At 55.7% G+C, this 70,705-nt stretch overlaps 2 long non-coding RNA genes across 5 annotated transcripts; one reads left to right on the forward strand and one right to left on the reverse strand.

The window, feature by feature from the left end:
* Positions 1–31,953: 31,953 nt before the first annotated feature.
* On the forward strand, positions 31,954–53,250 carry LOC140405551 (uncharacterized). Of its 4 annotated transcripts, none has more exons than XR_011938645.1 (5): positions 31,954–32,080; positions 32,611–32,744; positions 33,084–33,190; positions 34,422–34,527; positions 53,118–53,250. It is a non-coding gene; the product is annotated as an uncharacterized lncRNA (long non-coding RNA). The 4 variants fall into 4 exon arrangements; XR_011938646.1 differs by lacking the exon at positions 31,954–32,080 and adding an exon at positions 32,323–32,438; XR_011938644.1 differs by lacking the exon at positions 31,954–32,080 and adding an exon at positions 32,324–32,446.
* On the reverse strand, positions 53,061–60,498 carry LOC140405550 (uncharacterized). The gene is made up of 2 exons (XR_011938642.1): positions 60,339–60,498; positions 53,061–53,208 (listed from the first exon to the last, which is right to left on the reverse strand). It is a non-coding gene; the product is annotated as an uncharacterized lncRNA (long non-coding RNA).
* Between the last annotated feature and the right edge of the window lie 10,207 nt (positions 60,499–70,705).

Here is a 70,705-nt window from a genome sequence, read left to right on the forward strand (position 1 = left end):
CACAGAGCGAGGGACACAGACAGAGCGAGGGACACAGACAGAGCGAGGGACACAGAGAGAGCGAGGGACACACAGAAAGGGATGGACACAGAGAGAGTGAGGGACACAGAGAGAGCGAGTGACACAGAGAGAGCGAGGAAACAGAGAGCGAGGGACACAGCGAGCGAGGGACACACAGAGATAGCGAGGGACACAGAGTGAGGGACACACAGAGAGAGTGTGGGACACAGAGAGAGTGAATGACACAGAGAGAGTGTGGGACACAGAGAGTGAGGGACACACAGAGAGAGTGTGGGACACAGAGAGAGTGAGTGACACAGAGAGAGAGTGTGGGACACAGAGAGTGAGGGACACACAGACAGAGCCATGGACACAGAGAGCGAGGGACACACAGAGAGAGCGAGGGACACAGAGATCGAGGGACACACAGAGAGAGTGTGGGACACAGAGAGAGTGAGAGACACAGAGAGACTGAGGGACACAAGGAGAGCGAGCAACACAGAGAGAGCAAATGACACAGAGAGCGAGGGACACAGAGAGCAAGGGACACAGAGAGTGAGGGACACAGAGAGAGTGAGGGACCCAGAGGGAGCGAGGGACCCAGAGAGAGCGAGGGACGCAGAGAGCGCGAGGGACACAGAGAGTGAGGGACACAGAGAGAGTGAGGGGCACAGAGAGTGAGGGACACAGAGAGCGAGGGACACACAGAGAGAGCGAGAGACACAGAGAGTGAGGGACACAGAGAGAGTGAGGGACACAGAGAGCGAGGGTCACAGAGAGCAAAGGACACAGAGAGCGAGGGACACTTAGAGAGTGAAGGATACAGAGAGTGAGGGACACACTGAGAGAGTGTGGGACACACAGAGCGAGTGACACAGAGAGCGCGAGGGGCACAGAGAGGGAGGGACACAGAGAGAGAGCGAGGGACACAGAGAGCGAGGGTCACAGAGAGCGAGGGACACACAGAGAGAGCGAGGGACACAGACAGAGCAAGGGACACAGAGAGAGTGAGGGACACAGAGAGTGAGGAACACAGAGAGCGAGGGAAACAGAGAGAGCGAGGGACACAGAGAGCGAGGGACACACAGAGAGAGTGAGCGACACAGAGAGTGTGGAACACAGAGAGCGAGGGACACAGAGAGAGCGAGGGACACAGAGAGAGCGAGGGACACAGAGAGAGTGAGGGACACAGAGAGAGTGAGGGACACAGAGCGAGGGACACAGACAGAGCGAGGGACACAGACAGAGCGAGGGACACAGAGAGAGCAAGGGACACACAGAAAAGGAGGGACACAGAGAGAGTGAGGGACACAGAGAGCGCGAGTGACACAGAGAGAGCGAGGACACAGAGAGCGAGGGACACAGAGAGCGAGGGACACACAGAGATAGCGAGGGACACAGAGAGTGAGGGACACACAGAGAGTGTGGGACACAGAGAGAGTGAATGACACAGAGAGAGAGTGTGGGACACAGAGAATGAGGGACACACAGACAGAGCCATGGACACAGAGAGAGCGAGGGAGACAGAGAGCGAGGGAGACACAGAGAGAGCGAGGGACACAGAGAGCGAGGGACACACAGAGAGAGTGTGGTGCACAGAGAGAGTGAGAGACACAGAGAGAGTGAGGGACACAGAGAGCGAGGAACACAGAGAGAGCGAATGACACAGAGAGTGAGGGACACACAGAGAGAGCGAATGACACAGAGAGTGAGGGACACACAGAGAGAGCGAGGGACACAGAGAGTGAGGGACACACAGAGAGAGCGAGGGACACAGAGAGAGTGAGAGACACAGAGAGAGTGAGGGACACAGAGAGATTGATGGACACAGAGAGCGAGGGACACAGAGAGTGAGGGACGCAGAGAGAGTGAGGGACCCAGAGGGAGCGAGGGACCCAGAGAGAGCGAGAGATGCAGAGAGTGCGAGGGACACAGAGAGTGAGGGACACAGAGAGAGTGAGGGGCACAGAGAGTGAGGGACACAGAGAGCGAGGGACACAGAGAGCGAGGGACACACAGAGAGAGCGAGAGACACAGAGTGAGGGACACAGAGAGAGTGAGGGACACAGAGAGCGAGGGACACAGAAAGAGTAAGGGACATAGAGAGTGAGGGCCACAGAGAGAGTGAGGGACAGAGAGTGAGTGAGGGACACAGAGAGAGTGAGGGTCACAGAGAGTGAGGGGCACAGAGAGAGTGAGGATAACAGAGAGCGAGGAACACAGAGAGTGAGGGACACAGAGAGAGTGAGGGACACCGAGAGTGAGCGACACAGGGAGAGCGAGGGACACAGAGAGAGGGAGGGACACCGAGAGAGCGAGGGACACAGAGAGCGAGGGACACAGAGAGAGCAAAGGACACAGTGAGAGTGAGGGACACGGAGAGTGAGCGACACAGGGAGAGCGAGGGACACAGAGAGAGAGAGGGACACACAGAGAGTGTGGGACACAGAGAGCGAGGGACACAGAGAGTGTGGGACACAGAGAGTGTGGGACACAGAGAGCGAGGGACACAGAGAGCGAGTAGCACAGAGCATGAGGGACACAAAGAGTGAGGGACACAGAGAGCGAGGGACACAAATGGCAAGGGACACAGAGAGTGTCGGACACAGAGAGTGTGGGACACAGAGAGCGAGGGACACAGAGAGAGCGAAGGACACAGAGAGTGCGAGGGACACAGAGATTGAGGGGCACAGAGAGCGAGGGACACAGAGAGAGCGAGGGACACAGAGAGAGCGAGGGACACACAGAGAGCGAGGGACACAGAGAGCGCGAGGGACACAGAGAGAGCGAGGGGCAGAGAGAGAGCAAGGGACACAGAGAGCCAGGGACACAGAGAGAGCGAGGGACACACAGCGAGCGAGGGACACAGAGAGAGCGAGGGGCAGAGAGAGAGCGAGGGACACAGGGAGCGAGGGACACAGAGAGCGAGGGACACAGAGAGCGACGGACACAGAGAGCACGAGTGACACAGAGAGCGCGAGGGACACAGAGAGTGCGAGCGACACAGACACCGGTAGGGACACAGAAACCGTGAGGGACAGAGAGAGAGTGGGGGACACAGAGAGAGCGAGGGACACTTAGAGAGTGAAGGATACAGAGAGTGAAGGACACACTGAGAGAGTGTGGGACACAGAGAGCGAGTGACACAGAGAGCGCTAGGGACACAGAGAGCGCGAGGGACACAGAGAGCGAGGGACACAGAGAGTGTGGAACACAGAGAGAGTGAGGGACACAGAGAGAGCGAGGGACACAGAGAGAGCGAGGGACACAGAGAGCGAGGGACACTGAGAGCGAGGGACACACAGAGAGAGCGAGGGACACAGACAGAGCAAGGGACACAGAGAGAGCGAGGGACACAGAGAGAGAGCGAGTGACACAGACAGAGCAAGGGACACAGAGAGAGCGAGGGACACAGAGAGAGCGAGCGACACAGAGAGCGCGAGGGACACAGAGAGAGCGAGGGACATAGAGAGCGAGGGACACACAGAGATAGCGAGGGACACAGACAGAGCAAGGGACACAGAGAGAGCGAGGGACATAGAGAGCGAGGGACGCACAGAGAGAACGAGGGACACAGAGAGCGAGGGACACAGAGAGCGAGGGAAACACAGAGAGAGTGAGAGACACAGAGAGTGAGGAACACAGAGAGCGAGGGAAACAGAGAGAGCGAGGGACACAGTAAGCGAGGGACACACAGAGAGAGTGAGGGACACAGAGAGTGTGGAAGACAGAGAGCGGGGGAAACAGAGAGAGCGAGGGACACAGAGAGAGTGAGGGACACAGAGAGCGAGGGACACAGAGAGCGAGGGACACAGAGAGAGTCAGGAACACAGAGAGCGAGGGACACAGAGAGAGCGAGGGACACAGAGAGAGCGAGGGACACAGAGAGAGTGAGGGACACAGAGAGAGTGAGGGACACAGAGCGAGGGACACACACAGAGCGAGGGACACAGAGAGAGCGAGGGACACAGAGAGAGCGAGGGACACAGAGAGAGTGAGGGACACAGAGAGAGGGACACAGACAGAGCGAGGGACACAGACAGAGCGAGGGACACAAAGAGCGAGCGACACAGAGCACGAGGGACACAGAGAGCGAGGGACACAGAGAGTGAGGGAAACAGAGAGTGAGGTACACAGAGAGAGTGAGGGACACAGAGAGAGGGACACAGACAGAGCGAGTGACACAGACAGAGCGAGGGACACAGAGAGAGCGAGGGACACACAGAAAGGGAGGGACACAGAGAGAGTGAGGGACACAGAGAGCGCGAGTGACACAGAAAGAGCGAGGACACAGAGAGCGAGGGGCACAGAGAGCGAGGGACACACAGAGATAGCGAGGGACACAGAGAGTGAGGGACACACAGAGAGAGTGTGGGACACAGAGAGAGCGAGCGACACAGAGAGACTGAGGGACACAAGGAGAGCGAGCAACACAGAGAGAGCAAATGACACAGAGAGCGAGGGACACAGAGAGCAAGGGACACAGAGAGTGAGGGACACAGAGAGAGTGAGGGACCCAGAGGGAGCGAGGGACCCAGAGAGAGCGAGGGACGCAGAGAGCGCGAGGGACACAGAGAGTGAGGGACACAGAGAGAGTGAGGGGCACAGAGAGTGAGGGACACAGAGAGCGAGGGACACAGAGAGCGAGGGACACAGAGAGAGCGAGAGACACAGAGAGTGAGGGACACAGAGAGAGTGAGGGACACAGAGAGTGAGGGACACAGAGAGAGTGAGGGGCACAGAGAGTGAGGGACACAGAGAGCGAGGGACACACAGAGAGAGCGAGAGACACAGAGAGTGAGGGACACAGAGAGAGTGAGGGACACAGAGAGCGAGGGACACTTAGAGAGTGAAGGATACAGAGAGTGAGGGACACACTGAGAGAGTGTGGGACACAGAGAGCGAGTGACACAGAGAGCGCGAGGGGCACAGAGAGCGCAAGGGACACAGAGAGCGAGGGACAGAGAGAGAGAGCGAGGGACACAGAGAGCGAGGGTCACAGAGAGCGAGGGACACACAGAGAGCGAGGGACACAGACAGAGCAAGGGACACAGAGAGAGTGAGGGACACAGAGAGTGAGGAACACAGAGAGCGAGGGAAACAGAGAGAGCGAGGGACACAGAGAGCGAGGGACACACAGAGAGAGTGAGCGACACAGAGAGTGTGGAACACAGGGAGCGAGGGACACAGAGAGAGCGAGGGACACAGAGAGAGCGAGGGACACAGAGAGAGTGAGGGACACAGAGAGAGTGAGGGACACAGAGAGTGAGGAACACAGAGAGCGAGGGAAACACAGAGAGCGAGGGACACAGAGAGCGAGGGACACACAGAGAGAGTGAGGGACACAGAGAGTGTGGAACACAGAGAGCGAGGGACACAGAGAGAGCGAGGGACACAGAGAGAGCGAGGGACACAGAGAGAGTGAGGGTCACAGAGAGAGTGAGGGACACAGAGCGAGGGACACAGACAGAGCGAGGGACACAGACAGAGCGAGGGACACAGAGAGAGCGAGGGACACACAGAAAGGGATGGACACAGAGAGAGTGAGGGACACAGAGAGAGCGAGTGACACAGAGAGAGCGAGGAAACAGAGAGCGAGGGACACAGCGAGCGAGGGACACACAGAGATAGCGAGGGACACAGAGTGAGGGACACACAGAGAGAGTGTGGGACACAGAGAGAGTGAATGACACAGAGAGAGAGTGTGGGACACAGAGAGTGAGGGACACACAGAGAGAGTGTGGGACACAGAGAGAGTGAGTGACAGAGAGAGAGAGTGTGGGACACAGAGAGTGAGGGACACACAGACAGAGCCATGGACACAGAGAGCGAGGGACACACAGAGAGAGCGAGGGACACAGAGATCGAGGGACACACAGAGAGAGTGTGGGACACAGAGAGAGTGAGAGACACAGAGAGACTGAGGGACACAAGGAGAGCGAGCAACACAGAGAGAGCAAATGACACAGAGAGCGAGGGACACAGAGAGCAAGGGACACAGAGAGTGAGGGACACAGAGAGAGTGAGGGACCCAGAGGGAGCGAGGGACCCAGAGAGAGCGAGGGACGCAGAGAGCGCGAGGGACACAGAGAGTGAGGGACACAGAGAGAGTGAGGGGCACAGAGAGTGAGGGACACAGAGAGCGAGGGACACACAGAGAGAGCGAGAGACACAGAGAGTGAGGGACACAGAGAGAGTGAGGGACACAGAGAGCGAGGGTCACAGAGAGCAAGGGACACAGAGAGCGAGGGACACTTAGAGAGTGAAGGATACAGAGAGTGAGGGACACACTGAGAGAGTGTGGGACACAGAGAGCGAGTGACACAGAGAGCGCGAGGGGCACAGAGAGGGAGGGACACAGAGAGAGAGCGAGGGACACAGAGAGCGAGGGTCACAGAGAGCGAGGGACACACAGAGAGAGCGAGGGACACAGACAGAGCAAGGGACACAGAGAGAGTGAGGGACACAGAGAGTGAGGAACACAGAGAGCGAGGGAAACAGAGAGAGCGAGGGACACAGAGAGCGAGGGACACACAGAGAGAGTGAGCGACACAGAGAGTGTGGAACACAGAGAGCGAGGGACACAGAGAGAGCGAGGGACACAGAGAGAGCGAGGGACACAGAGAGAGTGAGGGACACAGAGAGAGTGAGGGACACAGAGCGAGGGACACAGACAGAGCGAGGGACACAGACAGAGCGAGGGACACAGAGAGAGCAAGGGACACACAGAAAAGGAGGGACACAGAGAGAGTGAGGGACACAGAGAGCGCGAGTGACACAGAGAGAGCGAGGACACAGAGAGCGAGGGACACAGAGAGCGAGGGACACACAGAGATAGCGAGGGACACAGAGAGTGAGGGACACACAGAGAGTGTGGGACACAGAGAGAGTGAATGACACAGAGAGAGAGTGTGGGACACAGAGAATGAGGGACACACAGACAGAGCCATGGACACAGAGAGAGCGAGGGAGACAGAGAGCGAGGGAGACACAGAGAGAGCGAGGGACACAGAGAGCGAGGGACACACAGAGAGAGTGTGGTGCACAGAGAGAGTGAGAGACACAGAGAGATTGATGGACACAGAGAGCGAGGGACACAGAGAGTGAGGGACACAGAGAGAGTGAGGGACCCAGAGGGAGCGAGGGACCCAGAGAGAGCGAGAGATGCAGAGAGTGCGAGGGACACAGAGAGTGAGGGACACAGAGAGAGTGAGGGGCACAGAGAGTGAGGGACACAGAGAGCGAGGGACACAGAGAGCGAGGGACACACAGAGAGAGCGAGAGACACAGAGTGAGGGACACAGAGAGAGTGAGGGACACAGAGAGCGAGGGACACAGAAAGAGTAAGGGACATAGAGAGTGAGGGCCACAGAGAGAGTGAGGGACAGAGAGTGAGTGAGGGACACAGAGAGAGTGAGGGTCACAGAGAGTGAGGGGCACAGAGAGAGTGAGGATAACAGAGAGCGAGGAACACAGAGAGTGAGGGACACAGAGAGAGTGAGGGACACCGAGAGTGAGCGACACAGGGAGAGCGAGGGACACAGAGAGAGGGAGGGACACAGAGAGAGCGAGGGACACAGAGAGCGAGGGACACAGAGAGAGCAAAGGACACAGTGAGAGTGAGGGACACGGAGAGTGAGCGACACAGGGAGAGCGAGGGACACAGAGAGAGGGAGGGACACACAGAGAGTGTGGGACACAGAGAGCGAGGGACACAGAGAGTGTGGGACACAGAGAGTGTGGGACACAGAGAGCGAGGGACACAGAGAGCGAGTAGCACAGAGCATGAGGGACACAAAGAGTGAGGGACACAGAGAGCGAGGGACACAAATGGCAAGGGACACAGAGAGTGTCGGACACAGAGAGTGTGGGACACAGAGAGCGAGGGACACAGAGAGAGCGAAGGACACAGAGAGTGCGAGGGACACAGAGAGTGAGGGGCACAGAGAGCGAGGGACACAGAGAGAGCGAGGGACACAGAGAGAGCGAGGGACACACAGAGAGCGAGGGACACAGAGAGCGCGAGGGACACAGAGAGAGCGAGGGGCAGAGAGAGAGCAAGGGACACAGAGAGCCAGGGACACAGAGAGAGCGAGGGACACACAGCGAGCGAGGGACACAGAGAGAGCGAGGGGCAGAGAGAGAGCGAGGGACACAGGGAGCGAGGGACACAGAGAGCGAGGGACACAGAGAGCGAAGGACACAGAGAGCACGAGTGACACAGAGAGCGCGAGGGACACAGAGAGTGCGAGCGACACAGACACCGGTAGGGACACAGAAACCGTGAGGGACAGAGAGAGAGTGGGGGACACAGAGAGAGCGAGGGACACTTAGAGAGTGAAGGATACAGAGAGTGAAGGACACACTGAGAGAGTGTGGGACACAGAGAGCGAGTGACACAGAGAGCGCTAGGGACACAGAGAGCGCGAGGGACACAGAGAGCGAGGGACACAGAGAGTGTGGAACACAGAGAGAGTGAGGGACACAGAGAGAGCGAGGGACACAGAGAGAGCGAGGGACACAGAGAGCGAGGGACACTGAGAGCGAGGGACACACAGAGAGAGCGAGGGACACAGACAGAGCAAGGGACACAGAGAGAGCGAGGGACACAGAGAGAGAGCGAGTGACACAGACAGAGCAAGGGACACAGAGAGAGCGAGGGACACAGAGAGAGCGAGCGACACAGAGAGCGCGAGGGACACAGAGAGAGCGAGGGACATAGAGAGCGAGGGACACACAGAGATAGCGAGGGACACAGACAGAGCAAGGGACACAGAGAGAGAGAGGGACATAGAGAGCGAGGGACGCACAGAGAGAACGAGGGACACAGAGAGCGAGGGAAACACAGAGAGAGTGAGAGACACAGAGAGTGAGGAACACAGAGAGCGAGGGAAACAGAGAGAGCGAGGGACACAGTAAGCGAGGGACACACAGAGAGAGTGAGGGACACAGAGAGTGTGGAAGACAGAGAGCGAGGGAAACAGAGAGAGCGAGGGACACAGAGAGAGTGAGGGACACAGAGAGCGAGGGACACAGAGAGCGAGGGACACAGAGAGAGTCAGGAACACAGAGAGCGAGGGACACAGAGAGAGCGAGGGACACAGAGAGAGCGAGGGACACAGAGAGAGTGAGGGACACAGAGAGAGTGAGGGACACAGAGCGAGGGACACACACAGAGCGAGGGACACAGAGAGAGCGAGGGACACAGAGAGAGCGAGGGACACAGAGAGAGTGAGGGACACAGAGAGAGGGACACAGACAGAGCGAGGGACACAGACAGAGCGAGGGACACAAAGAGCGAGCGACACAGAGCACGAGGGACACAGAGAGCGAGGGACACAGAGAGTGAGGGAAACAGAGAGTGAGGTACACAGAGAGAGTGAGGGACACAGAGAGAGGGACACAGACAGAGCGAGTGACACAGACAGAGCGAGGGACACAGAGAGAGCGAGGGACACACAGAAAGGGAGGGACACAGAGAGAGTGAGGGACACAGAGAGCGCGAGTGACACAGAAAGAGCGAGGACACAGAGAGCGAGGGGCACAGAGAGCGAGGGACACACAGAGATAGCGAGGGACACAGAGAGTGAGGGACACACAGAGAGAGTGTGGGACACAGAGAGAGTGAGTGACACAAGAGAGAGTGTGGGACACAGAGAGTGAGGGACACACAGACAGAGCCAGGGACACAGAGAAAGCGAGGGACACAGAGAGCAAGGGACACACAGAGAGAGCGAGGGACACAGAGAGCGAGGGACACACAGAGAGAGTGTGGGACACAGAGAGAGTGAGAGACACAGAGAGAGTGAGGGACACACAGAGAGCGAGGAACACAGAGAGAGCGGATGACACAGAGAGCGAGGGACACAGAGAGCGAGGGACACAGAGAGTGAGGGACACAGAGAGAGTGAGGGACCCAGAGGGAGCGAGGGACCCAGAGAGAGCGAGGGACGCACAGAACGCGAGGGACACAGAGAGTGAGGGACACACAGAGAGTGAGGGGCACAGAGAGTGAGGGACACAGAGAGCGAGGGACACAGAGAGCGAGGGACACACAGAGAGAGCGAGAGACACAGAGAGTGAGGGACACAGAGAGAGTGAGGGACACAGAGAGCGAGGGACACAGAGAGCGAGGGACACAGAGAGAGTCAGGGACACAGAGAGTGAGGGCCACAGAGAGAGTGAGGGACAGAGAGTGAGTGAGGGACACAGAGAGAGAGAGGGACACAGAGAGTGAGGAACACAGAGAGTGAGGGACACAGAGAGAGTGAGGTACACCGAGAGTGAGCGACACAGCGAGAGCGAGGGACACAGAGAGAGGGAGGGACACAGAGAGAGCGAGGGACACAGAGAGCGAGGGACACAGAGAGAGCAAGGGACACAGAGAGAGTGTGCGACTCAGGGAGAGCGAGGGACACAGAGAGAGTGAGGGACACAGAGAGAGCGAGGGACACAGAGAGCGCGAGGGACACAGCGAGAACGAGGGACACAGAGAGAGTGAGCGACTCAGGGAGAGCGAGGGACACAGAGAGAGTGAGGGACACAGAGAGAGCGAGGGACACAGAGAGCGCGAGGGACACAGCGAGAACGAGGGACACACAGAAAGGGAGGGGCACAGACAGAGAGAGGGTCACAGACCGAGCTACACAGAGAGCGCGAGGGACACAGAGAGAGCGAGGGACACAGAGAGTGTGGGACACAGAGAGCGAGAGACACAGAGAGTGAGGGACACAGAGAGTGAGGGACACACAGAGCGAGGGACACAGAGAGTGTGGGACACAGAGAGCGAGGGACACAGAGAACGAGTAGCACAGAGCATGAGGGATACAAAGAATGAGGGACACAGAGAGCGAGGGACACAAAGGGCAAGGGACACAGAGAGTGTGGGACACAGAGAGTGTGGGACACAGAGAGCAAGGGACACAGAGAGCAGAGAGAGAGCGAGGGACACAGAGAGCCAGGGACACAGAGGGAGCGAGGGACACACAGAAAGGGAGGGACACAGACAGAGCGAGGGTCACAGACCGAGCTACACAGAGAGCGCGAGGGACACAGAGACAGCGAGGGACACAAAGAGCGAGGGACACAGAGCACGAGGGACACAGAGAGCGAGGGACACAGAGAGTGTGGGACACAGAGAGTGTGGGACACAGAGAGTGAGGGACACAGAGAGTGAGGGACTCACAGAGCGAGGGACACAGAGAGTGTGGGACACAGAGAGCGAGGGACACAGAGAGCGAGTAGCACAGAGCTTGAAGGACACAAAGAGTGAGGGACACAGAGAGCGAGGGACACAAAGGGCAAGGGACACAGAGAGTGTGGGACACAGAGAGTGTGGGACACAGAGAGCGAGGGACACAGAGAGTGAGAGGCACAGAGAGCGAGGGACACAGAGAGAGCGAGGGGCAGAGAGAGAGCGAAGGACACAGAGAGCCAGGGACACAGAGAGAGCGAGGGACACACAGCGAGCGAGGGACACTGAGAGAGCGAGGGGCAGAGAGAGAGCGAGGGACACAGAGAGCGAGGGACACAGAGAGAGCGAGGGACACAGAGAGCGAGGGACAAAGAGAGCGAAGGACACAGAGAGCACGAGTGACACAGAGAGCGCGAGGGACACAGAGAGCGCGAGCGACACAGACACCAGGAGGGACACAGAGACCGCGAGGGAGAGAGAGAGAGAGTGGGGGACACAGAGAGAGCGAGGGACACAGAGAGCGAGGGACACAGAGAGAGCAAGGGACACAGAGAGAGTGAGCGACTCAGGGAGAGCGAGGGTAACAGAGAGAGTGAGGGACACAGAGAGAGCGAGGGACACAGAGAGCGCGAGGGACACAGCGAGAGCGAGGGACACACAGAAAGGGAGGGACACAGACAGAGCGAGGGTCACAGACCGAGCTACACAGAGAGCGCGAGGGACACAGAGAGAGCGAGGGGCACAGAGAGTGTGGGACACAGAGAGCGAGAGACACAGAGAGTGAGGGACACAGAGAGTGAGGGACACACAAAGCGAGGGACACAGAGAGTGTGGGACACAGAGAGCGAGGGATACAGAGAGCGAGTAGCACAGAGCATGAGGGACACAAAGAGTGAGGGACACAGAGAGCGAGGGACACAAAGGGCAAGGGACACAGAGAGTGTGGGACACAGAGAGTGTGGGACACAGAGAGCAAGGGACACAGAGAGCAGAGAGAGAGCGAGGGACACAGAGAGCCAGGGACACAGAGGGAGCGAGGGACACACAGAAAGGGAGGGACACCGACAGAGCGAGGGTCACAGACCGAGCTACACAGAGAGCGCGAGGGACACAGAGAGAGCGAGGGACACAAAGAGCGAGGGACACAGAGCACGAGGGACACAGAGAGCGAGGGACACAGAGAGTGTGGGACACAGAGAGCGAGGGACACAGAGAGTGAGGGACACAGAGAGTGAGGGACTCACAGAGCGAGGGACACAGAGAGTATGGGACACAGAGAGCGAGGGACACAGAGAGCGAGTAGCACAGAGCATGAGGGACACCAAGAGTGAGGGACACAGAGAGCGAGGGACACAGAGAGCGAGGGACACAGAGAGTGAGGGGCACAGAGAGCGTGAGGGACACAGTGAGGGTGAGGGACACAGAGAGCGAGGGACACAGAGAGTGTGGGACACAGAGAGCGAGGGACACAGAGTGAGAGAGGGACACAGAGATTGAGGGACACAGAGAGCGAGAGACACAGAGAACGAGGGACACAGAGAGCGCGACGGACACAGAGAGCGCGAGGGACACAGAGAGCGCGAGGGACACAGAGAGCGCGAGTGACTCAGAGAGCGAGGGTCACAGAGAGAGCGAGGGACACAGAGAGAGCGAGGGACAAACAGAGAGCGAGGGACACAGTGAGCGAGGGACACAGAGAGAACGAGCGACACAGAGAGCGCGAGGGACACAGAGAGCGGGGGACACAGAAAGAGCGAGGGACACACAGAGAGCGAGGGACACAGAGAGAGCGAGGGACACACAGAGAACGAGGGACACAGAGAGAGCGAGGGACACAGAGAGAGCGAGGGACACAGAGAGCGAGGGACACAGAGAACGAGGGACACAGAGAGCGAGGGACACAGAGAGCGAAGGACACAGAGAGCACGAGTGACACAGAGAGCGCGAGGGAAACAGAGAGCGCGAGCGACACAGACACCGGGAGGGACACAGAGACCGCGAGGGACAGAGAGAGAGTGGGGGACACAGAGAGAGCGAGGGTCACAGAGAGCAAGGGACACAGAGAGCGAGGGACACTTAGAGAGTGAAGGACACAGAGAGTGAGGGACACACTGAGAGAGTGTGGGACACAGAGAGCGAGTGACACAGAGAGCGCTAGGGACACAGAGAGCGCGAGGGACACAGAGAGCAAGGGACACAGAGAGCGAGTGACACAGAGAGCGAGGGACACAGAGAGCGAGGGACACAGAGAGCAAGGGACACAGAGAGCGAGGGACACTTAGAGAGTGAAGGATACAGAGAGTGAGGGACACACTGAGAGAGTGTGGGACACAGAGAGCGAGTGACACAGAGAGCGCGAGGGGCACAGAGAGCGCGAGGGGCACAGAGAGTGTGGAACACAGTGAGTGAGGGACACAGAGAGTGAGGGACACAGAGAGCGCGAGGAACACAGAGAGCGAGGAACACAGAGAGCGAGGGACACAGAGAGCGAGGGACACAGAGAGCGAGGGACACACAGAGAGAGCGAGGGACACAGACAGAGCAAGGGACACAGAGAGAGCGAGGGACACAGAGAGAGCGAGGGACATAGAGAGCGAGGGACGCACAGAGAGAACGAGGGACACAGAGAGCGAGGGACACAGAGAGCGAGGGAAACACAGAGAGAGTGAGGGACACAGAGAGTGAGGGACACACAGAGAGAGTGAGGGACACAGAGAGTGTGGAACACAGAGAGCGAGGGACACAGAGAGAGCGAGGGACACAGAGAGAGCGAGGGACACAGAGAGAGTGAGGGACACAGAGAGAGTGAGGGACACAGAGCGAGGGACACAGACAGAGCGAGGGACACAGACAGAGCGAGGGACACAGAGAGAGCGAGGGACACACAGAAAGGGATGGACACAGAGAGAGTGAGGGACACAGAGAGCGCGAGTGACACAGAGAGAGCGAGGAAACAGAGAGCGAGGGACACAGCGAGCGAGGGACACACAGAGATAGCGAGGGACACAGAGTGAGGGACACACAGAGAGAGTGTGGGACACAGAGAGAGTGAATGACACAGAGAGAGAGTGTGGGACACAGAGAGTGAGGGACACACAGAGAGAGTTTGGGACTCAGAGAGAGTGAGTGACACAGAGAGAGAGTGTGGGACACAGATAGTGAGGGACACACAGACAGAGCAATGGACACAGAGAGCGAGGGACACAGAGAGCGAGGGACACACAGAGAGAGCGAGGGACACAGAGATCGAGGGACACACAGAGAGAGTGTGGGACACAGAGAGAGTGAGAGACACAGAGAGACTGAGGGACACAAGGAGAGCGAGCAACACAGAGAGAGCAAATGACACAGAGAGCGAGGGACACAGAGAGCAAGGGACACAGAGAGTGAGGGACACAGAGAGAGTGAGGGACCCAGAGGGAGCGAGGGACCCAGAGAGAGCGAGGGACGCAGAGAGCGCAAGGGACACAGAGAGTGAGGGACACAGAGAGAGTGAGGGGCACAGAGAGTGAGGGACACAGAGAGCGAGGGACACACAGAGAGAGCGAGAGACACAGAGAGTGAGGGACACAGAGAGAGTGAGGGACACAGAGAGCGAGGGTCACAGAGAGCAAGGGACACAGAGAGCGAGGGACACTTAGAGAGTGAAGGATACAGAGAGTGAGGGACACACTGAGAGAGTGTGGGACACAGAGAGCGAGTAACACAGAGAGCGCGAGGGGCACAGAGAGCGCGAGGGACACAGAGAGCGAGGGACACAGAGAGAGAGCGAGGGACACAGAGAGCGAGGGTCACAGAGAGCGAGGGACACACAGAGAGCGAGGGACACAGACAGAGCAAGGGACACAGAGAGAGTGAGGGACACAGAGAGTGAGGAACACAGAGAGCGAGGGAAACAGAGAGAGCGAGGGACACAGAGAGCGAGGGACACACAGAGAGAGTGAGCGACACAGAGTGTGGAACACAGAGAGCGAGGGACACAGAGAGAGCGAGGGACAAAGAGAGAGCGAGGGACACAGAGAGAGTGAGGGACACAGAGAGAGTGAGGGACACAGAGAGTGAGGAACACAGAGAGCGAGGGAAACACAGAGAGCGAGGGACACAGAGAGCGAGGGACACAGAGAGAGAGTGAGGGACACAGAGAGTGTGGAACACAGAGAGCGAGGGACACAGAGAGAGCGAGGGACACAGAGAGAGCGAGGGACACAGAGAGAGTGAGGGACACAGAGAGAGTGAGGGACACAGAGCGAGGGACACAGACAGAGCGAGGGACACAGACAGAGCGAGGGACACAGAGAGAGCGAGGGACACACAGAAAGGGATGGACACAGAGAGAGTGAGGGACACAGAGAGAGCGAGTGACACAGAGAGAGCGAGGAAACAGAGAGCGAGGGACACAGCGAGCGAGGGACACACAGAGATAGCGAGGGACACAGAGTGAGGGACACACAGAGAGAGTGTGGGACACAGAGAGAGTGAATGACACAGAGAGAGAGTGTGGGACACAGAGAGTGAGGGACACACAGAGAGAGTGTGGGACACAGAGAGAGTGAGTGACACAGAGAGAGAGTGTGGGACACAGAGAGTGAGGGACACACAGACAGAGCCATGGACACAGAGAGCGAGGGACACACAGAGAGAGCGAGGGACACAGAGATCGAGGGACACACAGAGAGAGTGTGGGACACAGAGAGAGTGAGAGACACAGAGAGACTGAGGGACACAAGGAGAGCGAGCAACACAGAGAGAGCAAATGACACAGAGAGCGAGGGACACAGAGAGCAAGGGACACAGAGAGTGAGGGACACAGAGAGAGTGAGGGACCCAGAGGGAGCGAGGGACCCAGAGAGAGCGAGGGACGCAGAGAGCGCGAGGGACACAGAGAGTGAGGGACACAGAGAGAGTGAGGGGCACAGGGAGTGAGGGACACAGAGAGCGAGGGACACTCAGAGAGAGCGAGAGACACAGAGAGTGAGGGACACAGAGAGAGTGAGTGACACAGAGAGCGAGGGTCACAGAGAGCAAGGGACACAGAGAGCGAGGGACACTTAGAGAGTGAAGGATACAGAGAGTGAGGGACACACTGAGAGAGTGTGGGACACAGAGAGCGAGTGACACAGAGAGCGCGAGGGGCACAGAGAGGGAGGGACACAGAGAGAGAGCGAGGGACACAGAGAGCGAGGGTCACAGAGAGCGAGGGACACACAGAGAGAGCGAGGGACACAGACAGAGCAAGGGACACAGAGAGAGTGAGGGACACAGAGAGTGAGGAACACAGAGAGCGAGGGAAACAGAGAGAGCGAGGGACACAGAGAGCGAGGGACACACAGAGAGAGTGAGCGACACAGAGAGTGTGGAACACAGAGAGCGAGGGACACAGAGAGAGCGAGGGACACAGAGAGAGTGAGGGACACAGAGAGAGCGAGGGACACAGAGAGAGTGAGGGACACAGAGCGAGGGACACAGACAGAGCGAGGGACACAGACTGAGCGAGGGACACAGAGAGAGCAAGGGACACACAGAAAAGGAGGGACACAGAGAGAGTAAGGGACACAGAGAGCGCGAGTGACACAGAGAGAGCGAGGACACAGAGAGCGAGGGACACAGAGAGCGAGGGACACACAGAGATAGCGAGGGACACAGAGAGTGAGGGACACACAGAGAGAGTGTGGGACACAGAGAGAGTGAGTGACACAGAGAGAGAGTGTGGGACACAGAGAGTGAGGGACACACAGACAGAGCCATGGACACAGAGAGAGCGAGGGAGACAGACAGCGAGGGAGACACAGAGAGAGCGAGGGACACAGAGAGCGAGGGACACACAGAGAGAGTGTGGTGCACAGAGAGAGTGAGAGACACAGAGAGATTGAGGGACACAGAGAGCGAGGGACACAGAGAGTGAGGGACACAGAGAGAGTGAGGGACCCAGAGGGAGCGAGGGACCCAGAGAGAGCGAGAGATGCAGAGAGTGCGAGGGACACAGAGAGTGAGGGACACAGAGAGAGTGAGGGGCACAGAGAGTGAGGGACACAGAGAGCGAGGGACACAGAGAGCGAGGGACACACAGAGAGAGCGAGAGACACAGAGTGAGGGACACAGAGAGAGTGAGGGACACAGAGAGCGAGGGACACAGAAAGAGTAAGGGACATAGAGAGTGAGGGCCACAGAGAGTGTGAGGGACAGAGAGTCAGTGAGGGACACAGAGAGAGTGAGGGTCACAGAGAGTGAGGGGCACAGAGAGAGTGAGGGACACTGAGAGCGAGGAACACAGAGAGTGAGGGACACAGAGAGAGTGAGGGACACCGAGAGTGAGCGACACAGGGAGAGCGAGGGATACAGAGAGAGGGAGGGACACAGAGAGAGCGATGGACACAGAGAGCGAGGGACACAGAGAGAGCAAAGGACACAGAGAGAGTGAAGGACACGGAGAGTGAGCGACACAGGGAGAGCGAGGGACACAGAGAGAGGGAGGGACACACAGAGAGTGTGGGACACAGAGAGCGAGGGACACAGAGAGTGTGGGACACAGAGAGTGTGGGACACAGAGAGCGAGGGACACAGAGAGCGAGTAGCACAGAGCATGAGGGACACAAAGAGTGAGGGACACAGAGAGCGAGGGACACAAATGGCAAGGGACACAGAGAGTGTCGGACACAGAGAGTGTGGGACACAGAGAGCGAGGGACACAGAGAGAGCGAAGGACACAGAGAGTGCGAGGGACACAGAGAGTGAGGGGCACAGAGAGCGAGGGACACAGAGAGAGCGAGGGACACAGAGAGAGCGAGGGACACACAGAGAGCGAGGGACACAGAGAGCGCGAGGGACACAGAGAGAGCGAGGGGCAGAGAGAGAGCCAGGGACACAGAGAGCCAGGGACACAGAGAGAGCGAGGGACACACCGCGAGCGAGGGACACAGAGAGAGCGAGGGGCAGAGAGAGAGCGAGGGACACAGGGAGCGAGGGACACAGAGAGCGAGGGACACAGAGAGCGAAGGACACAGAGAGCACGAGTGACACAGAGAGCGCGAGGGGCACAGAGAGTGCGAGCGACACAGACACCGGGAGGGACACAGAGATCGCGAGGGACAGAGAGAGAGTGGGGGACACAGAGAGAGCGAGGGACACTTAGAGAGTGAAGGATACAGAGAGTGAAGGACACACTGAGAGAGTGTGGGACACAGAGAGCGAGTGACACAGAGAGCGCTAGGGACACAGAGAGCGCGAGGGACACAGAGAGCGAGGGACACAGAGAGTGTGGAACACAGAGAGAGTGAGGGACACAGAGAGAGCGAGGGACACAGAGAGAGCGAGGAACACTGAGAGCGAGGGACACTGAGAGCGAGGGACACACAGAGAGAGCGAGGGACACAGACAGAGCAAGGGACACAGAGAGAGCGAGGGACACAGAGAGAGAGCGAGGGACACAGACAGAGCAAGGGACACAGAGAGAGCGAGGGACACAGAGAGAGCGAGCGACACAGAGAGCGCGAGGGACACAGAGAGAGCGAGGGACATAGAGAGCGAGGGACACAGAGAGAGCGAGGGGCACAGAGAGCGAGGGACACAGAGAGCGAGGGACACAGAGAGCGAGGGACACACAGAGAGAGCGAGGGACACAGAGAGAGTGAGGGACACAGAGAGTGAGGAACACAGAGAGCGAGGGAAACAGAGAGAGCGAGGGACACAGTAAGCGAGGGACACACAGAGAGAGTGAGGGACACAGAGAGTGTGGAACACAGAGAGCGAGGGACACAGAGAGAGCGAGGGACACAGAGAGAGCGAGGGACACAGAGAGAGTGAGGGACACAGAGCGAGGGACACACACAGAGCGAGGGACACAAAGAGAGCGAGGGACACAGAGAGAGCGAGGGACACAGAGAGAGTGAGGGACACAGAGCGAGGGACACACACAGAGCGAGGGACACAAAGAGAGCGAGGGACACAGAGAGAGCGAGGGACACAGAGAGAGTGAGGGACACAGAGAGAGGGACACAGACAGAGCGAGGGACACAGACAGATCGAGGGACACAAAGAGCGAGCGACACAGAGCACGAGGGACACAGAGAACGAGGGACACAGAGAGTGAGGGAAACAGAGAGTGAGGGACACAGAGTGAACGAGGGACACAGAGAGTGAGGCACACAGAGAGCGAGGGACCCAGAGAGCGATTAACACAGAGAACGAGCGACACAGAGAGTGAGGGACACAGTGCACGAGGGACACAGAGAGCGCGAGGGACACAGCGAGCCATGGGACACACAGAAAGGGAGGGACACAGAGAGACCGAGGGTCACAGACCGAGGGACACTGAGAGAGCGAGGGTCACAGAGAGAGCGATGGACACAGAGAGAGCAAGGGACACAGAGAGCAAGGGACACAGCGAGAGCGAGGGAAACAGAGAGAGCGAGGGACACAGAGAGAGCGAGGGACACAGAGAGAGCGAGGGACACAGCGAGAGCGAGGGACACAGCGAGAGCGAGGGACACAGCTAGAGCGAGGGACACAGAGAGAGCGAGGGACACATGGAGAAAGAGGGACACAGAGAGAGCGAGGGAAACAGAGAGAGCATGGGACACAGAGAGCGCGAGGGACACAGCGTGAGCGAGGGACACACAGAAAGGGAGGGACACAGACAGAGCGAGGGTCACAGACCGAGCTACACAGAGAGCGCGAGGGACACAGAGTGAGCGAGTGACATAAAGAGCGAGGGACACAGAGCACGAGGGACACAGAGAGCGAGGGACACAGAGAGCGATTAACACAGAGAACGAGGGTCCCAGAGAGTGAGGGACACAGAGAGAGCGAGGGACACAGAGAGAGCGAGGGACACAGACCGAGGGACACAGAGAGAGCGAGGGACACAGAGAAAGTGAGGGACACACAGAAAGAGAGGGACACAGAGAGAGTGGGGGACACCGAGAGATCGAGGGACACAGAGAGAGCGAGGGGCACAGAGAGTGAGGGACACAGAGAGCGAGCGACACAGAGAGCGAAGGGCACAGAGAGGGAGGGGCACAGAGAGCAAGGGACACAGAGAGCGAGGGACACAGAGAGCGAGGGGCACAGAGAGCGAGGGACACACAGAGAGAGCGAGTGACACAGACAAAGCCAGGGACACAGAGAGAGCGAGGGACAAACAGTAAGGGAGGGACACAGAGAGAGTGAGGGACACAGAGAGAGCGAGGGACACAGAGAGAGCGGGGGACACAGAGAGAGTGAGGGGCACAGAGAGAACGAGGGACACAGAGAGCGCGAGGGACACAGAGAGCACGAGGGACACAGAGAGCGATGGACAGAGAGAGAGAGAGAGTGAGGGACACAGAGAGTGAGGGTCACAGAGAGAGTGAGGGACCCAGAGGGAGCGAGGGACCCAGAGGGAGCGAGGGACGCAGAGAGAGCGAGGGACACAGAGAGAGCGAGGGACACACAGAAATGGAGGGACACACAGAAAGGGAGGGAGACAGAGAGAGTGAGGGACACCGAGAGAGCGAGGGACACAGAGAGAGCGAGGGGCACAGAGAGCGAGGGTCACAGAGAGCGAGGGACACAGAGAGAGCGTGGGACACAGAGAGCGAGGGACAGAGAGAGAGAGGGAGAGGGACACAGAGAGAGTGAGGGATACAGAGAGAGCGAGGGGCACAGAGAGCGAGGGGCACAGAGAGCGAGGGACACTAGAGAGAGCGAGTGACACAGACAAAGCCAGGGACACAGAGAGAGCAAGGGACACAGAGAGCGAGGGACACAGAGAGAACGAGGGACACAGAGAGAGAGAGGGACACAGCGAGAGCGAGGGACACAGAGAGAACGAGGGTCACAGAGAGAGCGAGGGGCACAGACAGAGCGAGGGACACAAAGAGCGAGCGACACAGAGCACGAGGGACACAGAGAACGAGGGACACAGAGAGTGAGGGAAACAGAGAGTGAGGGACACAGAGTGAACGAGGGACACAGAGAGTGAGGCACACAGAGAGCGAGGGACCCAGAGAGCGATTAACACAGAGAACGAGCGACACAGAGAGTGAGGGACACAGTGCACGAGGGACACAGAGAGCGCGAGGGACACAGCGAGCCATGGGACACACAGAAAGGGAGGGACACAGAGAGACCGAGGGTCACAGACCGAGGGACACTGAGAGAGCGAGGGACACAGAGAGAGCGATGGACACAGAGAGAGCAAGGGACACAGAGAGCAAGGGACACAGCGAGAGCGAGGGAAACAGAGAGAGCGAGGGACACAGAGAGAGCGAGGGACACAGAGAGAGCGAGGGACACAGCGAGAGCGAGGGACACAGCGAGAGCGAGGGACACAGCTAGAGCGAGGGACACAGAGAGAGCGAGGGACACATGGAGGAAGAGGGACACAGAGAGAGCGAGGGAAACAGAGAGAGCATGGGACACAGAGAGCGCGAGGGACACAGCGTGAGCGAGGGACACACAGAAAGGGAGGGACACAGACAGAGCGAGGGTCACAGACCGAGCTACACAGAGAGCGCGAGGGACACAGAGTGAGCGAGTGACATAAAGAGCGAGGGACACAGAGCACGAGGGACACAGAGAGCGAGGGACACAGAGAGCGATTAACACAGAGAACGAGGGTCCCAGAGAGTGAGGGACACAGAGAGAGCGAGGGACACAGAGAGAGCGAGGGACACAGACCGAGGGACACAGAGAGAGCGAGGGACACAGAGAAAGTGAGGGACACACAGAAAGAGAGGGACACAGAGAGAGTGGGGGACACCGAGAGATCGAGGGACACAGAGAGAGCGAGGGGCACAGAGAGTGAGGGACACAGAGAGCGAGCGACACAGAGAGCGAAGGGCACAGAGAGGGAGGGGCACAGAGAGCAAGGGACACAGAGAGCGAGGGACACAGAGAGCGAGGGGCACAGAGAGCGAGGGACACACAGAGAGAGCGAGTGACACAGACAAAGCCAGGGACACAGAGAGAGCGAGGGACAAACAGTAAGGGAGGGACACAGAGAGAGTGAGGGACACAGAGAGAGCGAGGGACACAGAGAGAGCGGGGGACACAGAGAGAGTGAGGGGCACAGAGAGAACGAGGGACACAGAGAGCGCGAGGGACACAGAGAGCACGAGGGACACAGAGAGCGATGGACAGAGAGAGAGAGAGAGTGAGGGACACAGAGAGTGAGGGTCACAGAGAGAGTGAGGGACCCAGAGGGAGCGAGGGACCCAGAGGGAGCGAGGGACGCAGAGAGAGCGAGGGACACAGAGAGAGCGAGGGACACACAGAAAGGGAGGGACACACAGAAAGGGAGGGAGACAGAGAGAGTGAGGGACACCGAGAGAGCGAGGGACACAGAGAGAGCGAGGGGCGCAGAGAGCGAGGGTCACAGAGAGCGAGGGACACAGAGAGAGCGTGGGACACAGAGAGCGAGGGACAGAGAGAGAGAGGGAGAGGGACACAGAGAGAGTGAGGGATACAGAGAGAGCGAGGGGCACAGAGAGCGAGGGGCACAGAGAGCGAGGGACACTAGAGAGAGCGAGTGACACAGACAAAGCCAGGGACACAGAGAGAGCAAGGGACACAGAGAGCGAGGGACACAGAGAGAACGAGGGACACAGAGAGAGCGAGGGACACAGCGAGAGCGAGGGACACAGAGAGAACGAGGGTCACAGAGAGAGCGAGGGGCACAGAGAGAGCGAGGGACACAGAGAGAGTGAGGGACACAGAGAGAGTGAGGGACACAGAGAGTGAGGGACACAGACCGAGGGACACAGACAGAGTGAGGGACACAGAGAGAGCGAGGGGCACAGAGAGAGACAGGGACACAGAGAGAGTGAGCGACACACAGAAAGGGAGGGACACTTAGAGAGTGAGGGACACAGAGAGTGCGAGGGACACACAGAAAGGGAGGGACACAGAGAGAGCGAGGGACACAGCGAGAGCGAGGGACACAGAGAGAACGAGGGTCACAGAGAGAGCGAGGGGCACAGAGAGAGCGAGGGACACAGAGAGAGTGAGGGATACAGAGAGAGTGAGGGACACAGAGAGAGCGAGGGACACACAGAAAGGGAGAGACACAGAGAGAGTGAGGTACACAGAGAGAGCGAGGGGCACAGAGAGAGACAGGGACACAGAGAGAGTGAGCGACACACAGAAAGGGAGGGACACTTAGAGAGTGAGAGACACAGAGAGTGCGAGGGACACACAGAAAGGGAGGGACACAGAGAGAGCGAGGGTCACAGAGAGCGAGGGACACAGAGAGAGCGAGGGACACAGAGAGCGAGGGCCACACAGAGAGAGTGTGGGACACAGAGAGAGCGAGGGACACACAGAAAGGGAGGGACACAGAGAGAGCGAGGGACACAGAGAGCGAGGGACACAGAGAGAGCGAGGGACACAGAGAGCGAGGGACACAGAGAGAGCGAGGGACACAGACAAAACCAGGGACACAGAGAGAGCGAGGGACACACAGAAAGAGAGGGACACAGAGAGAGTGAGGGACACAGAGAGAGCGAGGGCCACAGAGAGCGAGGGGCACAGAGAGCGAGGGGGACAGAGAGTGAGGGACACACAGAGAGAGCGAGTGACACAGACAAAGCCAGGGACACAGAGAGAGCGAGGGGCACAGAGAGAGCGAGGGTCACAGAGAGTGAGGGACACAGAGAGAGCGAGGGGCACAGAGAGTGAGGGACACAGAGAGAGCGAGGGACACAGAGAGATCGAGGGACACAGACCGAGGGACACAGAGAGAGCGAGGGACACAGAGAGAGTGAGGGACACACAGAAAGGGAGGGACACAGAGTGAGTGAGGGACACAGAGAGAGCGAGGGACACAGAGAGAGCGAGGGGCACAGAGAGTGAGGGACACAGAGAGCGAGGGACACAGAGAGCGATGGACACAGAGAGCGATGGACACACAGAAAGAGCGAGTGAAACAGAGAGAGCGAGGGGCACAGAGAGTGAGGGACACAGAGAGAGCGAGGGACACAGAGAGAGCGAGGGGCACAGAGAATGATGGACACAGAGAGCGAGGGACACAGAGAGAGCGAGGGACAGACAGAAAGGGAGGGACACAGAGAGAACGAGGGACACAGAAAGCGCGAGGGACACAGAGAGCACGAGGGACACAGAGAGCGATGGACAGAGAGAGAGGGACACAGAGAGAGAGGGGCACTGAGAGAGAGACAGAGAGACAGGGACACAGAGACTGAGGGACACAGAGAAAGAGGGACACAAAGTGAGAGGGACTGAGAGAGAGGGACAGTGAGGAACGCAGCGAGAGAGAGTGGGACAGAGGGAGAGAGTGGGACACAGCGAGAGCGACAAAGAGAGGGGGACACATGGAGGGAGAGGGACACATGGAGGGAGAGGGACACAGAGAGAGCGAGGGACACAGAGAGAGCAAGGGACACAGCGTGAGCGAGGGACACAGAGAGAGCGAGGGACACAGAGAGAGCGAGGGACACAGAGAGTGAGGGACACAGAGAGTGAGGGACACAGGGAGAGCAAGGGACCCAGAGAGAGCGAGGGACACAGAGAGTGAGGGACACAGAGAGCGCGAGGGACACAGAGAGAGCAAGGGACGCAGAGAGAGTGAGGGACACATGGAGGGAGAGGGACACAGCGAAAGCGAGGGACACAGAGAGAGCGAGGGACACAGAGAGAGCGAGGGACGCAGAGAGAGCGAGGGACACATGGAGGGAGAGGGACACAGCGAGAGCGAGGGACACAGAGAGAGCGAGGGACACAGAGAGCGAGGGACACAGAGAGCGAAGGACACAGAGAGCAAGGGACACAGTGAGAGCGAGGGACACAAAGAGAGTGAGGGACACAGCGAGAGCGTGGGACACAGAGAGAGCGAGGGACACATGGAGGGAGAGGGACACAGTGAGAGCGATGGACACAGAGAGAGCGAGGGACACACAGAGCGAGGAACACAGCAAGAGCGAAGGACCCAGCGAGAGCGAGGGACACAGAGAGAGCGATGGGCACATGGAGGGAGAGGGACACAGAGAGAGCGAGGGACACAGAGAGAGCGAGGGACACAGAGAGAGCGAGGGACACATGGAGGGAGAGGGACACAGAGAGCGCGATGGACACAGAGAGAGTGAGGGACACAGAGAGCAAGGGACACAGAGAGCAAGGGACACAGCGAGAGCGAGGGACACAGAGAGAGCGAGGGACACAGAGAGAGCGAGGGACACAGCGACAGCGAGGGACACAGCTAGAGCGAGGGACACAGAGAGAGCGAGGGACACATGGAGGAAGAGGGACACAGAGAGAGCGAGGGACACAGAGAGAGCGAGGGACAAAGAGAGAGCGAGGGACACAGAGAGTGAGGGACACAGAAAGCAAGGGACACAGCGAGAGAGAGAGAGTGACACAACGAGAGAGAGGGGGACACAGAGAGAGCAAGGGGCACAGAGAGCAAGGGACACAGCGAGAGAGAGGGACACAACGAGAGAGAGGGGGACACAGCGGGAGGGACGGGTACACGGCGAGAGAGTGAGGGACACAGCGAGAGAGAGAGGGACACAGCGAGTGAGAGAGGAGCACACCGAGTGAGGGAGGGACACAGCGAGTGAGAGAGGAGCACACCGAGTGAGGGAGGGACACAGCGAGAGAGAGAGGGGCACACCGAGTGAGGGAGGGACACAGCGAGAGAGAGTGGGACGCAGCGAGAGAGAGTGAGGGACGCAGCGAGAGAGAGTGAGGGACGCAGCGAGAGAGAGAGGGGGACACAGCGAGAGAGAGTGGGACAGCACGATAGCATTGTGGATAGCACAATTGTTTCACAGCTCCAGGATCCCAGGTTCGATTCCGGCTTGGGTCACTCTCTGTGCGGAGTCTGCACATCCTCCCCGTGTGTGCGTGGGTTTCCTCCGGGTGCTCCGGTTTCCTCCCACAGTCCAAAGATGTGCAGGTTAGGTGGATTGGCCATGATAAATTGCCCTTCGTGTCCAAAATTGCCCTTAGCGTTGTGGGGTTACTGGGTTATGGGGATAGGGTGGCGGTGTTGACCTTGGGTGGGGTGCTCTTTCCAAGAGCCGGTGCAGACTCGATGGGCCGAATGGCCACCTTCTGCACTGTAAATTCTATGATAATCTATGACACAGCGAAAGAGAGAGAGGGACACAGCGAGAGAGCGGGGAACACAGCGAGAGAGAGGGGTACACAGCGAGAGGGACGGGTACACAGCGAGAGAGAGAGGGACACAGCGAGTGAGCGAGGAACACAGCGAGAGAGAGAGAGGGGGACACAGCGAGAGAGCGGGGAACACAACGAGAGAGAGGGGGACACAGCGAGAGGGACGGGTACACAGCGAGAGAGAGAGGGACACAGTGAGAGAGAGAGGGACACAGCGAGTGAGCGAGGAACACAGCGAGAGAGAGAGAGGGGGACACAGCGAGAGAGAGAGGGACACAGCGAGAGAGAGAGGGACACAGCGAGTGAGCGAGGAACACAGCGAGAGAGAGGGGGACACAACGAGAGGGACGGGTACACAGCGAGAGAGAGAGGTACACAGCGAGTGAGCGAGGAACACAGCGAGAGAGAGAGAGGGGGACACAGCGAGAGAGAGAGGGACACAGCGAGAGAGAGAGGGACACAGCGAGAGAGAGGGGGACACAGCGAGTGAGCGAGGAACACAGCGAGAGAGAGAGAGGGGGACACAGCGAGAGGGACGGGTACACAGCGAGAGAGAGAGGGACACAGCGAGAGAGAGGGGTACACAGCGAGAGGGACGGGTACACAGCGAGAGAGGGAGGGACACAGCGAGTGAGCGAGGAACACAGCGAGAGAGAGGGGTACACAGCGAGAGGGACGGGTACACAGCGAGAGAGAGAGGGACACAGCGAGTGAGCGAGGAACACAGCGAGAGCGAGGGGTACACAGCGAGAGGGACGGGTACACAGCGAGAGAGAGAGGGACACAGCGATGTGAGCGAGGAACACAGCGAGAGAGAGAGAGGGGGACACAGCGAGAGAGAGGGGTACACAGCGAGAGGGACGGGTACACAGCGAGAGAGGGAGGGACACAGCGAGTGAGCGAGGAACACAGCGAGAGAGAGAGAGAGGGGGACACAGCGAGAGGGACGGGTCCACAACGAGAGAGAGAGGGACACAGCGAGAGAGCAAGGAACACAGCGAGAGAGAGAGGGACACAGCGAGAGAGAGGGGTACACAGCGAGAGGGACGGGTACACAGCGAGAGAGAGAGGGACACAGCGAGAGAGCAAGGAACACAGCGAGAGATAGGGGGACACAGCGAGAGAGAGAGGGACGCAGCGAGAGAGCGGGGAACACAACGAGAGAGAGGGGGACACAGCGAGAGGGACGGGTACACAGCGAGAGAGAGAGGGACACAGTGAGAGAGAGAGGGACACAGCGAGTGAGCGAGGAACACAGCGAGAGAGAGAGAGGGGGACACAGCGAGAGAGAGAGGGACACAGCGAGAGAGAGAGGGGCACAGCGAGTGAGCGAGGAACACAGCGAGAGAGAGGGGGACACAACGAGAGGGACGGGTACACAGCGAGAGAGAGAGGGACACAGCGAGAGAGCGAGGAACACAGCGAGAGGGACGGGTACACAGCGAGAGGGACGGGTACACAGCGAGTGAGCGAGGAACACAGCGAGAGAGAGAGAGGGGGACACAGCGAGAGAGAGAGGGACACAGCGAGAGAGAGAGGGACACAGCGAGAGAGAGGGGGACACAGCGAGTGAGCGAGGAACACAGCGAGAGAGAGAGAGGGGGACACAGCGAGAGGGACGGGTACACAGCGAGAGAGAGAGGGACACAGCGAGAGAGCAAGGAACACAGCGAGAGAGAGAGAGGGGGACACAGCGAGAGAGAGAGGGGTACACAGCGAGAGGGACGGGTACACAGCGAGAGAGAGAGGGACACAGCGAGTGAGCGAGGAACACAGCGAGAGCGAGGGGTACACAGCGAGAGGGACGGGTACACAGCGAGAGAGAGAGGGACACAGCGAGTGAGCGAGGAACACAGCGAGAGCGAGGGGTACACAGCGAGAGGGACGGGTACACAGCGAGAGAGAGAGGGACACAGCGAGTGAGCGAGGAACACAGCGAGAGAGAGAGAGGGGGACACAGCGAGAGAGAGGGGTACACAGCGAGAGGGACGGGTACACAGCGAGAGAGGGAGGGACACAGCGAGTGAGCGAGGAACACAGCGAGAGAGAGAGAGAGGGGGACACAGCGAGAGGGACGGGTACACAGCGAGAGAGAGAGGGACACAGCGAGAGAGCAAGGAACACAGCGAGAGATAGGGGGACACAGCGAGAGAGAGAGGGACGCAGCGAGAGAGAGAAGGGGACACATCGAGAGGGACGGGTACACAACTAGAGAGAGAGGGACACAGCGAGAGAGCGAGGAACACGTCGAGAGAGACAGAGAGAGCGAGGGACACAAAGAGCGAGGGGCACAGAGCACGAGGAACACAGAGAGCGAGGGGCACAGAGAGTGAGGGAAACAAAGAGTGAGGGACACAGATAGAACGAGGGACACAGAGAGCGATTAACACAGAGAACGAGGGACACAGAGAGTGAGGGACACAGTGCACGAGGGACACAGAGAGCGCGAGGGACTCAGAGAGCCCGAGGGACACACAGAAAGGGAGGGACACAGACAGAGCGAGGGTCACAGACCGAGGGACACAGAGAGAGCGAGGGACACAGAGAGAGCGATGGACACAGAGAGAGCGAGGGACACAGAGAGCAAGGGACACAGAGAGCGAGGGACACAGAGAGAGCGAGGGACACAGAGAGAGCGAGGGACACAGCGAGAGCGAGGGACACAGCTAGAGCGAGGGACACAGAGAGAGCGAGGGACACATGGAGGAAGAGGGACACAGAGAGAGCGAGGGACACAGAGAGAGCGAGGGACACAGAGAGTGAGGGACACAGAGAGCAAGGGACACAGCGAGAGAGAGAGAGGGACACAACGAGAGAGATGGTGACACAGAGAGAACAAGGGACACAGAGAGCAAGGGACACAGAGAGCAAGGGACACAGCGAGAGAGCGAGGGACACAACGAGAGAGAGGGGGACACAGCGAGAGAGAGTGGGACGCAGCGAGAGAGAGTGAGGGGCGCAGCGAGAGAGAGAGGGGGACACATCGAGAGGGACGGGTACACAGCGAGAGAGAGAGGGACACAGCGAGAGAGCGAGGAACACAGCAAGAGAGACAGAGAGCGAGGGACACAAAGAGCGAGGGACACAGAGCACAAGGGACACAGAGAGCGAGGGACACAGAGAGTGAGGGAAACAGAGAGTGAGGGACACAGAGAGAACGAGGGACACAGAGAGTGAGGGACACAGTGCACGAGGGACACAGAGAGCGCGAGGGATACAGAGAGCCCGAGGGACACACAGAAAGGGAGGGACACAGACAGAGCGAGGGTCACAGACCGAGGGACACTGAGAGAGCGAGGGACACAGAGAGAGCGTGGGACACAGAGAGAGCGAGGGACACACAGAAAGGGAGGGACACAGAGAGAGTGAGGGACACAGAGAGAGCGAGGGACACAGAGAGATCGAGGGACACAGAGAGCGAGGGACACACAGGGCGAGGGACACACAGAGAGAGCAAGGGACACAGACAGAGCCAGGGACACAGAGAGAGCAAGGGACATAGAGAGCGAGGGACACACAGAGAGAGCGAGGAACACAGAGAGTGAGGAACACAGAGAGCGAGGGAAACAGAGAGAGCGAGGGACACAGAGAGAGCGAGGGACACAGAGAGTGAGGGACACAGAGAGAGTGAGGGACACAGACCGAGGGACACAGACAGAGCGAGGGGCACAGAGAGAGCGAGGGACGCAGAGAGAGCGAGGGACACAGAGAGTGAGGGACACAGAGAGCAAGGGACACAGCGAGAGAGAGAGAGGGGGACAGGGAGAGAGCAAGGGACAAAGAGAGCAAGGGACACAGAGAGCAAGGGACACAGCGAGAGAGAGAGGGACACAACGAGAGAGAGGGGGACACAGCGAGAGGGACGGGTACACGACGAGAGAGTGAGGGACACAGCGAGAGAGAGAGGGACACAGCGAGTGAGAGAGGACCACAGCGAGAGAGAGAGGGGCACAGCGAGAGAGAGAGGAGCACACCGAGTGAGGGAGGGACACAGCGAGAGAGAGTGGGACAGCACGGTAGCCTTGTGGATAGCACAATTGTTTCACAGCTCCAGGGTCCCAGGTTCGATTCCGGCTTGGGTCACTCTCTGTGCGGAGTCTGCACGTCCTCCCCGTGTCTGCGTGGGTTTCCTCCGGGTGCTCCGGTTTCCTCCCACAGTCCAAAGATGTGCAGGTTAGGTGGATTGGCCATGATAAATTGCCCTTAGTGTCCAAAATTGCCCTTAGCGTTGTGGGGTTACTGGGTTATGGGGATAGGGTGGCGGTGTTGACCTTGGGTGGCGTGCTCTTTCCAAGAGCTGGTGCAGACTCGATGGGCCGAATGGCCACCTTCTGCACTGTAAATTCTATGATAATCTATGACACAGCGAAAGAGAGAGAGGGACACAGCGAGAGAGCGGGGTACACAGCGAGAGAGAGGGGGACACAGCGAGAAGGACGTGTACACAGCGAGAGGGAGAGGGACACAGCGAGTGAGCGAGGAACACAGCGAGAGAGAGAGAGGGGGACACAGCGAGAGGGACGGGTACACAGCAAGAGAGAGAGGGACACAGCAAGAGAGCGAGGAACACAGCGAGAGAGAGGGGGACACAGCGAGAGAGAGAGGGAAGCAGCGAGAGAGAGTGAGGGACGCAGCGAGAGAGAGGGGGACACAGCGAGAGGGACGGGTACACAGCGCGAGAGAGAAGGACACAGCGAGAGAGCGAGGAACACAGCGAGAGAGACAGCGAGACGGGGACACATAGAGGGAGAGGGACACAGAGAGAGTGAGACAGATAGAAAGGTACGCAGTGAAAGAGAGGGATAGAGTGAGATAGAAGGACACAGACAGCGAGAGAGGGGGACACAGAGGGAGAGAGGGATACAGAGAGGGACAGTGAGAGGTGGGCACACAGACAGAGTAAGGGACACACACACAGAAAGAGGTACACAGCGGGTCAGGATCTGAGGTTTCGGAGGCGTGAGTGGGTCAGGGATTGAGAGTTAGGGGACATGAGGGTGTGAGGGTGTGAGGGTGCCAGGACGTGAGGCAGTCAGAACATTGGGGTTATTAAACTGACCGTTTTCATTGAATCCAAATTTTTTCATTACAAATTCTAATCTCAGGAATTGACATCAGAGGATTTCAGTGAAAAATCCCATTGATCCTCACTGTCTAATAAAATTATGTTGTTGCCGATGACCGTGTACTGATTCAGGAATAAACTTTTCATCTCTCAGTGAGAAAAAGTCAAATTGAATCCAGATTTATAGAGCAGCTCATTGAAGAAATCTGTCTGTGAACAACATGTAAAATATGAAGTGAAACTTTGCAATGAGCTTTGTTTTTGTGGCCAGGAATCTGCTCTCCAAATGGAGGCAGAAATGAAGTTGTGTTTAACTCACATTCTGTGATTTCTTGCTGCTTTTTACTCATTCTATGGAGAGCCTTCCTAAGGCGACAGACGAATAGTCATTCCAAACATGCCAGAAATTCAGAGGTAAACAAATGTTAAACCAAAGACAGAAATAATGACAGGAAAGAATCTGTTGCTGACTGCTGAATTAACATAACCATAGACAGGACAAGTGTCTTCCTTAGCAGACACAGGAACCACACCGAGGGGGGCATTCCTCACAGAAAGTCGGGGGTGGGGTCTGCACACAGGTCACTGAGGAGATCTCAGTCCAAACTGTTTCTAATCATTTCCCAATACTATTTTAAATTACGATTCAATCCTATTGGAGGGGAGTGAGTGAGAGATATGGCAGATGCAGTACAACGTGGATAAATGTGATGTTATCCACTTGGGTAGAGAAAATAAGAACGTCCCTGTCTAATAATTACATTTAATCCAATTTTTTCTGGCCTGCTCAGTGAACAACACTGGTGTGGGGAAGGCCAAGGGTTAGCTGAAGTCACATTCTGTGTGTGTGGGGCTGAGCAGCAAGGAGATCAGTATCTCTTGGCCTGCATTTACATGTCAATAGAGAGCTGTCCTCTGAGACAGACATTCCACACATGGCAGAGACTAGGGGTGGAGTCTGCTCACAGCTCACTGAGGATATATCTGTGTCTGAGGGACTTCAGTTCACAAACCAAAAACTCACTACACTCAAAACATTACCCCTCTGCTTCAGTGTGTGTGTGTGTCGCTGGGTGTGTCAATCTGCCTGTTTTGAGCTGTGCATTTTGGCTGTTGACATGTTACTGATTGACTCGAGATTGGAGATGTTGAACTCCTGTTGTGCTGTTTTGAATATTTTATTAAAATGTCCCTGTTATTGCCTTTATAATCAATGTTATCTCCTTTTTTTCTCCAGAGGCGTTTTTATTTGGAGAACTGGAAGGAAGTCGGGAATCCAGTGAGGAGGACGAGGGAGGGTGAATTCTTCCGAAGGGAGCGCTGGCTGAGGCCTGTTCCGCAGGCTTCACCCGGGTTATTACCCTGACTGAGGTTTAATTTTAATATTGGAGGGATCAAAAAGAGTGAGTGAGGGAGGGAGACAGAAATATGTATAAGAGGGATAGAGAGACAGCGAGAAACACAAGAGAAGGGGATTTTCACAGTAACTTCATTGCAGTATTAATGTCAGCCTAATTGTGACAATAAAAAGATTTTGAGTATTAATTGTCTCTCAATCTTTTTTAACCTCTGGTTGAAAGCTGTGACTTATTTGTATTTGGATGTTGCTGAGGGGTTGTAAAACTGAAAAGGGGACCCTGGGCTCTCGCTGTATTAAATAGTTTCAATCTTTTCCTGTGGTTTAGTTAATTTTCTCCCTCTTTTTCCCAGGAATTTGAATTTTGAAAGACTGCAATGTGAGCAGGAATCTTTGGGTAAGGGTATTTCTCCCGAGCATGGATGGATGGACTGAGGCCTACTCCACAGGCCGCACTCACGTGAGTTGTCTCTTTATTGCAGCCCCGGCCTTGCACTTAGACACAAACACATTAAACCTTAGGTGGGCGGCAAAGAGTAAAATACAAATCTGGAATATGAAGCTGTCTAATTTTGTTCCAAAATAACAGGGGTTATATTAATTCTTTGCGTCCCAGGGGTGGGGGTGGGGGGTGCGGTGTGTGTGTGGGGAGGGGCGGGGGGGGGGGGGGCATTTCACCGTTTCAGCCACTCTCTGTAATCTGGTAGAGAGAGAGAGAGAAATCTCAGATCAGAAACTCTGAACTCAATTTTGAAAGTGGTCATCATTTGTTGGGCTCTCCCTGTGCCCAGGTTGCCGGCATAATTCACAAAATTAACGATAGCGGGGTCACTTTTAAATGAACCCATTGACTGTAAAGTAATCTCGATTGCCCGGAATTAAAGTCCCTTGACTTGAAGCGGGTCTAATTCTGGAATGAAGCCTGTATTTTAGGCCGAGGCACAAGTATGAGAGTGAAATTAAATTCGCAGGAGGTCATTTGAATTCAGTTTGCTGTGGTTGTGAATGTTGGATTCCTGTGTGTGACCCTGTCTCTCTCTTTCTCCTTCCCAACTATTAGGATGATAGAAAGAGAGAGAGAGAGAAGTACAGAAAGAGTGTGGGGCTGGGGGGTAATAGAGATTAGAGAGAGGGAGAGGAGAAAGACAGAGATGGTGGAGGGAGAGGGAGGTCGTGAAAAAGAGAGGCTTTCTCTCCCTTTCTGTCTTCCTTCCATTCTTGCCCCTCTCTCTCTCTCTCTCTGTCTCTCCAGCTTTCTGCCACTATCTGTCCATTTCTCTCCAGCTTTTTAGTGTCTCTTTAAACCTTTAATCGAAGAAAACCACCCCACAAACTGCAATGGGGAGTCTCATCACATCTTTCTGGGGATACCCTGATTAGAGAAACAAATAGAACTAAATGCTGGGAGGCTGATGAGGGATAACGAGGGAGACAGAAATATGAATGAGAGGGATAGTGGGACCGAATGAGATAGCGAGAGAGAGAGAAAGAGAAAGACAAGGGAAGTGGGAACTGTCTCTCAATCTTTTTTATTCTGTGGTTTTTTTATTCTGTGGTTTATAACTGAGATTAGTGTAGGTGGATGTTGCTGAGAGTTTGTGTGACTGAGAGGGGGAATCTTGGCCTCTTGCTGTGCTACAAGTGTAAACATTTTCCTGCGTTTTAGTTAATTTTCTCCCTCTTTTTCCCAGGAATTTGAACTTTGAAGACTGCAATGCGACCAGGAATCTTTGGACAAAGGATATTCTCCAGAGGACAAGTGGATGGACTGAGGCCTACTCCACAGGCCGCACTCACGTGAGTTGTCTCTTTATTGCCGCCCCGGCCTTACACTTCGACACAAACACATTAACCCTTTGGTGGGCGGCAAAGAGTAAAATACAAATCTGGAATATAAAGCTGTCTAATTTTGTTCCAAAATAACAGGGGTTATGTTAATTCTGAGCATCCCGGGTATGTGTGGTGGGGGGGGGGGGATGTCACTGTCTCAGCCACTCTCTGCAACCTGGTAGCAAATGTCAACGACACTCAACACTGCCGACTGCACCTTCTGGGATCTTTCTGTGTGCCAATGGATTTTGTTTTAAAAAGGTTTTTCTTCATTTTAAGAGGCAGTTTAACTCTTTCAGAAACTGAAGGGACTTCTCCAGGGATGTTCCAATCCACACATGACACGGCGGGGGGGGGGGGAGGGGGGGGGGTGTTAGGTGCAGTGGGGAATGGGGCTCCCAGCAGGAGTGAGGAGGGGGGGGGGGGGGAGATGGACAGTGTCCCATCTGGTTAGGTCCAGATTGCTGCTGCTGTGGGATCTTGCTGTTCACTCACAGGCCTGTGGCCTTTGCCCGCGCAGCAACAGTGACCACAACTCTGAAAATAAAATAGCTCTCTTCCTGTGTTTGAGTGGGTTTCGCCCCCACAACCCAAAGATTTGCAGGGTAGGTGGATTGGCCACGTGAAATTGTCCCTTAATTGGAAAAAATGAATTAGGTACTCTAAATTTATAAAAATAAATAAATAAATATAGAGTACCTACCTTTTTTTTTAATGAAATAGCTCACGGACTGCAAAGTGGGTTCGAAGGTCTCGAATTTTAAAGTCTTAAACTTGAGTGCTTGGGAACGAGCGAGTTAATGAACCCTTTCTGCGTGCACTGACGGGATATTCAGCCATGATCTCATCGCTGCTGAGAGAGAAATCCACCATCAGAAACTCGGAACTCAATTTGGAAAGTGTCACCATTTTTGGGGTCTCCCCGTGCACAAGTTGCCTGCAGAATTCCTGAAATGAACCAACAGTGGGGTCACTTTAATACTGAATCCATCGACTGTAAAGTAATCTGGAATTATAGTCCCTTAAACTTGAAGGGGGTGTAATTCTGGAATAAAGCCTGTGTTTTAGGCCGAGACTTAAATGTGAGGGTGAAATGAAATTGGCAGGGGGCCATTTGAATTCAGTTTGCTGTGGTAGTGACTGTTGGATTCCTGTGTGTGATCCTCTCCCTCTCTCTCCTTCCCAACTACTGGGATGAGAGAGAGAGAGAGTGGGGTCGTGGGAGGGGGGGGGGGGGGGGGGTAGGAGGGAGATGTGAGAGAGAGAGGTTGGAGGGAGAGGTAGTGAAAAAGAGAGGCTTTCTCTCCCTTTCTGCTTTCTTTCCATTCTTGCCTCTCTCTCTCTCTCTCTGTCTCTCCAGCATTCTGCCGCTATCTGTCCATCTCTCTCCAGCTTTTTAGTGTCTCTTTAAACCTTCAATCAATGAAACCTTCCCACAAACTGCAATGGGGAGCCTCATCACATCTTTCTGGGGATACCCTGATTTGGGAAATAAATGGAAATAAATGCTGGGAGGGTGATTGTAAAAAGTCTCCGGACGGACCAGGCAGCTGGTTTCCCAGTTTAAAGAGGGAAGTGTAACTTTCTGGGGACAGTGGATGTGGCTCCAGACTCCCAATACCCGTGGTATTCAGGGGTGGGGGTATTTTGGGGGCGGGGGGGGAAGAGATGGAGGAAAGAATATAGCAGGCAAGGGAAGGAATATGTCTCTCCCCCATCCCCCCAGCTCACCTGCCTGTCCCACCCTGTCAGGATCACATCGCTGGTTGTGGGATCCTGCTGTGCATCAGTGGCCTGCAGCCTTTCCTGAAATGTCAACTTAGTGACCACGCACAATTTAATATTAAACTGGCTCACTGAATGTGCAGCAGTCGGGAATGGGTCTGAAATGAATAGGCCGCAGCCTGGGTACAGGTTTGTCCTCAATGGTGGTGTTTGTGTTTTAGACAGGGCGGTGGGATAGGAAGGATTTCTGAGGGGGGTTTGGGGATAAATGTCCCTGCCTCAGTCACCCCAGCTTTCTGTCTCTCTCTCTCCTACTTTCCAGCCATTTCTTTCTACATTTCATCTTGGACTAAATGTTACAGAGAACCCCAATGTGATTTGTCGAGAGAGTGGAGGGAGAAAGAGAGTGAAAAAGAGAGGGCAGGGAGAGAAAGAGAGAGAGAGTGGAGGTAAAGAGATATAGTGAAAAGGGGAGGGGGACAGAGAAAGACAGAGGGTGGAGGGAGAGAGAGTGAAAAAGAGGGGGAGGGAGAAAGACAGAGAGAGGGCGGTGGGAGAGAGGGAGTGAAAAAGAGGAGGAGAGAGAAAGAGAGAGAGAGTGGAGGGAGAAAGATATAGTGACAAGGGGAGGGGGACAGAGAAAGACAGGGTTGAGGGAGAGAGAATGAAAAAGAGAGGGGAGGACAGAGAAAGACAGGGTGGAGGGAGAGGGAGTGAAAAAGAGGGAGAGAGAACGACAAGAGGGTGGAAGGAGATAAAGTGAAAAGGGGAGGGGGACAGAGAAAGTTAGAGGGTGGAGGGAGAGAGTGAAAAAAGGGGAGAGAGAAAGAGAGAGAGGGCGGTGGGAGCGAGGAGTGAAAAAGAGAGGGGGTGAGAGAAAAGGGAGGGCCAGGGGAAACGGGGGGAGAGATGTGGGGTGGGGTGAGGGGGTGATCAGGCACAGGGTCTGGGGGTGGGGGTTCTGCTGTGCACAGTCACGGCCCAGTCACATCATCTTTTAGAAAGTGCGATTTTACACAATCCTGAGACAGTCTATTTGAAAATGTCCTGAGACAGCCCTGTCCTGTCCTGAGACAGTCGATTTGAAAATGTCCTGAGACAGCCCTGTCCTGTCCTGAGACAGTCGATTTGAAAATGTCCTGAGACAGCCCTGTCCTGTCCTGAGACAGTCGATTTGAAAATGTCCTGAGACAGCCCTGTCTTGTCCTGAGACAGTCGATTTGAAAATGTCCTGAGACAGCCCTGTCCTGTCCTGAGACAGTCGATTTGAAAATGTCCTGAGACAGCCCTGTCCTGTCCTGAGGCCAGTCGATTTGAAAATGCCTCCAGAGGGAAAGAAGACCTGAGAGAGAAAGAGAGGGAGCGTGGGAGAAATTGCCTGTCTCACTCTTCCCCACCACATCCCCCTCCCCTCACCGAGCCTCTCTCTCCAGCTATTTCCCTCTATATTTCCTCTTCCAATAAAATGATAAAAACACCAACGTGATTTGTCGTTATTTGAATGGGGAGGCTAGTGGGGGTGGCGAATGTGTGTGGGGGTGTGGGGTGTGTGCGGAGGGGGGCGGTTGAGTGGGAGGTTAAGAGAGACGCAGGATACGGACTGGGCTCCTGTCTCCATCATGTTTATTATTTATGGGATCCTGCTGTGCACACTGCAACATGTAAACATGAACGTATCGACTTTCATAATGTTGCCGAGGTGCTGGGATTGAATTTATAAATGTGAGGCTGTGTAAGGGATATCTCCTGTGCTGAAGACGGACTGATTAGTGAAGTGTTGCTGATGGGGGGGGGGTTGTGTGGGTGTGGGAGGGGGTTAATTCAGCTCACCGAGTTCTCCAATGTCTCCAGGCTCCCCCCCCTCTGCCCCACTGTCAGTTTTAAAGAGGGGCTTCCATTTAATCAGACAATTTCCCAATCGCGCAGTGCCCGTGTTGTACTGTGATTAATGTCACGGTTCCTTGTGAAAGCCCAGGGGACCGTTTGAATCGACTTTTACTGACTTTCTGCTTGTCACATTCTCAGTCTCTCTCTCAGTCAGTCTCTCTGTCTCTCTCTCTGTCTCTCTCTCTCCCCCTCAGTCTCTCTCTCTCCCTCTCAGTCTCTCTCCCTCTCAGCCTCTCTCCCTCTCAGCCCCTCTCCCTCTCAGCCCCTCTCCCTCTCAGCCTCTCTCCCTCTCAGCCTCTCTCCCTCTCAGCCCCTCTCCCTCTCAGCCCCTCTCCCTCTCAGCCTCTCTCTCTCTCAGTCCCTCTCCCTCTCAGCCCCTCTCCCTCTCAGCCCCTCTCCCTCTCAGCCCCTCTCCCTCTCAGCCCCTCTCCCTCTCAGCCCCTCTCCCTCTCAGCCTCTCTCCCTCTCAGTCTCTCTCCCTCTTAGCCCCTCTCCCTCTCAGCCCCTCTCCCTCTCAGCCCCTCTCCCTCTCAGCCTCTCTCCCTCTCAGCCCCTCTCCCTCTCAGCCCCTCTCCCTCTCAGCCTCTCTCCCTCTCAGCCCCTCTCTCTCTCTCAGCCCCTCTCCCTCTCAGTCTCTCTCCCTCTTAGCCCCTCTCCCTCTCAGCCTCTCTCCCTCTCAGCCACTCTCCCTCTCAGTCTCTCTCCCTCTCAGTCTCTCTCCCTCTCAGTCTCTCTCCCTCTCAGCCCCTCTCCCTCTCAGTCTCTCTCCCTCTCAGCCTCTCTCTCTCTCAGCCCCTCTCCCTCTCAGCCCCTCTCCCTCTCAGTCCCTCTCCCTCTCAGTCTCTCTCCCTCTCAGCCCCTCTCCCTCTCAGCCCCTCTCCCTCTCAGCCCCTCTCCCTCTCAGTCTCTCTCCCTCTCAGCCTCTCTCTATCTCAGTCCCTCTCCCTCTCAGCCCCTCTCCCTCTCAGTCTCTCTCCCTCTCAGCCTCTCTCCCTCTCAGCCTCTCTCCCTCTCAGCCCCTCTCCCTCTCAGCCCCTCTCCCTCTCAGCCCCTCTCCCTCTCAGCCCCTCTCCCTCTCAGCCCCTCTCCCTCTCAGTCTCTCTCCCTCTCAGCCCCTCTCCCTCTCAGTCTCTCTCCCTCTCAGCCCCTCTCCCTCTCAGTCTCTCTCCCTCTCAGCCTCTCTCCCTCAGCCCCACTCCCTCTCAGCCTCTCTCCCTCTCAGCCCCTCTCCCTCTCAGCCCCTCTCCCTCTCAGTCTCTCTCCCTCTCAGTCTCTCTCCCTCTCAGTCCCTCTCCCTCTCAGCCTCTCTCCCTCTCAGTCCCTCTCCCTCTCAGCCCCTCTCCCTCTCAGCCCCTCTCCCTCTCAGCCTCTCTCCCTCTCAGTCCCTCTCCCTCTCAGCCTCTCTCCCTCTCAGTCCCTCTCCCTCTCAGCCCCTCTCCCTCTCAGCCCCTCTCCCTCTCAGCCCCTCTCCCTCTCTCCCTCTCAGCCTCTCTCCCTCTCAGCCTCTCTCCCTCTCAGCCCCTCTCCCTCTCAGCCCCTCTCCCTCTCAGCCCCTCTCCCTCTCAGCCCCTCTCCCTCTCATTCTCTCTCCCTCTCTCTCTCTGCCTCTATCTTCTGTCTCTGTCTCTCTCTCCCTCCCCCTGTCGGTCTGTCTCTCCCTCTCTCTGACTGCCTGGTTCTGTTAGTCTCTGTTTTCCTCTCTCCCTCTGCCTCTATCTTCTGTCTCTGTCTGTGTCTCTCCCCCTGTCGGTCTGTCTCTCTCTCTCTGACTGCCTGGTTCTGTTAGTCACTGTTTTCCTCTCTCCCTCTGCCTCTATCTTCTGTCTCTGTCTGTCTCTCTCCCCCTGTCGGTCTGTCTCTCCCTCTCTCTGACTGCCTGGTTCTGTTAGTCTCTGTTTTCCTCTCTCCCTCTGCCTCTATCTTCTGTCTCTGTCTGTGTCTCTCCCCCTGTCGGTCTGTCTCTCCCTCTCTCTGACTGCCTGGTTCTGTTAGTCACTGTTTTCCTCTCTCCCTCTGCCTCTATCTTCTGTCTCTGTCTGTGTCTCTCCCCCTGTCGGTCTGTCTCTCCCTCTCTCTGACTGCCTGGTTCTGTTAGTCACTGTTTTCCTCTCTCCCTCTGCCTCTATCTTCTGTCTCTGTCTGTGTCTCTCTCCCCCTGTCGGTCTGTCTCTCCCTCTCTCTGACTGCCTGGTTCTGTTAGTCTCTGTTTTCCTCTCTCCCTCTGCCTCTATCTTCTGTCTCTGTCTGTGTCTCTCCCCCTGTCGTTCTGTCTCTCCCTCTCTCTGACTGCCTGGTTCTGTTAGTCACTGTTTTCCTATCTCCCTCTGCCTCTATCTTCTGTCTCTGTCTGTGTCTCTCTCCCCCTGTGGGTCTGTCTCTCCCTCTCTCTGACTGCCTGGTTCTGTTAGTCACTGTTTTCCTCCCTCCCTCTGCCTCTACCTTCTGTGTCTCTCCCCCTGTCGGTCTGTCTCTCCCTCTCTCTGACTGCCTGGTTCTGTTAGTCACTGTTTTCCTCTCTCCCTCTGCCTCTATCTTCTGTCTCTGTCTGTGTCTCTCCCCCTGTCGGTCTGTCTCTCCCTCTCTCTGACTGCCTGGTTCTGTTAGTCACTGTTTTCCTCTCTCCCTCTGCCTCTATCTTCTGTCTCTGTCTGTGTCTCTCTCCCCCTGTCGGTCTGTCTCTCCCTCTCTCTGACTGCCTGGTTCTGTTAGTCACTGTTTTCCTCTCTCCCTCTGCCTCTATCTTCTGTCTCTGTCTGTGTCTCTCCCCCTGTCGGTCTGTCTCTCCCTCTCTCGGACTGCCTGGTTCTGTTAGTCACTGTTTTCCTCTCTATCTCTGCCTCTATCTTCTGTCTCTGTCTGTGTCTCTCCCCCTGTGGGTCTGTCTCTCCCTCTCTCTGACTGCCTGGTTCTGTTAGTCACTGTTTTCCTCTCTCCCTCTGCCTCTATCTTCTGTCTCTGTCTGTGTCTCTCCCCCTGTCGGTCTGTCTCTCCCTCTCTCTGACTGCCTGGTTCTGTTAGTCACTGTTTTCCTCTCTCCCTCTGCCTCTATCTTCTGTCTCTGTCTGTGTCTCTCCCCCTGTCGGTCTGTCTCTCCCTCTCTCTGACTGCCTGGTTCTGTTAGTGACTGTTTTCCTCTCTCCCTCTGCCTCTATCTTCTGTCTCCGTCTGTGCCTCTCCCCCTGTCGGTCTGTCTCTCCCTCTCTCTGACTGCCTGGTTCTGTTAGTCTCTGTTTTCCTCTCTCCCTCTGCCTCTATCTACTGTCTCTGTCTGTGTCTCTCCCCCTGTCGGTCTGTCTCTCCCTCTCTCTGACTGCCTGGTTCTGTTAGTCACTGTTTTCCTCTCTCCCTCTGCCTCTATCTTCTGTCTCTGTCTGTGTCTCTCCCCCTGTCGGTCTGTCTCTCCCTCTCTCTGACTGCCTGGTTCTGTTAGTCACTGTTTTCCTCTCTCCCTCTGCCTCTATCTTCTGTCTCTGTCTGTCTCTCTCCCCCTGTCGGTCTGTCTCTCCCTCTCTCTGACTGCCTGGTTCTGTTAGTCACTGTTTTCCTCTCTCCCTCTGCCTCTATCTTCTGTCTCTGTCTGTGTCTCTCCCCCTGTCGGTCTGTCTCTCCCTCTCTCTGACTGCCTGGTTCTGTTAGTCACTGTTTTCCTCTCTCCCTCTGCCTCTATCTTCTGTCTCTGTCTGTGTCTCTCCCCCTGTCGGTCTGTCTCTCCCTCTCTCTGACTGCCTGGTTCTGTTAGTCACTGTTTTCCTCTCTCCCTCTGCCTCTATCTTCTGTCTCTGTCTGTGTCTCTCCCCCTGTCGGTCTGTCTCTCCCTCTCTCTGACTGCCTGGTTCTGTTAGTCACTGTTTTACTCTCTCCCTCTGCCTCTATCTTCTGTCTCTGTCTGTGTCTCTCCCCCTGTCGGTCTGTCTCTCCCTCTCTCTGACTGCCTGGTTCTGTTAGTCACTGTTTTCCTCCCTCCCTCTGCCTCTATCTTCTGTCTCCGTCTGTGCCTCTCCCCCTGTCGGTCTGTCTCTCCCTCTCTCTGACTGCCTGGTTCTGTTAGTCACTGTTTTCCTCCCTCCCTCTGCCTCTATCTTCTGTCTGTGTCTCTCCCCCTGTGGGTCTGTCTCTCCCTCTTCCTGACTGCCTGGTTCTGTTAGTCTCTGTTTTCCTCTCTCCCTCTGCCTCTATCTTCTGTCTCTCTCCCCCTGTCGGTCTGTCTCTCCCTCTCTCTGACTGCCTGGTTCTGTTAGTCACTGTTTTCCTCTCTCCCTCTGCCTCTATCTTCTGTCTCTGTCTGTGTCTCTCCCCCTGTCGGTCTGTCTCTCCCTCTCTCTGACTGCCTGGTTCTGTTAGTCACTGTTTTACTCTCTCCCTCTGCCTCTATCTTCTGTCTCTGTCTGTGTCTCTCCCCCTGTCGGTCTGTCTCTCCCTCTCTCTGACTGCCTGGTTCTGTTAGTCACTGTTTTCCTCTCTCCCTCTGCCTCTATCTTCTGTCTCTGTCTGTGCCTCTCCCCCTGTCGGTCTGTCTCTCCCTCTCTCTGACTGCCTGGTTCTGTTAGTCTCTGTTTTCCTCTCTCCCTCTGCCTCTATCTTCTGTCTCTGTCTGTGTCTCTCTCCCCCTGTCGGTCTGTCTCTCCCTCTCTCGGACTGCCTGGTTCTGTTAGTCACTGTTTTCCTCTCTCCCTCTGCCTCTATCTTCTGTCTCTGTCTGTGTCTCTCTCCCCCTGTCGGTCTGTCTCTCCCTCTCTCTGACTGCCTGGTTCTGTTAGTCACTGTTTTCCTCTCTCCCTCTGCCTCTATCTTCTGTCTCTGTCTGTGTCTCTCCCCCTGTCGGTCTGTCTCTCCCTCTCTCTGACTGCCTGGTTCTGTTAGTCACTGTTTTCCTCTCTCCCTCTGCCTCTATCTTCTGTGTCTCTCCCCCTGTCGGTCTGTCTCTCCCTCTCTCTGACTGCCTGGTTCTGTTAGTCTCTGTTTTCCTCTCTCCCTCTGCCTCTATCTTCTGTCTCTGTCTGTGTCTCTCTCCCCCTGTCGGTCTGTCTCTCCCTCTCTCTGACTGCCTGGTTCTGTTAGTCACTGTTTTCCTCTCTCCCTCTGCCTCTATCTTCTGTCTCTGTCTGTCTCTCTCCCCCTGTCGGTCTGTCTCTCCCTCTCTCTGACTGCCTGGTTCTGTTAGTCTCTGTTTTCCTCTCTCCCTCTGCCTCTATCTTCTGTCTCTGTCTGTGTCTCTCCCCCTGTCGGTCTGTCTCTCCCTCTCTCTGACCGCCTGGTTCTGTTAGTCACTGTTTTCCTCTCTCCCTCTGCCTCTATCTTCTGTCTCTCTCCCCCTGTCGGTCTGTCTCTCCCTTTCTCTGACTGCCTGGTTCTGTTAGTCACTGTTTTCCTCTCTCCCTCTGCCTCTATCTTCTGTCTCTGTCTGTGTCTCTCCCCCTGTCGGTCTGTCTCTCCCTCTCTCTGACTGCCTGGTTCTGTTAGTCACTGTTTTCCTCTCTCCCTCTGCCTCTATCTTCTGTCTCTGTCTGTGTCTCTCCCCCTGTCGGTCTGTCTCTCCCTCTCTCTGACTGCCTGGTTCTGTTAGTCACTGTTTTCCTCTCTCCCTCTGCCTCTATCTTCTGTCTCTGTCTGTGTCTCTCCCCCTGTCGGTCTGTCTCTCCCTCTCTCTGACTGCCTGGTTCTGTTAGTCACTGTTTTCCTCTCTCCCTCTGCCTCTATCTTCTGTCTCTGTCTGTGTCTCTCCCCCTGTCGGTCTGTCTCTCCCTCTCTCTGACTGCCTGGTTCTGTTAGTCTCTGTTTTCCTCTCTCCCTCTGCCTCTATCTTCTGTCTCTGTCTGTGTCTCTCCCCCTGTCGGTCTGTCTCTCCCTCTCTCTGACTGCCTGGTTCTGTTAGTCACTGTTTTCCTCTCTCCCTCTGCCTCTATCTTCTGTCTCTCTCCCCCTGTGGGTCTGTCTTTCCCTCTCTCTGACTGCCTGGTTCTGTTAGTCTCTGTTTTCCTCTCTCCCTCTGCCTCTATCTTCTGTCTCTGTCTGTGTCTCTCCCCCTGTCGGTCTGTCTCTCCCTCTCTCTGACTGCCTGGTTCTGTTAGTCTCTGTTTTCCTCTCTCCCTCTGCCTCTATCTTCTGTCTCTCTCCCCCTGTCGGTCTGTCTCTCCCTCTCTGTGACTGCCTGGTTCTGTTAGTCACTGTTTTCCTCTCTCCCTCTGCCTCTATCTTCTGTCTCTGTCTGTGTCTCTCCCCCTGTCGGTCTGTCTCTCCCTCTCTCTGACTGCCTGGTTCTGTGAGTCACTGTTTTCCTCTCTCCCTCTGCCTCTATCTTCTGTCTCTGTCTGTGTCTCTCCCCCTGTCGGTCTGTCTCTCCCTCTCTCTGACTGCCTGGTTCTGTTAGTCACTGTTTTCCTCTCTCTCTCTGCCTCTATCTTCTGTCTCTCTCCCCCTGTCGGTCTGTCTCTCCCTCTCTCTGACTGCCTGGTTCTGTTAGTCTCTGTTTTCCTCTCTCCCTCTGCCTCTATCTTCTGTCTCTGTCTGTGTCTCTCCCCCTGTCGGTCTGTCTCTCCCTCTCTCTGACTGCCTGGTTCTGTTAGTCTCTGTTTTCCTCTCTCCCTCTGCCTCTATCTTCTGTCTCTCTCCCCCTGTCGGTCTGTCTCTCCCTCTCTGTGACTGCCTGGTTCTGTTAGTCACTGTTTTCCTCTCTCCCTCTGCCTCTATCTTCTGTCTCTGTCTGTGTCTCTCCCCCTGTCGGTCTGTCTCTCCCTCTCTCTGACTGCCTGGTTCTGTTAGTCACTGTTTTCCTCTCTCTCTCTGCCTCTATCTTCTCATAGAATTTACAGTGCAGAATGAGGCCATTCGGCCCATCGAGTCTGCACCGGCTCTTGGAAAGAGCACCCTACCCAAGGCCACACCTCCACCCTATCCCCATAACCCAGTAACCCCACCCAACACTAAGGGCAATTTTGGACACTAAGTGCAATTTATCATAGCGTATCCTCTTAACCTGCACATCTTTGGACTGTGGGAGGAAACCGGAGCACCCGGAGGAAACCCACGCAGACACGGGGAGGATGTGCAGACTCCGCACAGACAGTGACCCAAGTCGGAATCGAACCTGAGACCCTGGAGCTGTGAAGCAATTGTGCTATCCACAAGGCTACCGTGCTGTCCCACTCTCTCTCCCCCTGTCGGTCTGTCTCTCCCTCTCTCGGACTGCCTGGTTCTGTTAGTCACTGTTTTCCTCTCTCCCTCTGCCTCTATCTTCTGTCTCTGTCTGTGTCTCTCTCCCCCTGTCGGTCTGTCTCTCCCTCTCTCTGACTGCCTGGTTCTGTTAGTCTCTGTTTTCCTCTCTCCCTCTGCCTCTATCTTCTGTCTCTGTCTGTGTCTCTCCCCCTGTCGGTCTGTCTCTCCCTCTCTCTGACTGCCTGGTTCTGTCTCTCTCTCTCTCTCCCCCTGTCGGTCTGTCTCTCCCTCTCTCTGACTGCCTGGTTCTGTTAGTCTCTGTTTTCCTCTCTCCCTCTGCCTCTATCTTCTGTCTCTGTCTCTCTCTCCCCCTGTCGGTCTGTCTCTCCCTCTCTCTGACCGCCTGGTTCTGTTAGTCACTGTTTTCCTATCTCCCTCTGCCTCTATCTTCTGTCTCTGTCTGTGTCTCTCCCCCTGTGGGTCTGTCTCTCCCTCTCTCTGACCGCCTGGTTCTGTTAGTCACTGTTTTCCTCTCTCCCTCTGCCTCTATCTTCTGTCTCCGTCTGTCTCTCTCCCCCTGTCGGTCTGTCTCTCCCTCTCTCTGACTGCCTGATTCTGTTAGTCACTGTTTTCCTCTCTCCCTCTGCCTCTATCTTCTGTCTCCGTCTGTCTCTCTCCCCCTGTCGGTCTGTCTCTCCCTCTCTCTGACTGCCTGGTTCTGTTAGTCTCTGTTTTCCTCTCTCCCTCTGCCTCTATCTTCTGTCTCTCTCTCTCCCCTTGTCGTTCTGTCTCTCCCTCTCTCTGACTGCCTGGTTCTGTTAGTCACTGTTTTCCTATCTCCCTCTGCCTCTATCTTCTGTCTCTGTCTGTGTCTCTCTCCCCCTGTCGGTCTGTCTCTCCCTCTCTCTGACTGCCTGGTTCTGTTAGTCACTGTTTTCCTCTCTCCCTCTGCCTCTATCTTCTGTCTCTGTCTCTCTCTCTCCCCCTGTCGGTCTGTCTCTCCCTCTCTCTGACTGCCTGGTTCTGTTAGTCACTGTTTTCCTCTCTCCCTCTGCCTCTATCTTCTGTCTCTGTCTGTGTCTCTCCCCCTGTCGGTCTGTCTCTCCCTCTCTCTGACTGCCTGGTTCTGTTAGTCACTGTTTTCCTCTCTATCTCTGCCTCTATCTTCTGTCTCTGTCTGTGTCTCTCCCCCTGTCGGTCTGTTTCTCTCCCCCTGTCGGTCTGTCTCTCCCTCTCTCGGACTGCCTGGTTCTGTGAGTCACTGTTTTCCTCTCTCCCTCTGCCTCTATCTTCTGTCTCTGTCTGTGTCTCTCCCCCTGTCGGTCTGTCTCTCCCTCTCTCTGACTGCCTGGTTCTGTTCGTCACTGTTTTCCTCTCTCCCTCTGCCTCTATCTTCTGTCTCTCTCCCCCTGTCGGTCTGTCTCTACCTGTCTTGACTACCTGTCTCTCTTTACATCTCTCTCACTCCCTCTGTCTCTGCCTGCCTGTCTGTGTGTCATTGTGTCACTCTCTTTCTGCCTGTCTCTGTGTGTAATGTGTGTCACATGTCTTAAAGGGCTCAACACAGCTGACATTGCAATAAATCCAGGTTTGAGTAAAATGCACAGGAAATATTTGGATTTGAGTTTTAGGGATGTACTGACTGCATTTTCCCCTTTCTCTCTGCCTATTTCTGTCCCTCTGTCTGTTTCTCTCTCTCTGTCTGTTTCTGTCTCTCTCTCCCTCCCATCTTTGTCTTCAGCTTGTGAAGTATCAGAGAGAGATAGACAGAGTGAGACAGAGAGAGAGAGAGAGAAGCCAGAGGGGCAGGGAGAGGGAAGAGGAGATTGTTGGATGGGGGTCTCTGCTGCACAGCCAGGGCACAGACCCCCACCTCCCCACCCCACATTCCTCACCCCTCCATGGTGTCCACACCTTAAACCTCAATCGACAGTGAGAAAGGGCGGGGGGAGAAACAGGGTGAGGGAGAACCAAACTGAGAGGGGGTGTGGAACGTTGGGGACTCAGTTGGGGTAATTGATACTGGATCTTGGAGCGGTTGAGTCCTCCTCCGTTGTGGGGCTGCCCGTGGGATCCTGCTGTGCAGAATGGTCTTCATTGTAACTTTAGTCATTAGTACATTGACTGGTGTTTTGGGTTTTAGTTCTGTAATCATGAAAATTAAACACGTCCAGTGTGGTGGGACACTTATTCTAAATGGGATGACAGGAGATTTTCCGAGGACATTTTAATCCAGCTCTCACAAAGGGCCTGGAACGGAAAAGGCCGCGATTGGGGCCTGGTTCAATTTACCAATCGCACAGTGCCCGTGTTTTACTGGAATTAATGGGAAAGGAGAGAGAGAATGGGAAAGGAGAGAGAGAATGGGAAAGGAGAGAATGGGAAAGGAGAGAGAGAATGGGAAAGGAGAGAGAGAGAGAATGGGAAAGGAGAGAGAAATGGGATAGGAGAGAGAGAATGGGATAGGAGAGAGAGAATGGGAAAGAAGAGAGAATGGGAAAGGAAAGAGAGAAAGGAAAATGAGAGAGAGAAAGGAAAATGAGAGAGAGAAAGGAAAAGGAGAGAGAGAAGTGGGAAAGGAGAGAGAGAATGGGAAAGGAAAGAGAGAAAGGAAAATGCGAGAGAGAAAGGAAAATGAGAGAAAGGAAAAGGAGAGAGAATAGGAAAAGAAGAGAGAATGGGAAAGGAGAGAGAGAATGGGAAAGGAGAGAGAGAATATGAAAGGAGAGAATGGGAAAGGAGAGAGAGAGAGAATGGGAAAGGAGAGAGAGAATGGGAAAGGAGAGAGAATGGGAAAGGAGAGAGAATGGGAAAGGAGAGAGAGAATGGGAAAGGAGAGAATGGGAAAGGAGAGAGAGAGAGAATGGGAAAGGAGAGAGAGAATGGGAAAGGAAAGAGAGAAAGGAAAATGAGAGAGAGAAAGGAAAAGGAGAGAGAGAATGGGAAAGGAGAGAGAGAATGCGGTGAAGGGGGAGGGAGGGAGAGAAGGGGACGGAGATTGGTAACGGTGCCTTGGAGTCTTGCTGGGCAGAGATGATCCGCAAAGTGCCTCCCGAAAGAAGCAGCCGCTGGGTTTTAAATCCATCCCCCACTTGTGAAGCTGCTGGGAGAGGGACGGGAATTGAAAGTTGTTTAAGGTGACGTTTTATTGCTGGATAATTCTGCTGCCAGTTTTCCCCACACGGGGATGAATTGAGGGATTCAGTGCAATGTGCAGCAAGCATTTTGAGTTTATTGAGGTGTTGACTGGATTTCTCTCTCTCTCTGTCTGCCTGTCCACATTTGTGAATCTGAGAATTTTGTGTTTATAAAGATCCACCCTGGATAATGTTGCTGTGCAGCTTGTTTTAAAGAAGGATACAGCTCTGGGGAGGATCAGAGGATGTGGGGGGGGGGGGACACACAGGTTACTGAGTCGGATGGTCAGCCGTGATGATGAATAGCAGAGCAGCTTGGAAGGGCCGAATGGCCTGCTCCTGGTTTCAGTGTTTAAATTGTTCCCCTGTCCGTGACCAGGTTGTGTGTGTGTGTGGGATCGAGCTGTGTACTCGCCTGGTCTGGCTCCCTATTACTTACAAACACCCGCGAGCTGACTGTAAATGTAAAAGATTGAGGGAAAGAGGGAGGCTGGGAGAGGGAGAGGCAGGCAGAGAGAGAGAGAGATGGGGAAATGGAGGGAGGGAAGGGCAGCTGAACAGGGAGCGGCTGGGAGGGGGGGTGTGAGGGGCTCAGGAAGGGTAGTGGAAAGAGACAGAGTGTAAGGAGGGGGGCCCCCTCTCCCTCTCAGCCTCTCCCTCTCAGTCTCTCTCCCTCTCAGTCTCTCTCCCTCTCAGCCCCTCTCCCTCTCAGCCCCTCTCCCTCTCAGCCCCTCTCCCTCTCAGCCCCTCTCCCTCTCAGCCCCTCTCCCTCTCAGCCCCTCTCCCTCTCAGCCCCTCTCCTTATCAGCCCCTCTCCCTCTCAGCCCCTCTCCCTCTCAGCCTCTTTCCCTCTCAGCCTCTCTCCCTCTCAGCCCCTCTCCCTCTCAGCCCCTCTCCCTCTCAGCCCCTCTCCCTCTCAGCCCCTCTCCCTCTCAGCCCCTCTCCCTCTCAGCCTCTCTCCCTCTCAGTCCCTCTCCCTCTCAGTCCCTCTCCCTCTCAGTCCCTCTCCCTCTCAGCCCCTCTCCCTCTCAGTCTCTCTCCCTCTCAGCCCCTCTCCCTCTCAGCCCCTCTCCCTCAGCCCCTCTTCCTCTCAGTCTCTCTCCCTCTCAGCCCCTCTCCCTCTCAGCCTCTCCCTCTCAGCCTCTCTCCCTCTCAGCCCCTCTCCCTCTCAGCCCCTCTCCCTCTCAGCCTCTGTCCCTCTCAGTCCCTCTCCCTCTCAGCCTCTGTCCCTCTCAGCCTCTCTCAGCCCCTCTCCCTCAGCCCCTCTCCCTCTCAGCCTCTCTCCCTCTCAGCCCCTCTCCCTCTCAGCCCCTCTCCCTCTCAGCCTCTCTCCCTCTCAGTCTCTCTCCCTCTCAGCCCCTCTCCCTCTCAGCCCCTCTCCCTCTCAGCCCCTCTCCCTCTCAGTCCCTCTCCCTCTCAGCCTCTGTCCCTCTCAGCCTCTCTCAGCCCCTCTCCCTCAGTCTCTCTCCCTCTCAGCCCCTCTTCCTCTCAGCCTCTCCCTCTCAGCCCCTCAGCCTCTCTCCCTCAGTCTCTCTCCCTCTCAGCCCCTCTCCCTCTCAGCCCCTCCCTCTCCTGCCCCTCTCCCTCTCAGCCCCTCTCCCTCTCAGCCCCTCTCCCTCAGTCTCTCTCCCTCTCAGCCCCTCTCCCTCTCAGCCCCTCTCCCTCAGTGTTGTAATTGGGTATCGGGTGCTCCCTCAGTGTTGTAATTGGGTATCGGGTGCTCCCTCAGTCTTGTAATTGGGTATCGGGTGCTCCCTCAGTGTTGTAATTGGGTATCGGGTGCTCCGTCACTGTTGTAATTGGGTATCGGGTGCTCCCTTAGTGTTGTAATTGGGTATCGGGTGCTCAGTCAGTGTTGTAATTGGGTATCGGGTGCTCCCTCAGTGTTGTAATTGGGTAACGGGTGCTCCCTCAGTGTTGTAATTGGGTATTGGGTGCTCCCTCAGTGTTGTAATTGGGTATCGGGTGCTCCCTCAGTGTTGTAATTGGGTATCGGGTGCTCCCTCAGTGTTGTAATTGGGTATCGGGTGCTCCCTCAGTCTTGTAATTGGGTATCGGGTGCTCCCTCAGTGTTGTAATTGGGTATTGGGTGCTCCCTCAGTGTTGTAATTGGGTATCGGGTGCTCAGTCAGTGTTGTAATTGGGTATCGGGTGCTCCCTCAGTGTTGTAATTGGGTATTGGGTGCTCCCTCAGTGTTGTAATTGGGTATCGAGTGCTACCTCAGTGTTGTAATTGGGTATCGGGTGATCGCTCAGTGTTGTAATTGGGTATCGGGAGCTCAGTCAGTGTTGTAATTGGGTATTGGGTGCTCCCTCAGTGTTGTAATTGGGTATTGAGTGCTCCCTCAGTCTTGTAATTGGGTATCAGGTGCTCCCTCAGTGTTGTAATTGGGTATCGGGTGCTCCGTCACTGTTGTAATTGGGTATCGGGTGCTCCCTTAGTGTTGTAATTGGGTATCGGGTGCTCAGTCAGTGTTGTAATTGGGTATCGGGTGCTCCCTCAGTGTTGTAATTGGGTATCGGGTGCTCCCTCAGTGTTGTGATTGGGTATCGGGTGCTCCCTCAGTGTTGTAATTGGGTATCGGGTGCTCCCTCAGTGTTGTAATTGGGTATCGGGTGCTCCCTCAGTGTTGTAATTGGGTATCGGGTGCTCCCTCAGTGTTGTAATTGGGTATCGGGTGCTCCCTCAGTGTTGTAATTGGGTATCGGGTGCTCAGTCAGTGTTATAATTGGGTATTGGGTGCTCCCTCAGTGTTGCAATTGGGTATCGGGTGCTGCCTGTGTTGTAATTGGGTATCGGGTGCTCCCTCAGTGTTGTAATTGGGTATCGAGTGCTCCCTCAGTGTTGTAATTGGGTATCGGGTGCTCCCTCAGTGTTGTAATTGGGTATCGAGTGCTCCCTCAGTGTTGTAATTGGGTATCGGGTGATCGCTCAGTGTTGTAATTGGGTAACGGGTGCTCCCTCAGTGTTGTAATTGGGTATTGGGTGCTCCCTCAGTGTTGTAATTGGGTATCGGGTGCTCCCTCAGTGTTGTAATTGGGTATCGGGTGCTCCCTCAGTGTTGTAATTGGGTATCGGGTGCTCCCTCAGTGTTGTAATTGGGTATCGGGTGCTCCGTCAGTGTTGTAATTGGGTCGGGTGCTCCCTCAGTGTTGTAATTGGGTATCGGGTGCTCCCTCAGTGTTGTAATTGGGTATCGGGTGCTCCCTCAGTGTTGTAATTGGGTATCGGGTGCTCCCTCAGTGTTGTAATTGTAAAGCAGAGCGGCTGAAAGGGTCGCAGTCCTCAGCAATGGCAGAGAGCTGGATAGACACGATAGGTACAGGTGCTCCAGGAGGGACAGAGGTGCAGGAAAGGGGAGTTGCCTTTTTCATTAAGGGGAGCGTCACGGCAGCAGTCAAAAGATGAAATAACCGAGGGATCATCCAGCGATGTTTTGTGGGTGGAACCAAGGATGGGATGGTGACCTCATTGGGATTGTACCCAAACAGTCAACAGGAATTAGAAGCTGAAATATGCAGGGAGATTGGGGAAACTTGCAGGGTAGGGGGAGTCTGAGGGGGGGAGGAGGGGGGACAGAGGGGGAGATATTGGGGGGGAGAGGGATACAGAGGGGGTAGAGGGTGGGGGGGGTGGGGAGACAGAGGGGGAAGAGGGTGGGGGGGGAAGACAGAGGGGGAAGAGGGTAAATACCAGTCCTGGAGAGAGCAGGGAGAGTGGGGGAGGGGAAAGTGTCGGATATCTATCAGGATTTGTTGGAGGCGGAGGAGACCCCGGTGGAGGAACTGAAGGGCAAGTGGGAGGAGTTAGGTGGGGAGTTAGAGGCGGGTCTGTGGGCGGATGCCCGCAGGGTTAATTCCTCCTCATCATGTGCCAGGCTCAGCCTAGTACAGTTTAAGGTGGTACACCGGGCACACATGAAGGTGGCGAGGATGAGCAAGTTTTTCGGGGTAGACGATAGATGTGCGAGACGTGCGAGAAGCCCAGCAAACCACGTCCACATGTTTTGGGCATGCCCGAAGCTTAGAGGGTTTTGCTCGAGCAATGTCCAAGGTGCTCGACACCCGGGCGGTGCCGAGTCCGGAGGTGGCGATCTTTGGAGTGTCAGAAGATCCCGGAGTACAGGGAGTGAAATAGGCCGACGTTCTGGCCTTTGCCTCCCTGGTAGCCCGGAGACGGATCCTTTTAATGTGGAGGCACTCGGAGCCCCCGAGCGTGGAGGCACTCGGAGCCCCCGAGCGGGGAGACTTGGCTCAGTGACATGGCTGGGTTCCTCAAGCTGGAGAAAATAAAGTTTGCCTTGAGGGGGTCAATGCTGGGGTTCTCTCGGAGGACGCAGCCGTTCGGCGACTTTCTGGGGGCGAATTAAAGTGTCGGCAGAAGCAGCACTCTGAAGGGGGGGGGGGAAAGTGCAATATGGTTAAGGGATGTACAGGAGGGGTTGGGTGGGAAATATCTCCTTTACTATGTTGATGGTTATGTTGTTATTGCTTTTGTTATTGTTATCAATGAAAATATATTTTTTGAAACAACTAAACTGTTGCAGCGTTCGGCCGTGTTTATAAAATGGGTTTTATAAAACAGATTGGGGGCAGTCCCAGGATGTTGCTGTGCCTTTATTATTTCAATAATGCTTTGCTGTAATCAATTTCCAGCTTTCTCTTCCCGAGGAGAGTTGATTTTGAAGCTTGGACGACACAAAGAGAATCCTTCCTCGGCGAGGAATCCTCAGACAGGAGTTCGAACCTGAGAGAAACAGAATAAATGTCAATGTGTCTTTGTGTGTCATTATTGGGGTTTCATTATTCTGATGGCTACTCAAGTGTTGGGCTCTTTTGTTTTTTTGGAAGCGGGGGGGGGTGGGGGGGGGGGGAGGGTGCAGGAGTCTCGGTGTCTCTGGGGGGGCGGGGGGTGCAGGAGTCTCTGTCTCTGGGGGGCGGGGGGGGGTGCAGGAGTCTCAGTGTCTCTGGGGGGCGGGGGGGGGGTGCAGGAGTCTCAGTGTCTCTGGGGGGCGGGGGGTGCAGGAGTCTCAGTGTCTCTGGGGGGGCGGGGGTGGGGGGGTGCAGGAGTCTCAGTGTCTCTGGGGGGCGGGGGGGGGTGCAGGAGTCTCAGTGTCTCTGGGGGGCGGGGGGTGCAGGAGTCTCTGTCTCTGGGGGGGTGCAGGAGTCTCAGTGTCTCTGGGGGGGCGGGGGGGGGGGAGAGGCAGGAGTCAGTGTCTCTGGGGGGAGTGGGAGACCGGTGACATTTTCACACTGAGGGTTGGGTGAGTTATTCCAGTGAACAAGATGTCCTGTGGGAGCAGGAGGGAGCGCAGCCTCAGGTGATTAAGGAGGTGGAGTGTGGGAGCAGGAGGGAGCGCAGCCTCAGGTGATTAAGGAGGTGGAGTGTGGGAACAGGAGGGAGCGCAGCCTCAGGTGATTAAGGAGGTGGAGTGTGGGAGCAGGAGGGAGCGCAGCCTCAGGTGATTAAGGAGGTGGAGTGTGGGAGCAGGAGGGAGCGCAGCCTCAGGTGATTAAGGAGGTGGAGTGTGGGAACAGGAGGGAGCGCAGCCTCAGGTGGTTAAGGAGGTGGAGTGTGGGAGCAGGAGGGAGCGCAGCCTCAGGTGATTAAGGAGGTGGAGTGTGGGAGCAGGAGGGAGCGCAGCCTCAGGTGATTAAGGAGGTGGAGTGTGGGAGCAGGAGGGAACGCAGCCTCAGGTGATTAAGGAGGTGGAGTGTGGGAGCAGGAGGGAGCGCAGCCTCAGGTGATTAAGGAGGTGGAGTGTGGGAACAGGAGGGAGCGCAGCCTCAGGTGATTAAGGAGGTGGAGTGTGGGAGCAGGAGGGAGCGCAGCCTCAGGTGATTAAGGAGGTGGAGTGTGGGAGCAGGAGGGAGCGCAGCCTCAGGTGGTTAAGGAGGTGGAGTGTGGGAGCAGGAGGGAGCGCAGCCTCAGGTGATTAAGGAGGTGGAGTGTCGGAGCAGGAGGGAGCGCAGCCTCAGGTGATTAAGGAGGTGGAGTGTGGGAGCAGGAGGGAGCGCAGCCTCAGGTGATTAAGGAGGTGGAGTGTGGGAGCAGGAGGGAGCGCAGCCTCAGGTGATTAAGGAGGTGGAGTGTGGGAGCAGGAGGGAGCGCAGCCTCAGGTGATTAAGGAGGTGGAGTGTGGGAGCAGGAGGGAGCGCAGCCTCAGGTGATTAAGGAGGTGGAGTGTGGGAGCAGGAGGGAGCGCAGCCTCAGGTGATTAAGGAGGTGGAGTGTGGGAACAGGAGGGAGCGCAGCCTCAGGTGATTAAGGAGGTGGAGTGTGGGAGCAGGAGGGAGCGCAGCCTCAGGTGATTAAGGAGGTGGAGTGTGGGAGCAGGAGGGAGCGCAGCCTCAGGTGGTTAAGGAGGTGGAGTGTGGGAGCAGGAGGGAGCGCAGCCTCAGGTGATTAAGGAGGTGGAGTGTGGGAACAGGAGGGAGCGCAGCCTCAGGTGATTAAGGAGGTGGAGTGTGGGAGCAGGAGGGAGCACAGCCTCAGGTGATTAAGGAGGTGGAGTGTGGGAGCAGGAGGGAGCGCAGCCTCAGGTGATTAAGGAGGTGGAGTGTGGGAGCAGGAGGGAGCGCAGCCTCAGGTGATTAAGGAGGTGGAGTGTGGGAGCAGGAGGGAGCGCAGCCTCAGGTGATTAAGGAGGTGGAGTGTGGGAGCAGGAGGGAGCGCAGCCTCAGGTGATTAAGGAGGTGGAGTGTGGGAACAGGAGGGAGCGCAGCCTCAGGTGATTAAGGAGGTGGAGTGTGGGAGCAGGAGGGAGCGCAGCCTCAGGTGATTAAGGAGGTGGAGTGTGGGAACAGGAGGGAGCGCAGCCTCAGGTGATTAAGGAGGTGGAGTGTGGGAGCAGGAGGGAGCGCAGCCTCAGGTGATTAAGGAGGTGGAGTGTGGGAGCAGGAGGGAGCGCAGCCTCAGGTGATTAAGGAGGTGGAGTGTGGGAACAGGAGGGAGCGCAGCCTCAGGTGATTAAGGAGGTGGAGTGTGGGAGCAGGAGGGAGCGCAGCCTCAGGTGATTAAGGAGGTGGAGTGTGGGAGCAGGAGGGAGCGCAGCCTCAGGTGATTAAGGAGGTGGAGTGTGGGAGCAGGAGGGAGCGCAGCCTCAGGTGATTAAGGAGGTGGAGTGTGGGAACAGGAGGGAGCGCAGCCTCAGGTGATTAAGGAGGTGGAGTGTGGGAACAGGAGGGAGCGCAGCCTCAGGTGATTAAGGAGGTGGAGTGTGGGAGCAGGAGGGAGCGCAGCCTCAGGTGATTAAGGAGGTGGAGTGTGGGAGCAGGAGGGAGCGCAGCCTCAGGTGATTAAGGAGGTGGAGTGTGGGAGCAGGAGGGAGCGCAGCCTCAGGTGATTAAGGAGGTGGAGTGTGGGAGCAGGAGGGAGCGCAGCCTCAGGTGATTAAGGAGGTGGAGTGTGGGAGCAGGAGGGAGCGCAGCCTCAGGTGATTAAGGAGGTGGAGTGTGGGAACAGGAGGGAGCGCAGCCTCAGGTGATTAAGGAGGTGGAGTGTGGGAGCAGGAGGGAGCGCAGCCTCAGGTGATTAAGGAGGTGGAGTGTGGGAGCAGGAGGGAGCGCAGCCTCAGGTGATTAAGGAGGTGGAGTGTGGGAACAGGAGGGAGCACAGCCTCAGGTGATTAAGGAGGTGGAGTGTGGGAACAGGAGGGAGCGCAGCCTCAGGTGATTAAGGAGGTGGAGTGTGGGAACAGGAGGGAGCGCAGCCTCAGGTGATTAAGGAGGTGGAGTGTGGGAGCAGGAGGGAGCGCAGCCTCAGGTGATTAAGGAGGTGGAGTGTGGGAGCAGGAGGGAGCGCAGCCTCAGGTGATTAAGGAGGTGGGGAGCAGGAGGGAACACCCCCTCAGGAAGGGATTAAGGAGGTGGGGCAGGAGGGAACGTAGCCTCAGGAAGGGATTAAGGAGAAGTGGGGAGCAGGAGGGGTCTGGTGTGTTTAATAAATTAAATAGTGGATTTGCACCTTCATTTCATTTAAACTCTCCCCATGTGGGTCAGGGTTTTGTAAGGGGGCGAACGGAACCCCCCCCCCCCAGCTCTGTATCTACATTGGCAATAAAATGTGTAAACAACCAACCTGACCCGAGGATTATGTATTTTATCCAGGGGGGATATTTTTGGGGAAGAATGTGTGGGGGGGGGAGGGGAGTATAATAGGGTTGAAATTATTTGGGGGGGAATATTTGTAGAAAAAAAAAATGACGGGGGGGCAATTTGAGGGGGGTATAAAATTGGGGGGGGGAAATAATTTTTGCCGGGGGGGCAAATTTGAGGGGGGCAAAATTTGAGGGGGGGCAATTTGAGGGGCGGGCAAATTTGAGGGGGGGCAAATTTGAGGGGGGGGCAATTTGAGGGGGCATAAAATTGGGGGGGGAAATAATTTCGGCCGGGGGGGCAAATTTGAGGGGGGAATATTTGTAGAAAAAAAATGAGGGGGGGAAATAATTTTGCCGGGGGGGGGGCGGGGGGGCAAATTTGAGGTTTAAATTTGAGGGGGCTTAAATTTGGGGGGGTATTAATTTTGGCCGGGGGGCAAATTTGAGGGGGGGATAAAATTGGCGGGGGGGGGGGATAAAATTGGCGGGGGGGGGGGGAACAGAACCCAGCAGGAGGGGCAGAATCCAGCAAGGGGGCCGAACCCAGCCAGGGGGGGGGGGCAGAGAAAGACAGAGAGAGAGAAAGGACAGAGAGAGAAAGAAAGACAGAGAGAGAGAGAGAAAAAGGAGAGAGAGAGAGAGAAAGACAGAGAGAGAGAAAGGACAGAGAGAGAGAGAGAAAGAAAGACAGAGAGAGAGAAAGGACAGAGAGAGAGAGAGAGAAAGAAAGACAGAGAGAGAGAGAGAGAGAAAGAGAAAGAAAGACAGAGAGAGAGAGAAAGAAAGACAGAGAGAGAGAGAGAAAGAAAGACAGAGAGAGAGAGAGAGAAAGAAAGACAGAGAGAGAGAGAGAGAAAGAAAGACAGAGAGAGAGAGAGAGAAAGAAAGACAGAGAGAGAGAGAGAGAAAGAGAAAGAAAGACAGAGAGAGAGAGAAAGAAAGACAGAGAGAGAGAGAGAAAGAAAGACAGAGAGAGAGAGAGAGAAGGAAAGACAGAGAGAGAGGGAGAGAAGGAAAGACAGAGAGAGAGAGAAGGAAAGACAGAGAGAGAGAGAAGGAAAGACAGAGAGAGAGAGAAGGAAAGACAGAGAGAGAGAGAAGGAAAGACAGAGAGAGAAGGACAAGAGAAGGACAGAGAGAGAAGGACAGAGAGAGAAGGACAGAGAGAGAAGGACAGAGAGAGAAGGGCAGAGAGAGAAAGGCAGAGAGAGAGAAAGGCAGAGAGAGAGAAAGGCAGAGAGAGAGAAAGGCAGAGAGAGAGAAAGAAGGACAGAGAGAGAGAAAGGCAGAGAGAGAGAAAGGCAGAGAGAGAGAAAGGCAGAGAGAGAGAAAGGCAGAGAGAGAGAGAGGCAGAGAGAGAGAGAAAGGCAGAGAGAGAGAGAGGCAGAGAGAGAGAAAGGACAGAGAGAGAGAAAGGACAGAGAGAGAGAAAGACAGAGAGAGAAGGACAGAGAAAGAAGGACAGAGAGAGAGAAAGGCAGAGAGAGAGAAAGGCAGAGAGAGAGAAAGACAGAGAGCGAGAAAGGCAGAGAGAGAGAAAGACAGAGAGAGAAAGACAGAGAGAGAAAGGCAGAGAGAGAGAAAGGCAGAGAGAGAGAAAGGCAGAGAGAGAGAAAGACAGAGAGAGAGAAAGGCAGAGAGAGAGAAAGGCAGAGAGAGAAAGACAGAGAGAGAAAGACAGAGAGAGAAAGACAGAGAGAGAGAAAGACAGAGAGAGAAAGACAGAGAGAGAAAGACAGAGAGAGAGAAAGACAGAGAGAGAAAGACAGAGAGAGAAAGACAGAGAGAGAGAGAAAGGCAGAGAGAGAGAAAGGACAGAGAGAGAGAAAGACAGAGAGAGAAAGACAGAGAGAGAGAGGCAGAGAGAGAGAAAGGCAGAGAAAGAGAAAGGCAGAGAGAGAGAAAGACAGAGAGCGAGAAAGGACAGAGAGAGAGAAGGAAAGACAGAGAGAGAAGGACAAGAGAAGGACAGAGAGAGAAGGACAGAGAGAGAAGGACAGAGAGAGAAGGGCAGAGAGAGAAGGACAGAGAGAGAAAGACAGAGAGAGAGAAAGGCAGAGAGAGAGAAAGACAGAGAGAGAAAAAGGCAGAGAGAGAGAAAGGCAGAGAGAGAGAAAGGCAGAGAGAGAGAAAGACAGAGAGAGAGAAAGGCAGAGAGAGAGAAAGACAGAGAGAGAGAAAGGCAGAGAGAGAGAAAGGACAGAGAGAGAGAAAGGCAGAGAGAGAGAAAGACAGAGAGAGAGAGGCAGAGAGAGAGAAAGACAGAGAGAGAAAGACAGAGAGAGAGAAAGGCAGAGAGAGAGAGAAAGGCAGAGAGAGAGAAAGACAGAGAGAGAGAAAGGCAGAGAGAGAGAAAGACAGAGAGCGAGAAAGGCAGAGAGAGAGAAAGACAGAGAGAGAAAGACAGAGAGAGAAAGGCAGAGAGAGAGAAAGGCAGAGAGAGAGAAAGGCAGAGAGAGAGAAAGACAGAGAGAGAGAAAGGCAGAGAGAGAGAAAGGCAGAGAGAGAAAGACAGAGAGAGAAAGACAGAGAGAGAAAGACAGAGAGAGAGAAAGACAGAGAGAGAAAGACAGAGAGAGAGAGAGAGAAGGAAAGACAGAGAGAGAGAGAAGGAAAGACAGAGAGAGAGAGAAGGAAAGACAGAGAGAGAGAGAAGGAAAGACAGAGAGAGAGAAGGAAAGACAGAGAGAGAGAAGGAAAGACAGAGAGAGAGAAGGAAAGACAGAGAGAGAGAGAAGGAAAGACAGAGAGAGAGAAGGAAAGACAGAGAGAGAAGGAAAGACAGAGAGAGAAGGAAAGACAGAGAGAGAAGGACAGAGAGAGAGAAAGGCAGAGAGAGAGAGAAAGGCAGAGAGAGAGAGAAAGGCAGAGAGAGAGAAAGGCAGAGAGAGAGAAAGGCAGAGAGAGAGAGAAAGGCAGAGAGAGAGAAAGGCAGAGAGAGAGAAAAGCAGAGAGAGAGAAAGGCAGAGAGAGAGAAAGGCAGAGAGAGAGAAAGGCAGAGAGAGAGAAAGACAGAGAGAGAGAAAGAAGGACAGAGAGAAAGAAGGACAGAGAGAGAGAAAGGACAGAGAGAGAGAAAGGACAGAGAGAGAGAAAGGACAGAGAGAGAGAAAGGACAGAGAGAGAGAAAGAAGGACAGAGAGAGACAGAGAGAAAAAGGAGAGTGAGAGAGAGAAAGACAGAGAGAGAGAAAGGACAGAGAGAGAGAAAGAAAGACAGAGAGAGACAGAGAGAAAAAGGAGAGAGAGAGAGAGAAAGACAGAGAGAGAAAGACAGAGAGAGAAAGAAGGACAGAGAGAGAGAAAGAAGGACAGAGAGAGAGAAAGGAGGACAGAGAGAGAGAAAGAAGGACAGAGAGATAGAAAGAAGGACAGAGAGAGAGAAAGAAGGACAGAGAGAGAGAAAGAAGGACAGAGAGAGAGAAAGGACAGAGAGAGAGAAAGAAGGATAGAGAGAGAGAAAGAAGGACAGAGAGAGAGAAAGGACAGAGAGAGAGAAAGAAGGACAGAGAGAGAGACAGAGACAAAGACACAGAGAGAGAGACAGAGACAAAGACAGAGAGAGAGAGAGAGACAGAGACGGTGAGAAAGTCAGCGTGGAGAAAAGCTGGATCGTACATCATAATGCAATTAAAGACAGAGATTGAAACAGGAAAAAGTCAGGGAGAGAGAGATTGGGTGGAATGCAGTGAGAGAGAGAGAGTGGATTGAAAAGAGACAGAGTCAATAGCAGAATGAGGCAGGAATCAAAGAGACAGAAATTGGAGTTTCATACTCACCTTTCCACGTGATCTCCATGGCTTGATTCACCCTCAGCTCAGCCTCGGTGGTGGGGAGAGAGATCTCAGTCAGGAGTTTACTGTGGGGTGTAAAATATCAGAGCTGGGACTCCATGCTCACACACACATTCACACACACAGAGCGAAGACACCTATACTTACCAAGTCCACATGGTGAAGAGAGAGAAAATGGAGTCCTCCTCTTTAAATACCCCAAATGAGTCACAAAAAGAATCCCCACCTCCCCACTAATGATACCCAACCAGCTCACGGTTACCCTCACCTGAACACACCTCCTCCAGGTCTGGGCCAGACCAAGAGAAACCTCAGAGATTGGGAGGGTGTGTTGTCAACCCCTGCTCAATGGATTATCCCAGGGCTGTCTCTCTCTCTCTCTTGCCCCTCACCTCAGCACCTCAGCCACAATGCAGATTCCAATGAACACCATCTACAACTGGCCATTGCAGCTTGATCATCTTCGACTACAGAAGGTACAGCCAATCCTGATTTGCTGCTTTATGTTAAGTTTCCACAGACATCCATTTCTTCCAAACACTCTTGCTGCTTTTACAGCGGGAGCTCACGTGTGTCTGTGTGTGTCTGTGTGTGTGTGTGTCCCTGTGTGTGTGCATTTAGGCAATCGCTACAGTTTAGAGCTGGAAAACGTTACACATTTCAGAATCTTAGCACTCGCTGAGCAACGGGGAGACATCTGATGCTTAAACAAGTAGCCTCAGAGAGAGACAGGAGGCTCAGCTCTCTGTAAACTGTACCTCACACACACAGCTCCTGTGTCACAGGCAATCCAGGCTCAGCTCTCTGTAAACTGTACCTCACACACACAGCTCCTGTGTCACAGGCAATCCAGCCTCAGCTCTCTGTAAACTGTACCCCACACACACTCAGCTCCTGTGTCACAGGCAATCCAGGCTCAGCTCTCTGTAAACTGTACCCCACACACACACTCAGCTACACAACAACTCCTGTGTCACAGGCAATCCAGGCCCAGCTCTCTATAAACTGTAACCCCCACACACACTCAGCTCCTGTGTCACAGGCAATCCAGGCCCAGCTCTCTGTAAACTGTACCCCACACACACTCAGCTACACAACAGCTCCTGTGTCACAGGCAATCCAGGCTCAGCTCTCTGTAAACTGTATCCCGCACTCACACTCAGCTACACAACAACTCCTGTGTCACAGGCAATCCAGGCCCAGCTCTCTATAAACTGTACCCCCCACACACACTCAGCTACACAACAGCTCCTGTGTCACAGGCAATCCAGGCTCAGCTCTCTGTAAACTGTACCCCACACTCACACTCAGCTACACAACAACTCCTGTGTCACAGGCAATCCAGGCTCAGCTCTCTGTAAACTGTATCCCACACACACACTCAGCTACACAACAACTCCTGTGTCACAGGCAATCCAGGCCCAGCTCTCTATAAACTGTAACCCACTCACACTCAGCTACACAACAACTCCTGTGTCACAGGCAATCCAGGCCCAGCTCTCTATAAACTGTACCCCACACACACTCAGCTACACAACAACTCCTGTGTCACAGGCAATCCAGGCCCAGCTCTCTGTAAACTACCCCACACGCACACTCAGCTACACAACAGCTCCTGTGTCACAGGCAATCCAGGCCCAGCTCTCTGTAAACTACCCCACACACACTCAGCTACACAACAACTCCTGTGTCACAGGCAATCCAGGCCCAGCTCTCTGTAAACTACCCCACACACACACTCAGCTACACAACACCTCCTGTGTCACAGGCAATCCAGGCCCAGCTCTCTATAAACTGTACCCCACACACACTCAGCTACACAACAACTCCTGTGTCACAGGCAATCCAGGCCCAGCTCTCTGTAAACTACCCCACACACACACTCAGCTACACAACAGCTCCTGTGTCACAGGCAATCCAGGCCCAGCTCTCTATAAACTGTACCCCACACACACACTCAGCTACACAACAGCTCCTGTGTGACTCGCAATCCAGGCGACTCATTTGAAAAGTAAAAATGAAAATCGCTTACTGAAACAAGTAGGCTTCAATGTCCTGTTTGGGGAGGCTGCTACGGGAATTGAACCGTGCTGCTGGCCTGCCTTGGTCTGCATTCTAAGCCAGCGATTTAGCCCTGAAATCTGTGAGGCTTTATTCCATGACGATCACATTGCCCCGAAAGTTCGCTCCATGTGAATATAGTGTGTGCGGCACTGCAAGGGACTCCAATACACTGACCCATTGGTTAGGTTAACAACCTTCATTTACTACCCAACATTCTCCCATGTGTGCTGTGTGACACACAGACTGACAGCTCTCCGTCCACAGCAACTTGCAGCCACCTCCCGGAGACTTTGGCAGCGAGTGAACGAGTGTCAGCTCCACTCAGCTTCTGGTGTCTTTGGAGTTTGATTTGAAAATGTTATATCCCTCACTTCCCTGCCTCCCAGACTGTGTGCTGACAGCTCGGATATGTGTGGACCCCTGTCACTGTGGCAAAGTCACTCTGCTGGACTCTCCCTGTGGGAGAGTCATCCTCACTCATTTCCATTTAAACATGCTGCTGCGAACATAACTCAGTAGAAACAGAGTCTTCAGCCCTCTGCTCAGGAGCTGGGCTGGTCACACACACCCTCAATATACTCAACAGACACCGCAGCAGGAGACAGGACTCTAACCTGCCTTTTATTGGAAGAAGTCTTACAACACCTCTTCATCCACCTGAGGAAGGAGCAGCGCTCCGAAAGCTAGTGAATCAAAACAAACCTGTTGGACTTTAACCTGGTGTTGTTAGACTTCTCACTGAGCCCAGGACAGTCCCAAACCGGCATCTCCACATCAGGGCTGCTTTCTATTATTCATTGTTCCACAGGTTACAGTCCCCTCTGTTTGGGACAGGGACAGCATTTTATAATCCATCCCGACTTGCTGCTGGCTATGGTTAGAATATCACACTCACAGATCTTCATCGACACCCAGTCACACAAACATATTCACACACACACACACACAGCCACACACAAGCACTCACACACACATACATACGCTCACGTGCACTGCTCACGTGCTGGCCAGGCACATACATTTTCACACACACATGCAGTCATATCCTCGCATACGCAGATGGACACAAGCTCTCGCACACTCACTTACACACACTCACATCAATCTTCACACACAAGCGCTCACACACAGACTTACACACTCGCACATTCTCACGTACCTTACCCACATTTGCTGATTACTATTACATTAAATCTGACTTTCACTTGAATCAATATCTTCCAAAAGTTCTGATGCTTTTACAAATGGAGCTAACATTTGCAAGCCGACCTATTTGTTGTGTGTGGGGGCGAGTGTGTGTGTCTGGGTTACATGTTTAGTCCGTCCACAGACATTACCGGCAGAAACCTTTACACATTTCAGAATCATAAACAACTCGGTGGCAAGAGATTCCGAAGATCAAATGCTGCATTTTTCTGCCTCTGACAAGCAGCTCTGCAGAGGCACAGAGAGAGAGAGAGACCGTCTGGTGGGGAATGTCTGAATCACACACACACCTTTACCAAACTCCACCTAGTGGGGAATGTCTGAATCACACACACACACCTTTACCAATCTCCACCTAGTGGGGAATGTCTGAATCACACACACACCTTTACCAAACTCCACCTAGTGGGGAATGTCTGAATCACACACACACCTTTACCAAACTCCACCTAGTGGGGAATGTCTGAATCACACACACACACCTTTACCAATCTCCACCTAGTGGGGAATGTCTGAATCACACACACACCTTTACCAATCTCCACCTAGTGGGGAATGTCTGAATCACACACACACCTTTACCAATCTCCACCTAGTGGGGAATGTCTGAATCACACACACACCTTTACCAATCTCCACCTAGTGGGGAATGTCTGAATCACACACACACCTTTACCAATCTCCACCTAGTGGGGAATGTCTGAATCACACACACCTTTACCAATCTCCACCTAGTGGGGAATGTCTGAATCACACACACACCTTTACCAATCTCCACCTAGTGGGGAATGTCTGAATCACACACACACCTTTACCAATCTCCACCTAGTGGGGAATGTCTGAATCACACACACACCTTTACCAAACTCCACCTAGTGGGGAATGTCTGAATCACACACACACACCTTTACCAATCTCCACCTAGTGGGGAATGTCTGAATCACACACACACCTTTACCAATCTCCACCTAGTGGGGAATGTCTGAATCACACACACACCTTTACCAATCTCCACCTAGTGGGGAATGTCTGAATCACACACACACCTTTACCAATCTCCACCTAGTGGGGAATGTCTGAATCACACACACACCTTTACCAAACTCCACCTAGTGGGGAATGTCTGAATCACACACACACCTTTACCAAACTCCACCTAGTGGGGAATGTCTGAATCACACACACACCTTTACCAATCTCCACCTAGTGGGGAATGTCTGAATCACACACACACCTTTACCAATCTCCACCTAGTGGGGAATGTCTGAATCACACACACACCTTTACCAATCTCCACCTAGTGGGGAATGTCTGAATCACACACACACCTTTACCAATCTCCACCTAGTGGGGAATGTCTGAATCACACACACACCTTTACCAATCTCCACCTAATGGGGAATGTCTGAATCACACACACACCTTTACCAAACTCCACCTAGTGGGGATTGTCTGAATCACACACACACACCTTTACCAATCTCCACCTAGTGGGGAATGTCTGAATCACACACACACCTTTACCAATCTCCACCTAGACTGACAGTGCTGGCTGTGTGGTGGGAGCACTGACAGTGCTGGCTGTGTAGGGGAGCGCTGACAGTGCTGGCTGTGTGGGTGAGCACTGGCAGTGCTGGCTGTGGGATGGCTGAAAATTGCCAGAAATGGTTGCCGTGTTCTGACATAAAAAGCCTGCCGTGAACTGACGTAAAATGGCCACCGTGAACTGACATATAATGGCCACCGTGAACTGACATAAAATGGCTGCCGTGAACTGACATAAAATGGCCAACGTGAACTGACATAAAATGGCCACCGTGAACTGACTTAAAATGGCCACCGTGAACTGTCTTAAAATGGCCACCGTGAACTGACATACAATGGACCCCTTCAACCGACATTGAATGACCACCGTGTACTGACATAAAATGGCTGCCGTGAACTGACATAAAATGGCCACCGTAAATGAACATAAAATGGCTGCCGTGAGCTCACATAAAATAGCCGCCGTGACCTGACATAAAATGGCCTCCGTGAACTGACATACAATGGCCACCGTGAACTGACATAAAATGGCCATTGCGAGCTGAAATAAAATGGTTACCTTCAAACGACATAAAATGACCACCATGAACTGACATAAAATGGCCACCGTGTACTGACATTAAATGGCCCCTTCGACTGAATAAAATGCCCCCCGTGAACTGACATAAAATGGCCACTGTGAACTGAGATAAAATGGCCACCATGAACTGACATAAAATGGCCCCCGTGAACTGACATAAAATGGCCACCGTGAACTGACATAAAATGGCCCCCGTGAACAAACATGAACTGGCCACCGCAACTGAGATTAAATGGCCATTGCAAACTGACATAAAATGGCCATTGTGATCTGACATACAATGGCCTTTGCAACCTGACGTAAAATGGCCATTGTGAACTGACATACAATGGCCATGGTGAACTGACATACAATGGCCACCATGAACTGACATAAAATGGCCATTGTGAACAGACATAAAATGGGCATTGTGAACAGACATAAAATGACTATTGTGAACTGACATACAATGGCCACCGTGAACTGACATAAAATGGACATTGTGAACTGACATAAAATGGCCACCGTGAACTGACATAAAATGGACCCCGTGAACTGACATAAAATGGCCATTGTGAACTGACATACAATGCCCACCATGAACTGACATAAAATGACCATTGTGAACTGATATACAATGGCTACCGTGAATTGACATAAAATGGCCACTGTGAACTGACATAAAATGGCCATTGTGAACTGACATAAAATGGCCACCGTGAACTGACATTAAATGGACCCCGTGAACTGACATAAAATGGCCATTGTGAACCGACATACAATGGCCACCATGAACTGCCTGAGATGGGAGTGGGACCATCCAGGGCTGCAGGCCCGGCCTCCTGTCCTCCCACCCCTCTGGCTGAGGTGGGAGTGGGACCGCCTGGGGCTGCAGGCCCATTCTCCTGTCCTCCCACCCCTCTGCCTGAGGTGGGACTGGGATCATCCAGGGCTGCAGGCCCGGCCTCCTGTCCCCCCACCCCTCTGCCTGAGGTGGGAGTGGGACCGCCTCGTGCTGCAGGCCCAGCCTCCTGTCCTCTAACCCCTCTGCCTGAGGTGGGAGTGGGACCATCCAGGGCTGCAGGCCCAGCCTCCTGCCCTCCCACCCCTCTGCCTGAGGTGGGAGTGGGACCATCCAGGGCTGCAGGCCCGGCCTCCTGTTCTCCCACCCCTCTGCCTGAGGTGGGAGTGGGACCATCCAGGACTGCGGACACTGTCCTCCCACCCCTCTGCCTGAGGTGGGAGTGGGACCATCCAGGGCTGCAGGCCAAGCCTCCTGTCCTCCCACCCCTCTGCCTGAGGTGGGAGTGGGGCCATCCAGGGCTGCAGGCCCGGCCTCCTGTCCTCCCACCCCTCTGCCTGAGGTGGGAGTGGGGCCATCCAGGGCTGCAGGCCCGGCCTCCTGTCCTCCTACCACTCTGCCTGAGGTGGGAGTGGGACCATCCAGGGCTGCAGGCCCGGCCTCCTGCCCTCCCACCTCTCTGCCTGAGGTGGGAGTGGGACCATCCAGGACTGCAGGCCCAGCCTCCTGCCCTCCCACCCCTCTGCCTGAGGTGGGACTGGGACCATCCAGGGCTGCAGGCCCAGTCTCCTGTCCTCCCACCCCTCTGCCTGAGGTGGGAGTGGGACCATCCAGAGCTGCAGGCCCGGCCTCCTGTCCTCCCACCCCTCTGCCTGAGGTGGGACTAGGACCATCGAGGGCTGCAGGCCCGACCTTCTGCCCTCCCACCCCTCTGCCTGAGGTGGGAGTGGGACCATCCAGGCTGCAGGCCCAGCCTCCTGTCCTCCCACCCCTCTGCCTGAGGTGGGAGTGGGACCATCCAGGCTGCAGGCCCGGCCTCCTGTCCTCCCACCCCTCAGCTTGAGGTGGGAGTGGAACCATCTAGGGCTGCAAGCCCAGCCTCCTGTCCTCCCGCCCCTCTGCCTGCGGTGGGAGTGGAACCAACCAGGGCTGCAGGCCGGTCCTCCTGTCCCCCACCCCGCTGCCTGAGGTGGGACTGGAACCATCCAGGACTGCATGCACGGCCTCCTGTCCACCCACCCCTCTGATGAGGTGGGATTGGGATCATCTAGGGCTGCAGGCCCGGCCTCTTGTCCCCCACCCCTCTGCCTGAGGTGGGTGTGGGACCATCCAGGGCTGCAGGCCCGGCCTCCTGTCCTCCCACCCCTCTGCCTGAGGTGGGACTGTGACCATCCAGGGCTGCAGGCCCAGCCTCCTGTCCTCCCACCCCTCTGCCTGAGGTGGGTGGGACCATCCAGGGCTGCAGGCCCGGCCTCCTGTCCTCCCACCCCTCTGCCTGAGGTGGGACTGGGGCCATCCAGGGCTGCAGGCCCGGCCTCCTGTCCTCCCACCCCTCTGCCGGAGGTGGGAGTGGGACCATCCAGGGCGGCAGGCCCAGCCTGTCCTCCCACCCCACTGCCTGAGGTGGGAGTAGGACCATCCAGGGCTGCAGGCCCGGCCTCCTGTCCTCCCACCCCTCTGCCTGAGGTGGGACTGGGACCATCCAGGCTGCAGGCCCGGCCTCCTGTCCCCCACCCCTCTGCCTGAGGTGGGACTGGGACCATCCAGGGCTGCAGGCCCAGCCTCCTGTCCTCCCACCCCTCTGCCTGAGGTGGGAGTGGGACCATCCAGGGCTGCAGGCCCAGCCTCCTGTCCTCCCCCCCCTCTGCCTGAGGTGGGAGTGGGACCATCCAGGGCTGCAGGCCGAGCCTCCTGTCCTCCCACCCCTCTGCCTGAGGTGGGAGTGGGACCATCCAGGGCTGCAGGCCCGGACTCCTGTCCTCCCACCCCTCTGCCTGAGGTGGGAGTGGGACCATCCAGGGCTGCAGGCCGAGCCTCCTGTCCTCCCACCCCTCTGCCTGAGGTGGGAGTGGGACCATCCAGGGCTGCAGGCCCAGCCTCCTGCCCTCCCACCCTCTGGCCAGCACCTCAGGGGCATCCTCCACTGCCGGGGGCAGGGCGGACAAGACATTATGTGGGGGCGGCAGCCTCCCGTCGCTCCGCTGCCCCCGCGGTGCCCTCGCCCTCCCGCCTGCTCACGCGGCAGCTGGGGGTGAAGTGCTATGCCCACCCTACCATGACCATTGAGGCGGGCACCCGTGCGATGGGCGGGGCTGTCGGCCCCTCGGCCATCGTAGCCGCCTCGCGGATGTACGGCAAGGCCCGGTTCTTCCTGCGGGCCGAGCAGGCGGCCCAGCGGGCCCTGGAAAGGGGGCTCACGGTGGGCGGGACACACGTGGCGGTGGAGACGCTGGAGGCCACCGCAGAAGGTTTTGTTCTATCAAACGTCCCGCCCTCCCTCCCCACTGAGCTCCTCCTGCCCCATCTCTCCCGTGTTGGTGCCCATCCCCCTGACGCCTGGCCCGGGGCACACAATGAAGAGAAGCAAGGCCGGGGGGGCCTCCGAGGCCCCCGAGCCACTCGAGCTGCTGTCGCCCCCCGAGCAGGAGGACCCGGGGTCGAGCGGAGACGAAGCCCCTGGGGGCCCGTCCCGCCCGGTGCAAGTTTCCTCCCCGGACGCCTCCTCTTCACCATCGCCGGGGGCCGGCAGCAGCAGCGACCGCTCATCGTGCCGCTGTGGGCCGTGGACGGGGGAGGACGGGGAAGGCTCCCCGCCCTCTACACCCGGGCGGGCGACGCCAGAGAGCCCTGTTTTCAAGCCGGACATGTTTCCGGGGGGCCTCTCCGAGGTCCCGGAGTCGCCGGCGTGGGTGGAGGCACCGTCCACGGGCCCTGAGCCGCGGGAGGAGCCTGCGGGGGACCTGCCTGAGGACGACCCTGGGGGTGGGGTCGACTCGGGCCAAGGGTTAGCCGGTGGGCCCGTGCCGCCCGCCATACTCCATGTGGCGGGGGACTCGAGCTCGGGAGATGACCGTTCGGAGGAGGAAGGCTGCTCGGTGGCGGGTGAGGAGGAGGATTTAGACGCGCTCTGCAGCGAGGCAGAATGCACCCTCACACCCGGCACCGAGTCTCCCCTCGTACCCCCTGGGGAACGCCGGACATTTCTGGGAACGCACCATGGTCACCCGGACTGTTTGCGGCTGGCCCTGGGCAGCTGGGGAAACCTGGGGCTGCTCCTTGGCTCCGCCCGGGCCTATGTCAGAGAGGCCCGGGAGTTCGATCAAGACCAGGAGGAGCAGCGCCAAGCTGTTCAGTTCCTTGTGGGACTCCTGAGGGAGTGGAGGGGGCGGTACCCCCACTCTGAGCACTGAAAGTGATGGATAACTATTGCTGCTGACATGGAGGTAACCATGGCCAGCCTCAACATCAACGGCAGCAGCCACGCGCACCACCGGTTCCAGTTCCTGTCTATCCTCCGGGACGGAAAGTACGGGATGTGCTTACTGCAGGAAACCCAGGCCATCCAGGTGACGAAGCTCAGGGGACGCTGGAGGGGCAAGGAGGAGTCTTCATGAGTCACCTGGCCCCACGTTCGGGCGGGGTGGCTATCTTGTTGGCTCCACATTTTCAGCCGGAGATCTTGGGGGGGCTCAAGGAGCTGGTGCCAGGCCGTCTGCTGCACCTAAAGGCCCGTTTCGGGGCAGCGGTGATTCACTTTGTAAATGTATCCGCTCCCGTGGCCGGACCGCAGCAGGCGGCTTCCTTCCAAAAGGTGTCCACTCTTCTCGGCACCATCCTGGTGGGAGAGTTGTTATTGAAAATATGGAAAGATGTGTCATTTGAAACATGGACGTCTGGCAATATCTGGACTGGGAGAAACATGAGAGGATACAGGGAAAGATCCCACAAAGGGTTAACAGCAGCTGCCAGGAGAGGATTGTAAAATGCAGGTAGCCTAGCTCAAGCAGGCTCAGCAAACAAGACAAACAGGATTTTGAATGAAGCCAAAAACAATGGCCCACACCTTCATTGAAAGTAACTATCTTAGTTAGCAGCTGGAAAAAAGGATGAGGTTCAGTTGAATTTGGTGATAATTCTAGGTGTGAAAATTTGCTAAACCAAGTAAATTTAAGAAAA

This window comes from Scyliorhinus torazame, unplaced genomic scaffold (genome assembly GCF_047496885.1).
Source record: "Scyliorhinus torazame isolate Kashiwa2021f unplaced genomic scaffold, sScyTor2.1 scaffold_39, whole genome shotgun sequence".
Lineage (NCBI taxonomy): Eukaryota > Metazoa > Chordata > Chondrichthyes > Carcharhiniformes > Scyliorhinidae > Scyliorhinus > Scyliorhinus torazame.